Below are 53283 nucleotides of genomic sequence, written 5' to 3'. Positions count from 1 at the left end.
GGTTCAAAATCCGCCTCAAATCAACCGAATCATCATCTTGTGGTGCTTGGGGTTGTGGTTGTGCTTGAGGTGCAACGTCCGCTTCCTCCTTCTCTTCGCCTCCTTCGGTACCTACAAATTGTGAACTTGAAGCTCCTCCACCCATAGTACCACGAAGATGGGCAATACGGGACTCATAAGAAATAAAGACGGGAGGAACCGAAGTAAGTAACAAGTGAGCCCGCTCAAGAGCCGAAATATTCAAAATTGGCACATATCCATGGTAGGAAGACATACCGTAATCGGCTAGCTCTCCACGTGCACCCAAAACAATAGCGGTAATAAAATTACCGAGAGGTACTTGAATAGTAGTAGCCCTCGAAGCACGATATAAATTATCAAATAGCATACCTATGTTATCAACCCTCAATCCCTTAAACAAACAATCAAGAACGAACAAATCCTTAACTTGAATCTTGGAGCTCTCAACACGACCAAACAAGGAAAAACTCAAGAATTTGTGAAAGAAGAACACACAATTGTCCCTAATCATCTTACTTGAAGTGTTTTTCGAGTTAAAATAAGCTTGACCCGAAAGAGTGTTCCAAATTGTGTCATTGTTAAAATCCCTAGGCTTGTCATGGAAATCACTAATAGGAAAACCAAACATATTGCCCATGGCTTCATAATCTATGGTGTAAGTCACACCATTATTTCTAAAAGAGATGGAAGTTTTCTTCTTATTGATTGTCAAAGTGACCAAAAATTCCACTATATATTCCGTAATGCTAGGAAAACGCATAGAAACAAATGTTTGCCAACCCAAAGTCTTAATGAAAGCATTAATCCGAGTAGACAAATTTAACTCTCTTACCGAATCAAAGTCAAGGAAGTGCATATCCACGAACTCCCTTTTGGCATTGGAAAAATGAGTGAAACGATGCGCCTCTTCCTCGGAAGCTATGTCAAAATAAGCCCCGCAACGTATACGAAGGCGATTAGCTTCCGTAACTTGTGGCTTGTGACCAACACGCTTTGTTCTAGGCATGATTTTGGTGTTTAGGGTTTGAAAGTAAGAGAGAAAGAGATGAAAAGAGAAAAGCCAAAGGTTGAAGATGAGTTGGGAATTGTAAGGTTTAATTGAATGAAAGAGAAGGTAGATGAAGAGGTGATGGATTGTGAATAGTGATGAATAAATTGGGAAGAGTAAAAGTGATGTATTGGGAAGAGTTTAGAGTAATGGATTGGGTATAATGAGAGGTGATGTGATGTTTGTGTAAGGAATAAGTATTTATAGGGGTGAATAGAGTGAGTTTATAGATAGAGTAGGAATAGGAATAGGCTTAATGTAGTGATTAGGAATAGGAATAGGCTTTAATTTAGTGTAAAAATTCGGAATGCCCATGCCTGCAGTATGCGTGTCGCGACCGAGAATCCAGATTCTCGATCGCGACACGGCAATTTCAGAGAGTAATTCGCTTTGAAATTGGTCCGTCTTCACTGAACTTACCGAGAATCAATAATTCTCGGTCGAGAATTGGCCCCTGGTGGCTTTTATTTGCGTATTTTGACTCTGTTCGTGCAATTTTCTGAGTAATTATGCCCTGAACCAAATTAAAACTATACATGTACTTAAAAACATAAATGAAAAGCATTAAATACAAGGAAAACCAAAGGTTTGTCCTTATTAATTGGAAAAATAATGAGATATAAATGCCTTAATGAGATTTTAATGAAACATTAATGTACATTTAAGCATATAAGTTAAATGAATCATTTTTAATTAAATAAATACAAGTTTATGTAAACATTAATCCATTTTAATACCTTAAATCGTTTAAACAAAAATCAAATGAGTTAAGTACGATTTAGATACATAATTTGATTAAAGTATGGATATATGTGTTAATTATTAAAAATTATACAAGGTCATTAAATCATTATCATGTTCATTATTGTAAGAATGATTAGAATTGATTAGCATGAAATGGATTTAATACAGATTGTTTCATTATTGCATAGAATATGGAACAAATAGATAAACCAAAATCAAACTAAGAAATGAACTAGAATGAATCGAAATTTTTATTGACCAATACATATGTACAAATTTAACAGAACATAAAAATAATAAAAAACTTAATAAATACAAAACATATACATATTTACAAATGAATAAACAAATAAATGTAGACTACTCTAAATACTCATCCCTATCAATCGGGATCTGTCTAGCCCTAATACGTTCTAACTTCAATTGCACGAAAGCTTGACGTTCCGGAGCAGAAAGAAAACGCGGGCCTGTCCTAAAAATACGTTTTACGAGGCCTTCATATTCCAAGAATTCATAGTCCAATTTTGGAAAAGATTCGGCATCGCTCCAAGGAATAGAAATAGTTCCCTTGGCCCCAAGAATGATCCCACATATGATATTGTCGAAACCAATCTTCTTATCCTTGGATCGAGAAGCGGCAACAAGACCTTCCATTAAGATTTTGGAGGTATCAATTGTATTGCCTTGAAAGATATCTCCAAGGACGTACAAATCTGTGTCTTTGACAACACTACTGAATGTGCGTCCGAACAAACTATGACACAGAAATTTGTGTAGGTACAACATCGAATTGGAGTTAATGGATTGGTTGTAGGCGAGACTAGGATTGAAACGCCAAAATCCTGATACCATCCTCCAAATATCTCTGGACGTCATATCTCTGCCAGGATGATATTTGGTTGTATCCCTCGGGGGAAATCCAAACCAGGCATGTAATTCAGGGTATCCAAATGTAAAGGTATCGCCATCCCTACGAAAACTGAGACGCACCCGTCGCTTGTTCACAAAACGAACTGTACAGAAAAACTCGAGAATCCAGTCTCCAATAATAGTAAACCTCATTTGGGCGAACTTGGTCCATCCCAATCTCTCTAGATAACGATTCATGTCATCGTTTATCCGGAGTTCATTATTTAAGAACTCGTCCATATACAGCATACCAACGAAGAATTTATAGCGAGTCTGTAGTAGCGTCTACCTTCGTCATGATTGAATATAGGAAATGGCGCACCGTAGCGTTCTGATAAGTCAGTACGCTTATTGCGTGAAGCAGCAATCTGCTTGGGGGATTTGTGTTTGGTAGTCATGATGTTTGAGGAACAGAAATGTGTCTGGAACTTTGTTTGAAAATAGTGTTTGTAGAATATCAGATTTTGTCTGACTGAGATGAATAGAAAAGCTTGTAACAGAAATCTAAACCTCTGTGATTTATTTATAGGAATCATAGGATGAAAGAAGGTGTTGTTTTGATGCGAAAAGGCATAAAATCAAACATTTTGAAGTTGAAGAAACTCAATTTTTCGAGTTTGAATGGCTGTGTCTGTAGGAGGAATAAGAAACATGTCTAATGGTGCAGAAAACACTTGTGTCGCGACCGAGAATCCTGATTCTCGGTCGCGACACGCTGATTTCCTTGCGGAAATCAGGCGTCGAAACCCTATTTTTCTGATTCTCGGCCGAGAAAATAAATTCTCGGTAAGATTAGAGAAATCCCTTTCCTTCTTGCAAATTTGAAAATCTAAATTCTCAACTGAGAATCCTAAATTCTCGGCTGAGAATCACTGAATTTCTTCTAATACGAACTATTTACCTAAAATTGATAAAAAAAACATGACTTAAATATACTTTTATGTATCTAAAACTTAATATAAATTCATCTAATAACTATAAATCATGAAAATGAAATGTGCAAAAAAAAAAACTAAAAATTTAACCTAATAAATAATAAAAATCAAACAAGAACAAAATGAAAGAATTACACGAAAATTAACGAATTAACCTTCATGAAATATTGTTATGAACTTAATTCCCTTAATTTGTGAATGGTCATAGTAAATTTTGCATCTATTACCATTGACCTTAAAGCGAGCTCCGTTAGGTCCTTCGAGTTCTAATGATCCATAGTCAAATGTTTTAACGACGAAATATGGTCCTGTCCATCTAGACTTAAGTTTACCTGTAAATAATCGGAGCCGTGAATTAAATAACAGCACCTTATCTCCAACGCTAAAGCTCTTGACTTTAATCTTGGCGTCATGCCATTTTTTCACTTTTTCTTTATATATCTTTGCATTTTCGTAGGATAAATGGCGTAATTCATCCAACTCATTTAAGTTGAGCAAACGTTTCTTACCTGCTTCTTGCAAATCATAGTTAAGTGCTTTAATAGCCCAATAGGCTTTATGCTCTAATTCTACTGGTAAATGACATGCTTTCCCATACACTAATCGGTATGGTGTCATTCCTATTGGTGTTTAAATGCAGTATGGTATGCCCATAACGCATTGTTAAGTTTACAAGACCAGTCTCTTCTTGAAGACGAAACTGTCTTCTCTAGAATCCATTTGAGTTCTCTATTTGATATCTCCGCCTGACCATTCGATTGAGGATGGTATGGCGTAGATACGCGGTGGTGTACTCCATATTTTCTCTTAAGTGTTTCAAAACTTCGGTTTATGAAATGGGTACCGCCATCACTTATCATGACTCTAGGGCATCCAAATCTACAAAATATATCTTCAAGAAACTTAACAACTACCTTAGAATCATTTGTAGGGGTTGCAATTGCTTCAACCCACTTTGAAACATAATCTACAGCTACTAAAATATAAGTCTTACCAAAGGAAGGGGGAAAAGGACCCATGAAATCGATCCCCCACACGTCGAAGATTTCAACTTCTAATATGTTTGTGAGAGGCATCTCATCTTTCCTTCCTAAATTCCCGGTTCTTTGACATTTGTCACAACGAATAATAAATGAACGAACATCCTTAAACAGCGTAGGCCAAAAGAATCCACATTCTAATATTCTAGCTACTGTTTTACTAACGCTGTTATTCCATCCATAAGAGCTAGAATGACATTCTGACATTATAGACCCGTATTCATTTTCACTAACGCATCTCCTAATCATACCATTACCACAAGTTTTGAACAAGAAAAGATCTTCCCAAAAATATTGTTTAACGTCAGAAAAGAATTTTTTCTTTTGTTGGAAATTTAACCCTTCTGGAACAACGTTGGCTGCGAGATAATTTGCTACATCCGCATACCATGGTGACATGATACTTTTTATTTGATAGAGATATTCATCAGGGAAATCATCTCGTATCCCAGTAGTTTCACCTATAGGACCGTTCTCATCTTTGAGTCTTGATAGATACTCGGCGACAAGGTTTTCTACTCCCTTTTTGTCTTTAATTTCTATATCAAATTCCTATAATAACAAAACCCATCTAATCAGACGCGGTTTTGCATCTTTTTTAGCAAATAAATACCTTAAAGCTGCATGATCGGTATAGATAATAACTTTAGATCCTAACATGTATGACCTAAACTTATCACATGCAAAAACTACCACTAGCATTTCTTTCTCGGTTGTGGTGTAATTTAATTGTGCACCAAACAGTGTGTGACTTGCATAATAAATAACATGAAGTTTCTTATCCTTCCTTTGACCTAAAACACATCCGACGGCTAAGTCACTTGCATCACACATGATTTCAAAAGGTAAATCCCAATCGGGTTTAGCAATTATGGGTGCATTGACTAAAGCTGCTTTCAATGTTTCGAAAGCTTTAACACAATCTTCATTGAAATCAAAGGTTGAGTCTTTCATGAGTAAATTAGTAAGTGGTTTGGAAATTACAGAGAAGTTTTTAATAAATCGTCTGTAAAAACCTGCGTGTCCTAAAAATGACCTTACTCCCTTAACAGTAGTTGGAGGGGGTAATTTTTCTATTACTGAAGTTTTTGCTCTATCCACTTCTAATCCTTTTTCATATATTTTATGACCTAAAACAATTCCCTCGTCAACCATGAAATGACATTTTTCCCAGTTTAAAACTAAATTCGTTTCTTCACATCTAGACAAAACTTTATCCAAATTTCCTAAACATGCATCGAAAGAATCTCCGTATACTGAAAAATCATCCATAAAAACTTCCATGATATCTTCAATGAAATCGTTAAAAATTGCAGTCATACAACGTTGAAATGTTGCTGGTGCATTACATAGACCAAAAGGCATTCTCCTATATGCAAAGGTTCCATAAGGACATGTGAAGGTTATTTTATCTTGGTCATCCGGGTAAATATAAATTTGAAAGAATCCAGAGTAACCATCTAGAAAACAATAGAAAGCATGACCAGCTATCCTTTCGATCATTTGATTAATGAAAGGTAGAGGAAAATGATCTTTCCTGGTTGCTTTGTTAAGGTTCCTATAATCTATACAAACCCTCCAACCAGTGGTGGTTCGCGTAGGTATTAATTCACCTGCGTCATTCCTTACAACAGTTATGCCTCCCTTTTTAGGTACACAATGGATTGGACTAACCCATTCACTATCCGAAATAGGATAAATGATTCCATTGTCTAAAAGTTTAGTAATCTCATTTTTGACTACCTCTTTCATATTCGGATTTAAGCGTCTTTGCCTATCCGCTTTAGGTGGCTTATCTTCTTCTAAATGAATTCTGTGCATTATAATACTAGGATTAATTCCTTTTAAGTCTGAAATTTGTCATCCCATACTTCCTATCCTATTTCTAACAACTTCTTTCAATTTTTCTTCTTGAACATGTGTTAATTTGTTAGAGATAATTATAGGCAGAGAATCGCCTTCGCCTAAGAAAGCGTACCTCAAATGGTTTGGTAACTCTTTAAGTTCTAATTTAGGGGGAATTACAATTGAAGGCGGAACTGGTCCATCTGCTCGAATCAAAGGCTCTGGGTCTTTATCTTCTAAGTCTTCTCCCATTATAGGTTCTATTATTTCTTCTTTTTGAATAATGTCTTTGACACATTCTTCAACTAAGTCAAGTTTCATACAAGCGAATTCCTCCATAGGATATTTCATCGCTTTGTTCATATTAAACTCAATCTTATCGTCTCCAATCCTTAAAACTACTTTCCCTTCCGACACATCAACTAGAGCACGTCCCATGTTCATAAATGGTCTGCCAAAAATTAGTGGACAATTAACGTCATATGCAAAATCTAATATAACGAAATCGGTAGGAAAAATAAATTTGTCGACTTTAACTAAAACATCTTCAATTATACCATATGGTCTTTTAGTGGTTTGATCCGTTAATTGCAAAACCATATTGGTACGTTTGATATCTTCTTCTAAACCTAACTTATTAAAAATAGATAATGGCATTAAGTTTATACTTGCTCCTAAATCACAAAGACAACTTGGGAATTCAATATCTCCCAATTTACACGGAATAGTAAAACATCCGGGATCTTTGAGTTTAGTAGGCAAATTACCCGACACTATCGAACTACAGTCTTCAGTTAGTGAAATGGATGAAATCCCTTCCCAACTAATTTTCTTCGAAATTAAAACTTTTAAGAACTTACCATAATTGGGAATTTGCGTAATCGCATCCATAAATGTCAAATTAATGTGCAAATTTTTAAGTTTATCTAAAAATGTTGAAAGTTGTTTGTCATAGTCCTTATTTCGGACTTTGTGTGGGAAAGGTAGTTTGTGTAAAAAAGTTTTTGTACTGGAGTCAACTGATGAACTTTTTGTGTTTAATGTATCTTCTTTGGACTTTGGTAAATCAGTTCCTGGTAAAGTTGAATCTCCGGGCATTTCCGAACCTAAGTAATTTTTCCCTGAATGAAGAGTGATAGCCCTCACATGCTCTTTCGGATTTTCTTCCGTATGGCTAGGAAGATGATAGGGGTCAAAAACCCCTATCTTTGGGTACAGTTTTAGGACGGGTTTTAGCGTTATTTTGTTAATAAGCGAGCAATTCTCGCATTTAAATGCTTTTGTGTGAGTTAGTTAGAAATTGGAAACGTTTTATTTACTTTTCGTTGTTTAGGCTCGTTTTATGATCAATTTAGGCAAATACGGCCAAAATGGCATGCATATTATAATTCCGTTATCTTTTGAAGCTAATTGATCCGTCAAAAGTCGCACCAAACGAAGCGTTTGCTCAAATAAGCGATTGGCGGGTCAATTTAGCCCTTGGACTAATGTTGTTTGGAGTTTATGTGCGTGTGCAGGTTAAAACATGATCAATTTCAGGCAAAAATCGTGTCTCGGGGACCCACGGCAGTCGCTCGGCGAATTGAGCATCGGCGCGCAGCCCGGGCGCTGCTCGGCGAGCAGCCCAGGCACCGCCCAGGCACCGCCAGGCGCCTGCTCGGCGAGCAGGGGGCTGCTCGTCGCGAGTAGCCCTGCTCGCCGAGCAGCTCGCCCTGCTCGACGAGCAGACCTGCGGGAATTGGTTAAAAAGACCAATTTCGCCCCCACGATGCCACGATGGACCCCACGACTTCCTACATCAATAAGGACACGAATTAGGTCAAGAAAAGGGCCCGAGCCGCGTCTATAAATAGAGTTTTTCCAATGTAAATTAGATATCTTTTTCCTTTGTGATTTTCTTAGCTTTTCACCTTGAGAAATCCTCTCCACCTCCTCCATATCCTTCAAACCTCCATTGAAGACACCTCCGAAGCTCCATTCACCGAGGATTGCTCAAGCTTCATCCTTAAATCCTAGAAAGACGCCTGCATTGGTAGACAGGTTCCCTGAAAGGGATTTTTCTTCTTTTACATTCTGTCTAGCCTCTGATACATGCTATGAATTCTAGGTTTATTGTAACTTCGTGACAATGTTTCCATCTTTGATATATATTATAGTTCTTGTTTATTCAATTGTTTTGATGTTTTAATCTTTGTCTTACGCTTTGTCTGATTGGTTTAACTCATTCGATAATCCCAAAATTAGGTTGGCACATATTGCGAGCTGAATCTGACCTAGTCAGTGCCTATAGGATTGACGACCCTATAGAAGATTAAGCCCAAATTACTGAGCCTTAGAGCTAGTTTCGGCCTTACAAGGGAATCACGAACTAGGGACTTTAGGAGGATAGGTCGGGTTAATCGCCTTGGACACAAGTGACTTAGGTCTCAATTCAATTGTTTAAACATTCTATTTTCATTATCATCGTATCCCTTCATGTTCCTTCGGTTAATTGCATTGGTAAAAGATCACTTAGGAGTAGTTTAACTTAATTAGGGGTAGAGTAATTCAATTAGGCGTAGAATAATTTAGTTAGAATCGGAAAATTTAGCTAGGAATAGTGTAATTCAACCTAGGAGTAGATTAATTTAAACAAACCAACTCAAAACCCCCTAAGCCTAGATAACATCCGAGATCGAGTAGCTCGGTACTTGCAGAAATAAATCCTGTGGACGATAACCTGGACTTAAACCAGAAATTTATTACTTGATAACAACGGGGTACACTTATCCCTCAGATCGGGTTCTTCGCGGAATCCGCATCAAGTTTTTGGCGCCGTTGTCGGGGATTTATTTCTTCTGCAATATCGAACCAAAGGTCGATTTGTTAGTTTAGGCATTCCTTGTTATTATCCTTTGTTTATAATCGTTTATACTTGTTTATATATAATCCTTTATACTTTTCTTTTTGTGAATATTTGTTTTTAATTTTTATTGTTATTTCTAATGATTCTTCTTTTTTGAGAAAATTGCTAGAAACAATGGAAATAAGGAGTCTATTACGCATTTGCTTAACTTTCTATCTACTCACGAAGATCAAACTGACGATTTGTATGCCTCAATTAAAAATTTATTGCATACAAAAAGGGATCCTAGTTGATTCAACCGCGGACGAATCAATTAAAGAACCCAATTTGGTAGGTCAGGTTGATAAGGTAATATCTTTTTCCATTAACAATGAAGAACCGATCCCTAATTATGAGAAACCAAAAGTTTCAATATTAATTGAGGAATCAGTTGAAATTGAGCCTCTAGAGAAGAATCCAAAAATAGAAGAGTTCGGTTTTGCTCCATGTCCAGAAGATTTCATTCTCTTCGATCTACCTAGAGAATCAAAAAGGGAGCAAACTAAACTTTTTCATAATTTATTTAAATTTGATCCTTTGTTTTTATTAAAATTCCTTGAAACTGATAATCCGTTTTGCAGGTACGGATTATTTATTCAGGAATTTGAATTCCTAACGCGAATGTCATCATACACCTAGGCGGAAATTCTATGTCGAGCTCACCGACTATAACGTAGCGCTTCTTGGAAGGCAACCCAAGTTTTAATAAAACTTTTCAGGCTTATTTTATTTAGATTATACATTGATCTTTTAGTTTAGTCTTTTTAGTTTTCTTTTACGTTTTTTTAAAGTGTTCGTTTAAAAAAAATAAAAAAAAGAAAAAAATATAAATAAATATTTTTTTTAGTTGTTTAGTTTTATTTTATTTTATTTTATTTTTATTTTTTTTATTTTTAAGTTTTCAGGTTTAAAATAAAAATTAAAAAAAATATATATATTTTGGCCCCAGGAGGCCCAGCTCGCCGAGCTGGGCACTGCGCCCAGCCCGCCGCTGGCCGTGATAAGCAAACTGTTCGGGATTTTTTTTAAATCTCGAACGGAGCTGAAAAATAATAATAATAAATAAATAAATAAATAAATAAAAATTGGCACCGCAAATCATCAAATTTTTTGCGATTGCGATAAAATCCGTAAGTTTTCTTCTCCACCCTAACTTTTTGCACTTGTACTTTATGGTTTGTGATGCAATGTTGGAACTTATTGCATATTTTTAGTGTGAGGAGGAGGGGTAGACAAACTTACAAAAATTGTATAATTTTTAAATTTTTTGTTGCGTCGTGTCTAGTTTAGTTTTGCGTTTTCCGGGTTTTATTTAGGTTTTGCATGTTTAGGACCTAAAACCGTGAACCTCCTTCGAATCTAAACTTCGTTATTTGTCTTTGAGGGCTGAGAACCGAATCTAAAATTGCATGACAACTAGTTTAGGTGTGGGACACAACTCTTGTATCTGTAAAAACATGAGCTAAGGTTTGCATTTAGACCCTACTTTTGAAGAAATGCTAAAATCATTACTTAGGTAGATAACTTAAGAATCGAAGGCATGTGACATTAAACTTGAGTTTGGGGAAAACTAGTAAACACAAAATTGAAACCCAAAGAATTGTGAGTTGAATTTGAGCCTGAGAGCGAACATCAAAAAGCTCTTTTTCTTGACATTTTTGTGTGAAAGCTTTGACTTGTGGAAGATTACAGATTTTGCATCTAATACTGTGTTGAACCTACATGCGATGGTTTGAGATGATAAACGATGAATCAGCCTCATTAGAATTAACCATTTTCTTTACCGTATTTTTTCTTTTTCATCCACTCTAGGAAGCCCCTTTGAGCCTATATTTTTGTAGTTTATAGATTTTTCTTTCGTTCTAACCTGTTTTTGCAAACCACAACTTGGTTTGCTACTTAACCCAATTTCTTGTGCAAAGCTCAAATAGAGCCTTTGTTTTATTCTAGCGCTTTATCTTTGTTTATGGCATTACAGTAGCAAGCCAAAAGGCTAAGAAGTGAATGAGCATCACTATCCCAAAAAGAAAAAAAAAGAGAAAAACAGAAAAAAAAAAAAAAAGAAAAGAGACGAACAAAAGGGAAGAACTTCATTCCCCAGTTCTTAAAAATAAAAAACGTCTCAAGAAAACATCCCAAAAAGAAAATAATAAGGGATGAATAAAAAGCTCAGTCACTTCATATTTGCTAAAGCCATTTAAACTTAGTTTTTGTAGCGCTAGAACTATTAACCCTTGTTGTACCTTTAACCCTCTAACCACATTACAACCCCGATTAGAGGCTGTTTTTGATATCATCGGAATCATATAGCATAGTAGAGGAACGCGGATGAACGTGCAAAATCAACGTAATCCTAAGCAAGAACATAAGCCGAGAGTAAACACTTTAGCCACCAAAATTGTGTGAAATGAGTGAACTACCTATGGTGAGGTGTTTTACTTAGCGATCCCCTCAAGCTCGTTTAATTGAACATGTGTCCTTTTGCTTAAAACTATGACCTATGATAATTGAAATGCGGCTTTTTGATATCGTGTCTCTACTTTGTATTTCCGAATGCATGTAATTACAGATGCTCGAAATTGTGTCAAGCACCTAGTCAAACCGGGAGGTTTTCTAGCTTGCTTGTGATTGCGGGTTTAGTTTTTTTAGTTTACTTGGGGACAAGTAAAGTTTTAAGTGCGAGGAGGTTTGATAGGGGTCAAAAACCCCTATCTTTGGGTACGGTTTTAGGACGGGTTTTAGCGTTATTTTGTTAATAAGCGAGCAATTCTCGCATTTAAATGCTTTTGTGTGAGTTAGTTAGAAATTGGAAACGTTTTATTTACTTTTCGTTGTTTAGGCTCGTTTTATGATCAATTTAGGCAAATACGGCCAAAATGGCATGCATATTATAATTCCATTATCTTTTGAAGCTAATTGATCCGTCAAAAGTCGCACCAAACGAAGCGTTTGCTCAAATAAGCGATTGGCGGGTCAATTTAGCCCTTGGACTAATGTTGTTTGGAGTTTATGTGCGTGTGCAGATTAAAACATGATCAATTTCAGGCAAAAATCGTGTCTCGGGGACCCCCGGCAGTCGCTCGGTGAATTGAGCATCGGCGCGCAGCCCGGGCGCTGCTCGGCGAGCAGCCCAGGCACCGCCCCGGCACCGCCCAGGCACCGCCAGGTGCCTGCTCGGCGAGCAGGGGGCTGCTCGTCGCGAGTAGCCCTGCTCGCCGAGCAGACCTGCGGGAATTGGTCAAAAAGACCAATTTCGCCCCCAGGATGCCACGATGGACCCCACGACTTCCTACATCAATAAGGACACGAATTAGGTCAAGAAAAGGGCCCGAGCCGCGTCTATAAATAGAGTTTTTCCAATGTAAATTAGATATCTTTTTCCTTTGTGATTTTCTTAGCTTTTCACCTTGAGAAATCCTCTCCACCTCCTCCATATCCTTCAAACCTCCATTGAAGACACCTCCGAAGCTCCATTCACCGAGGATTGCTCAAGCTTCATCCTTAAATCCTAGAAAGACGCCTGCATTGGTAGACAGGTTCCCTAAAAGGGATTTTTCTTCTTTTACATTCTGTCTAGCCTCTGATACATGCTATGAATTCTAGGTTTATTGTAACTTCGTGACAATGTTTCCATCTTTGATATATATTATAGTTCTTGTTTATTCAATTGTTTTGATGTTTTAATCTTTGTCTTACGCTTTGTCTGATTGGTTTAACTCATTCGATAATCCCAAAATTAGGTTGCACATATTGCGAGCTGAATCTGACCTAGTCAGTGCCTATAGGATTGACGACCCTATAGAAGATTAAGCCCAAATTACTGAGCCTTAGAGCTAGTTTCGGCCTTACAAGGGAATCACGAACTAGGGACTTTAGGAGGATAGGTCGGGTTAATCGCCTTGGACACAAGTGACTTAGGTCTCAATTCAATTGTTTAAACATTCTATTTTCATTATCATCGTATCCCTTCATGTTCCTTCGGTTAATTGCATTGGTAAAAGATCACTTAGGAGTAGTTTAACTTAATTAGGGGTAGAGTAATTCAATTAGGCGTAGAATAACTTAGTTAGAATCGGAAAATTTAGCTAGGAATAGTGTAATTCAACCTAGGAGTAGATTAATTTAAACAAACCAACTCAAAACCCCCTAAGCCTAGATAACATCCGAGATCGAGTAGCTCGGTACTTGCAGAAATAAATCCTGTGGATGATAACTTGGACTTAAACCAGAAATTTATTACTTGATAACGACGGGGTACACTTATCCCTCAGATTGGGTTCTTCGCGGAATCCGCATCAGAAGACTTCCCTCTTTGCGGGATGGAATTGATTTAGTAATTTGGCCAATTTTAACCTCCAAATTATGGATGCTAGATGAATGGTTTTTAATAAGCTGATCGAATTTATTCTCGATCCGTTTAAAACCATCGTCGTGATTACTTATTTTTCCACTCATAGCATCTATGAATTTGTCGATTTTAGAAGATAAAGTGCTAATCGTATCTCTTGATTGATTTTGATAATTATTTGTATGATTTTGATTAGCATTTGCATTATTATTATTATTATCTCTCCAGTTAAAGTTAGGATGATTCCTCCATCCAGGATTATAGGTATTAGAATAAGGGTTATTAGTTTGGTTTTGTCCTTGGACAAAATTTACCTGTTCAATCTCGCTCATACCTTCATAATCCACATCCGCTTGGATTGGATTACCATTAGAATCGCACGGTGCCATAAACCTATCAATTTTGTGCGACAAGGCAGAAAATTGGGCTTGTAACATCGCAACTGGATCAAGATTCACTATACCTTTAACCGATGATGTGTTCGAGGATGATGGTTTCGCCACTGGTATATGTCTATGATCTGCAGGCCACATACTACTGTTGATTGTCATTTCCTCCAAAAGTTCTCTTGCTTGGGCAGATGTCTTTTTCATAAATAACCCTCCCGACATAACATCTAATGAACCTCTAGTTGTAGGATTTAATCCATTATAAAATGTTTGCATTAAAAGTGCGTCGGGCAATTGGTGGTGTGGGCATAAACGTTGAAGTTCTTTAAAACGTTCCCAAGCCTCATAAAGAGTTTCATTATCATGTTGAGAAAAAGATGTTAACTCTTTTATGACTCTTGCGGTTTTTGCTAAAGGAAAATATTTTGATAAAAACGAATGGGCAAGTTGGTCCCAAGTTTCGAATGTTGCGCCTGGCATTGAAGTTAACCATTCTTTGGCTCTGTCCTTCAAAGTGAAAAGAAAGAGGTGAAGTTTGATTGTTTCGGCAGTCACATCATTAATTTTAAAAGTGTCACAAATTTCAAGGAAATTTGTCAAATGGGTGTTAGGATTTTCGTTAGGTAACCCGTAAAATGTTACATTATTTTGCAACATATTAAGCAATGATGGCTTAATTTCAAATTGGTTTGCGATGATTCTGGGTCTAACGATACTATTGGTTACACCGGCCACTCCCGGCCTAGCGTAATCCATAAGCGTTGCCATAGTTTCTGGCTCGGTATCTCTAGTTTTTAATGGAGTTTTATTTTTGTTTTTCTTGTTTTTCTTGTTCTTTTAATGGTTTTTTCAATTTCTGGGTCTATAGGGTCTGGAGCAATGCCTGAACTTTGAGAACTGCGCATGAACCTGAAATTTTGCACGAACCGAAACTACCTTCAAAACAGAATTTGAAAAATAAATATGTTAGTAATTCGAAATAAATAAAATATAAAAGTTTGAATAAGTATGTGTAAACCTAGATTCGAAATAAAACACGGAAAATCTAAATTTTTGTTAAAAATTTTGGCGTTCCCCGGCAACGGCGCCAAAAACTTCTTAAGCGATTTCCGCAAGTGCACGGTTTCGCTTGTAGTAACAAAAAGATATCGATCCCACAGGGAATGTTTTTTTTTAACGAAAACTTATTTTAATTCAGTTTGATTTACTTTCAAGGTTTAAAATATGTAAAATCATTGGATTTGGTTTTGAAATTGATAGAATAAGAATTAGATTAGAGTATGAAGAATGTTAGAAATCAATTTTGTTTTGAGTATGAATTTACAAGACAGAAACGTTTAGTGCTTTAGAAAAGGGAATAAACGTGTTCATTTGCATTAAGCAAAGAAAACAACTTTAAACTTTGTAAACAATTATATAAATGTAATAACGTGAACTCTTTCAATTAAAAGGCTTTGAACCGCAGACAATCATCCTACGGTCGGGATATATTTAACCAAATTAATACTTTTTCAAGATATGAATTTACCTAAGTGTTCAAGAAAGTTTCCTTGTAAGGATTTTGAATTCAACTACGTTTTAATGAAAACACCAGAACTCACTTCGGATCAATTACAGAAGTGCTACATAAAAATCTATTGAATTGAATAAACTTTATTAGATGAAGTATGTATTTAATACAAGTTTACAGAGAACAAGAAGCATGGAAGCTTTCGACGACTTTCAAGCGAACGGGTTGTCAATCCTTTCTTTGAACTTCGTTAGAGTTTGTCAGGCTCCGGGGCGAATCCTCTACTAAATCTTCTCGCTGAATCTTCGGAATAGAGACGGGTACTTCTACTACCAAAATGTAAACTAATAATAACAAATCTTAATCTAAATCTAAATGCTACTGTGTTTGTAATTATTTGGTAAACAATGTGTGTACATCATATTGCTTTTTACAAAATCGATCTTCTAACTCTGAATTGCTTGACTCAGAATTTCTGCATTAATTCTGTACTAAATCTTCTCTTCAAAATTCATTTTTCACCTCTGAAATCAACTCTCTATTTATAGATGTTGAGGAGTCGTGTCCAAGGAATGTGTCTGCTACGAAGAGGCGTTCTTATCCAATCGAACGGACGTGTTTCGTTGAAAACGAACATGTGCAACTATTGCTTCCTGAAAATCCGAACTTACCGAGAATGTAAATTCTCGACCGAGAATGGGGGAACAGATTTTCAGCCTTCAAAATGACAAAGGGAAGAGCTGGGCGACGCGTGTCGCGACCGAGAATGGAGGATTCTTGGTCGCGACACGGAGTATTTTTCTCTGTCTCTGACTTCGTCCTCGTCCTCGTTTCGGTGCGTTTGATTTTCATCGTCTTTGACTCCTTTTGTAGGGGTGTTCCTTTGTTTTTAACCTCTTTTCGTTCCTATTTGGATTTTACCAAATATTTAGGTACCTTGCATGAAAGAAACACATTCGAACGTAAAAGTATTCTAAATAGATATAAACAGCATGATTTCGTAGTAAAACTGATGTAAATATTAATGATATTTTAGGTATATTTTGGGCTTAACACATCTCAAGAGCCATTTACAAGCATGCATTTTCTCTACACATTTCTTTTCCCTTATATAATTGCTCGTTTTCATTCTTTCTTCTTCTTGCAGAAGTTTCGTCTGGGTAAAACTCGCCCATCATTATCATAATCACAATCATTATCACAATCCACCACTGAGACTAAGCAACAAGGTCTGTTCGACCACATTTACTAACTACAATAACAACTACTTCCTCACCTCTCTTCTCCTTTATTTTCTTATTTGAAGATTACACAGAGATCTAGAGCATTAGTCGTTATTTAAGACAGCAAATCACTCAGGGAAACAATATTCCAATTGATGAGTAAAACAATATTCCAATCAATTTAGTCCAATCAGTAGAAACACTTGTAAGTAGAAACACTTATAAGTAGAAATAATTCAGATTGTAAAATAATAGCATGCTCAAAATTGAAAATCTACAGAAACACTTCAAATTGAAAATCTACAGAAACACTTCATAAATAAGAGAATGAACCTTACCTCAACGTTGGCGAGCATACCTCTAGGAAGCCACAACGAAGAATGCGGTCTGCGTGGGCGAGGAGGAGTAAACGATGCCAAATGGTGGATTCGACTAGAACTCAAGAAGCAGCGATCAGAGGACGGCGGCGCTGCTGAAGGAATGAGGATAGTGAAGGTGAACGACAGAAAGAACGATGCGGCTGTGAATGGCAGTTGGTCAGAAGAGGTGGCTGTTGTGTGCAAAAATAAGCCATGAACCCTAAATATCCAAATTTATATTTAAGTCTTTCTTATCACAAAATTACCCCTCTATCTATATTTTATTAAATTTGGCTCTAATAGTCTTAAATTGCCCAAATTAAGTCATTCTTATCAATTTCGGCCAAACTTCAATCATTTCTTCTTCTTTTTTAAACTAAACTTCAATCATTTCTTTTAGTTACTAAATTAGTTAAGGGTTAAGGTGTAAAAATACCCTTAATATTTTTGGTACGGAGTAATTTTACCCCTAACGTTTAAAATGGTGCAATTTTATCCATAACTTTAGAAGCTAAGAGCAATTTTATCCCCTAACGTTGATAAATTGGATCAGTTTCAAACACTATTACAAAACATGTATTTTTGTTCCTTATTCCACACCAATTGCATAACAATTCGTTCTAAAAAAGGATTTCATGTTTTTTATAATTTAATAATAGAATTGAAGATTAATATTTATAAATCCGATGAATTTTTTTTGTCTAATTTGTATAAAAAGACAATATTTTTTTCCCACATCCCAACATATGTTTATGATTTGTTACTAATAAAATGATGCACGCGTGAAGTGTGGATGAAAAGATTCATGACTGAGAAGACGGTTTAATGAATTATTTCTCAAATTGACCCAATTTATCAACGGTAGGGGTAAAATTGCTCTTGACTTCCAACATTATGGGCAAAATTGCACTATTTTAAACGTTATGGGTAAAATTGCTCCTGACCCAAAATATTAGGCATATTTTTACACGTTAACCCATTAGTTAAATCATTTTATTTTCATTAGTTTAGATTATTTTCTTACTTAATTGACTTAAGTTAATTAACTCAAATTTGTATTTATTTCATTCTAAATATCTTAAGTTTGTTCTCTTGAAAAATAAATGCCACTATAATTTATAAAGCGTCAAACTATATAAAAAGCTTTCAATAATATATCAACTATTAAATATAATTTTAATTATATATTTAAACTAAATTTTGAAAACTTTATATATATATAAATTATAGGTAGTGGTTATGTTTTACTTTGTATATATAATTTAAGTTACAAAATTCACAAATTATTAAATAAGCTAGTTAAATAAATAAATTAGATTAGATAAATGAATATTTAATTATTAATATTGAATTAATATTATTTGCCATGGTTTCATAATAACCTTGACAAATAGGGTACTTTTGCCATGGTTTTATGAAATCGTGGCAAATAACAGCTTATTTGCCATGGTCTCTGTAGGAACCATGGAAAATAAGATGTTATTTGCCACGGTTCCTTGTAAGACCGTGGCAATTAACATTATTTGTCACGGTTTCTTGTAGGACTGTGGTAAATAACATTATTTGCTACGGTTCCTAACAGAACCATGGCAAATAAACCGTGGCCATAGGCCATTTTTGTACTAGTACCTAATTTCATTATAGTAAACGGTATGGAATATGGTTCACTTTGATATACGCCTAATAGGTCTGTAACAAGATGCCAAATATGAGTATGTTGGATGAATCAGTGAACACGTTATTGCGGATAAGTGAAGTGAAAGAATTACCACTCACATAACGGTGAGCTGATATCACCGGTCATTTGATAAGTGGAACTAAAGAAGTGTATGGACATACCCTGATAAGTAGTTCTACTTATCTGATTCATCAGTTCACTTTCGATCAATAAATATAATAAACCGCTCGGAGAATGACAGCCACCATGTCTCTGGTTTATAATATCGATATGCAACTAGTAAGAGATTCTAAGAGATCATCTACTGAGTTTCATGTGTCTCCTTGAGACGGCTGAAATAATTCGTATCCATTGGGGACCGTAATGGTTTGCTAGAAGCCACTTATGGTGATTGGGTTTTAGGTCAATGACTGGCTGAGGACGGACCCTTAGGATCGTGTACACACAACTGCAGCAATGAAACTTTATCATCAAATACATGTAATGTATTTAATCAGAAAGAATGGGTTAATTAATTGTATATTAATTAACAGTAGGGGACTAATTTATTATTTGTTAAATAACAAGTTAATCAATTTAGTATTTAAATTGATTTAGTTAATTAATAAATTTCCTAATGTAATTAATTAATCAATAGATTAATTGAATTTCATCGATAATTTATTAATGGAACTGATAATGCAATTTAGTTTTTTTGGGCCTTAATTATAATTATAGGTTAATCTAATTAAACCAAATTAATGCCAATTGAATTAAATATAAACTCTAGGGTTTTATTTATGAAATTGAATTAGTTAGGGGTTAATTTGAAGTAAACCAAAATTAAACTAAACCTATACAGGAAAGGTATTTAAGGTGCAATTAAAAGAACAATCCCAACCCTAGCCCATACACTAAGTATTTCACCCATACACTAAGTATTTCAGCCAGCCCCCTCTTGCTCCCTAATCTCAGTGTTTGTCTTTTCATTCGTGATTCGGCTAGCACCGTTTTCATTCCAATTGAATTGGTGCATGAGCCTTTTTGGAGAATCATGCGACTTGTGCATTTCTTCAGCCACTACACCATAGATAGTCTATGGCAACACAAAATACATGTGTTGCCATTAATGTGTTGCAATTTATGTGATTACATTTGATCAATGGCAACATTGTGTGTGAAGTGTTGCAGAAATATGTCAAATTAACTTAAACTCTTATATTTTAGAATACTATTTGTAAATTGTTGCAATAGATATGAAAAAATTATAACACTATATGTAAAAAAATTAAAAATAAAATTAAAAATGATATATTTATTAATGACGTGGGTAGATAATAATTGGAAATGGAAAAGAAATTTGAAAATATATTTTTATTAAGAATTTAATCATAAAACGGAATTATAATATTATTATTTTTTCCAAATAAATATTGGAAATGCATTATTAAATTATTATTATTATTGGATGATATCATGTCAGTGGGATAGGAAAGTGAATGGAAAATGTAAGAATTAAAAAAAAACAAAAAGCACGAGACCTTCAATATTTCATTTTTGGGCATATTAAATTATTAATCTTATTCGGAAAAATTATCATTTATTTTTTATAACAATAACATTAAGTCATTATTTACAAAATAGTTAGTTGCGAATTCAATAAAAAAATACATCCATTTCATGTGTGTGTGAAATTTTAAACACAAATAATGTAAACAACAGTTTGTATTATATCTAAAGCTAACTATTAGGAACTTATGTAATCGAAATAAAAATTAATAATTTAAATATATTAAATTCTTGATATTTTATTTAAATATATTAAATTATTAATTTTTACTTAAGTAATCGAGCGAATAAAAATTTTTACCTTAAAAAATAAAAATTGGAAAGGAGAGGGAAAGTGAAAATTTTGTTTCACGCGATTACTTGACCCTTCCCTCTCCTTCTCTCATCTTACCTTTCTCATTTGCTCTCAGCCAAGCCTAAAAATTCTCTCTCCCTATTTCTCATTAGTTTCTCGCCTCGGCTCTTCCAATCTCACTGTTCCTCACCTAACATTCTATGGATTAGGGGGTGAACTTGGAGCATATGACGTCTCTCTGGTGCGGGAAGTAGACAAATTTCATCTCCGCTCTACAAAGTTTGGTTGAATGAGGTGAGTGTTTGTAATTCCAACTTTCAACTTGGTTTTTGAATTTAAGTCTTTCATTATTATTTTCTTGAAGAAATTCGATTAGGTTTCCACTTCTAATAGGTTCTCATTCTGTTTCTAATTAGATTGGATTTTTTAGGATGTTTTAAGGATCTTCTATGCTTTTGTCTGTTTTCTCTTTGGATGAATCGACTAAGCCAGCATAGGCATTCTTGAGAGATGAGGTCGATTCGAGAGATTGGCTGAACCTGGATTCCACTTTTTCAATCCTGTCGCTGGTTAATTTTTCGCGAGCGTTCTCTCAAGGTTTTTTCCCCCAATGTCCACATCGAAACCAATACAAGGTTTTTTTTTTTTCCTTTTTCCCTATTTTTTTTCTCAATTTTTGGTATGAATTTGATACAGCAGCATGTGAAATTTAGTTTTCATTAAAAATCAAGCAACTGGAAATCCCATAGTTATTAGTCATAAGTTCAAACTTCAATTCTTATAGTTGGCTTCAATTTCAAAACATTAGTGATCATATCATGTTTTCAAGTCCTTATTTGTGCAAATAAGAACGTGCTACTGCAATCATACTATACTGTGGATGTAACAATTTGCTAATTTATTTTCTTGCAACAGGAGAATTATGAAATCAGTTTCTTAAATATTTTAATTTTTTATGGTTCATAATTATTCTGGCACTGTTAACCTGGTAGAGAGCTTACCAAAATGTTCCTCAGCCACATGCCATATAGTATTATTCTCACAGAAAACCGAAAGGTGGTCTGAAGCTACATGTGTTTCTGACACTGCTCAATGATATTTTCTACTGTATTTATAATATGCAAAGCTACTAATGAAACTTGATAATCATTTTCATCAGCGAATCATAGTTGGTTCATGGGACATTGAATTGTTTCTGATTTGCTAAATAGAGTTAACAATTTATTAGGAGAATGAATTAGCACTGTGAGATAAAGCAAACTGATAACTGATAATCATTTTTTACTTTTTTCTATCATTTTGCAGATGATTGGAAGTAATGGGTTCAAGGATGCTCATAATGGTTTTCGTTTCTTTCATTAGCTTGTTTGGTTTTGAATCACAAAATAATTGCAAAAAAGGGAGTTACCAACCCATCCTTATGTTGTAGGAATGTTTCATTGATGCTTGTAATAGGTACAATTAAAAGGGAAAGAGTTTACTCGCCTGTTTGGATTTCTGAAGTCTATTGTCAAAACTCTTTTCTTTTATAATATTTTTACACTTCAAATATTTCTCAAGTGAAACAAATAGGAGTATTTATAAACTTTTCCAAGCAATATAGTGTTTTCCTCAGAGTACCTTTTTAGATATGTTAATCTGTTTGAATTTAGCTCATATATTATGTTTATATTATATTATAATTTATATTCAGTAATTGGCTTCATATGTTTATTGGATTACAGGTATGAGCAAGAATTAATTGCAACAGACATTTACAGTTAAGTTGTGAGCTAATTGATGCTTGTTCAACATTTAAATTACTTGAAGCATTTTGCTCACTAGGAACTGATTAAAATGGATCAAACTCCATTATTCATTCAAGAGCCATATGTCTGCTCAAATACTGTTGTGCTCTTTATTTTTTTAAGCTGGTGTTATTCGTTTTCGCATCCCTCAATTTGAGAACTCGTGCTTGACCAAATCTTCTTTTCGTGAAATTGTTTTTAGCTTAATCATTGTCATCTTGATCACGATGATAGAATAGTTGGTTGTGAATCACTTGAATATATGTGGAAAGAAATATTAGTTGAAGAATTTGAAGGAGTCTATGGGAGGGGCACACAATATATTACCACCTTTTGTAAATGGGAAAGCACCAAACACGTTTGCTGGGATGACTTTTTTTTATGTGATTTGATTTGATGCAAGCGAATCATTCATTATGTACTAGAGGTCAATTTGCTTGTGAAACATATGCTCTGCTTTGTGTCTGATGCACTTCATGTTAAGCAAACTTTATGGTTTGTACTTCCACTTCTGATGTATCCATATTTTATTTCTCTTTGCAAACCTTAATCTAGCAACCTTACTCTAGCCTTCATCAGATATGACCTTTAGACTTGTTCGGACTTTGCAATTGCTTGCTCTGTTGCTTACATGCTTTCTTTTGCATACTATCCTATTCATATGTTTGAGGGTTGTTATGCTGTTGACTCTGCTCATAAATATGAAAATAAGAGATCATATGCTTTAGAGCAAGAATAATAGGTCATTTTGAATCGAAAATCTTAGGTGGTCTTACATGTTTTTTTCTTATTTGTAGTTTTGATCTGTATATGCGCTTAAAATACTGTGATATTTTTATTCTATTCTTTAACTCTGTAGCTGTAGCTTTTGCTTGGTGGCTGTGAATCTGCAAATGTGCCTGTCTCTTGGAAGGAAGTGGAAGCCAAGTTATTTGTTATTATACTAAGGAAGTGGAAGACAATGTTGCAATATCTTTAGAAGTGGTGCTCCATACGAAGAGATTGAAGAATAAGCTATATTATATTTGTATAACATTATCATATTATATTTGTATGACATAATAATATATTTTAATTTTTTTTATCATATAACAATTTTGAATTCTATTGTTCACATATTGACTTATTATCGGTGTACTTACAATTAAGGATGTTGTTCACATTTAAATTGAAAATGGCTTTTTAAATTTTTATATGTTGTATAAGTTAAAGAATGTGTTGTATATATCAAGGTGTTATTTAAAAAGTGTTGCAATAGTAAATAAAAGAGTTGCTTCGAACAAAAAATGGTAAATTAAAAGTGTTGCAATAGTAAATCAAAGAGTTTCTTTAAAAAAAGTGTTTGTATAAAGTAGTGTTGCAATTATGTACGAAAGTGTTGCTTAAATATTTTTCGACAAAAGTATTACATCCTCTATGGTTATGGCAACACTTATATTAGAGTTGCTTTAGGATATGAAAAGTGTTGCTATAAATACAAATGGTGACACTTATGTTGGTGTTGCTACAGATACGGAAAAGTGTTGCTATTGATATCTATAGCAACACGCAAAATTGCAACACATTTTTTTGTCTAAAGTGTTGCCTATTAGTCAATGGCAACACTTATATAGTCAAAGCCAACACTGAATGGGTGTTGCAATTGACCATCTATGGTGTAGTGAGCCGTCTCTAGAAGAGACATAACCCGTAAGTTCCTGATTATTCTTGATAAAACATTTTAAGGTTTAATCTGTGGCAGTCTAACACGGTCTACGAGTTCTAGAAATTTTAAATGGTAGCTTTTTTCCGTTGTGCTTCGTTATTTTTTCTATGATGAATCCCCAACATGATGTTCATCTAACATTGTAAAAGGAAATAGAAAAACAGACATACATAAAGTAGGAATAGATTGAGCAACAAATTTTAGCAGAATCTCTTTCCCAGCTTTGGATAGTATCTTATTATGCCAAGTATTAATCCGTTTGAAAAGATGGTCCTTTAGAAATGCAAAACTTCCTTCTTTCTTCAACCAATAAACGAAGGTGAACCAAGATATCTCCCTGTATTTAGTGCTTGAAATGTTGGGGTTTAGTGTCCTATAGTCAATTGTTCTAAGATATAAACCAACTGTAAATGAACTGTTCTTTATATCATTTGTTTTAATAAGATATGGTTTTCAAACTGTATAAAGGCAATTATTTTTCAGAACTAAATAAGTCTAATAAAAGGAAATCATCAAGTTTATTTAAAGTGATTATAAAGTGTTCATACAAGCATGAAGTGAGACAAAACATTATAATAAACTAATAAACTTAAAACCACCCCCAAGTCAAGTAATATGTTTTGAATAGGGATTGACATAATACTGTAGAGACTTGCATGTACAATGTTTTCTATCGAGACAGAGAGCTGATCTCGCAAGCTTCAGATATGCAGATATCTGGACAGTTACATAGATCTAGTGAAGGAGTTCATTAAGATTGGGGACCCGACTTGAGATAACAGGATGGATGGATTTATCCTTGTCACATGTTCATGACATTAGTATTAATAGGTATAAGTAATCCTCAGACTCAAATGAATGTTAATTAGTGATTCTGGATCATGGAATGTGATGCTTTGACTCTATTCAAACACGATCCATAACAGAGATGACTCTGGGGTGTGTGCGGGCAGGTGTTGGGTATCACAAGAAGTAATTGCAGGATAGTTAACATTGGATTGAGCATTTGTCACTCCTGATAAATGGGAGATACGTCCAAGGATCGCTTGTGGAAGACTTGACTCTAAATCCTTGCAAGGTGATAGCTTAAGACTTGAAATAGAGATTTCACTTAACCTATCTATTCGGAGTTAACTAGGCCTGTACAAGTAAAACGAACGTTTCGCTATATGTGACTTGACATAATCCATAGTCATAAGATTCTGTTCAAGGATGTAGTTGATAAAGGATCGAATTATATTGTAACTAATACGGAAAGGTCAACGACGGAATCAACCTGTCTTCTTATAACTCTGGGGGAATGTTTACGGTTCTGCCTATCACAGTCCTCGCACTCATTCCGTTATACAAAGATTAAATGTAATTTGAGAAATTAATTTAATGGTTGTATACAGCTAGTAGTAATAAGAACCTAATGGTTGTATACGGCTAGTAGTAATAAGAACCTAATGGTTGTATACGACTAGTAGTAATAAGAACCTAATGGGTCACACATAAGACTAAGTCCACTAAGGCCCAAATAAAGGAGGGGGGCGAAATCCATGTGTATTAGACACATGTGGAATTAATTTAATTTTGACAATTTTAATTAGATTATAATTGTGGATTAAATTAATTATAGGATAATTTAATTAGAAGGTTTATTGTGATTAAATTACTTCTAATTATTATCATATTAAATAAGTTAATATTATCTCATAATTAATATTTGGATATAATTATAGATAATAAAAAATAAGAGTTTTATTCCGGATACAACTCTTAATTAGTAACCTAATTCTATCTAACTAGGGTTTAGATACAAGAGGTTATAAATACCCCTCCCTACTATGAATTTCGGCCAAGACAGTCCATCCCGAGGAGAGATAAATTTGACCGCTACCGTAGAGGGCGAAATTTCCACCGCTTGCTTCCATTCAATTGATTTTATCTCTTTCTCTTTATCCTTGATCTTGTGTTGATTTGTTAGAGACAGTCTATTTTTATTGTTATTCTTGGTTGAGATTCTAACTTGTTTGATCTCGTGTTTTTTTTGTGCTTGTGAACTCGGAACTAGAGTTGAGGGTACTTCGCTAGCAACAGTAGATAGTTCATCTAAAAGGTATTTACTTCTATCCTACCTTGTATGAAATAACGATTAACGGATCTTGGAAAAGGGAAATGGGTTAAAAAAAATTATATTTCCGCTGCCAAATGTTTGCCTATTTCTCTACATGAAAAACCCCAAAAATACCTGACATGGCAAATCTATCCTCGGTACTTACATTTTTGCTAAAGAAAAAAATACCTGATTTAGCATGCCCAAAAGCTTTTTCACACACCTTTAAAAACTCCTTCAAACTACCACATTCTAATGTAGTCGCTCTATAAAAAATAAAGCTATCATCAGCAAATAACAAATGTGAGACAACAGGAGCTCCACGACATTTTTTACTCTCATGAATGATCCCGTTACTCGTGGCATTTTCTAGAAGTAAAGAAAGACCTTGTGCACAAACAATGAAAAGATACGAAGATAGCATGCACCCTTGGCGCAGACCACGTGATGGGTTAATTGGACCGACCATATTATCATTCACAACCATATTATACAATACACTTTTTATACATAAGCTTACCCAAAAAGTGAACTAATTGTGAGAACTCAAGCAGGATAGCATTCCTTCCAAGAAATCCCAACTTACACGGTCATAAGCTTTGCTGAAATCCAGTAAGTGCTACTTCACCAAATTTTCCCTTTGTTTTCCTTTTCATATGGTATATAATTTCAAAAGTAACAAGAATGTTATTTGTTATGGATATGCGAGCAACAAATGCAGACTGTGCTGGTGATATGATCTTAGGGAAGAGAGCTTTAAGATGATTTGCCAAGACCTTCGAGACAATTTTATATACAACATTGTATAAAGATATAGGTCGTATATCCTTCAAAGAATTTGCACCTTCATGTTTAGGAATTAATATAGACCTGTTCATAAACCCGTTGGCCCGCCCAGCTCGTCCAAGCCCGCCCTCTATGGGTTGGGCTTGGATATGTATATTTATCATTTGGTCCAGCCCGGCCCGAATCCGTACAATCCCGCACGTAAAATGGGTTGGGCTTGAGATTTGCTTTGAAAACCCGAGCTAGCCCGGCCCGGCTTTATATATATATATATAACATTGATTTAGATTTTCAATTTGTTATAGCTTAAATGAAATTAAACTTTAGTTCATTTATTTAGATCATTCATTTGTTATAAAAAAATTGGTTTTGTTAACTAAAAGTAAATATAAGTTTCTGTTTTAAAAAAAAATTGAATATAAGCTGAGTTCTTCAATGTTTTTTTTTTTTGTTGAAAAAGGGAAAATGAGAGGTAATATATATCCTTAAATATTAATTCATATTGACCAGAAATCTCTATAAACAAGAATTGGAGTAGAATGGAAATATAGTTTTCTTCCCCACTAATGAATTAAATTTTAATTGCATTTTTGTTTTTTATAATTATAATTAATTTTTATTTTTAATTAATATATATATATATATATATATATGTTGAGCGGGCTGGGCTGGGCTTGGGAATTAGTTTCTTTAACTCAGCCCAGTCCGGCCCAAGCCCGATGTGAATCTAATGCTGGCTGGGTTGGGCTTGGACAAAGTAAATATATGTCAGACCCGATTAGGCCCGGCTCGAACCCGGCCCGGTCCAGCCCATGAACATGTCTAAATTAATATAATGCTTGTATCATTCACACTCCTTGGAAAAGAACTTTACTGACACCCGACTAGAAATCACTACAAGAAAAATGATTTTTAGCAACGAAACATGTTGTTGAAAAAATATTTTTAGCAACGAAATTGCATTTTCTGCAACAACATTTGCTTGTTATGGTATGTTCCGTTACTAAAGGATTCTGCAACGACTTTCTATTGTTGCAAAAAAGTATATATTTGGCAACAACACGCTTGTTGCAAAAAGATAGTTGTTGCCAAATATAGACTTTAGGTAGGAGAAGGAAATTTGTCTTTTGCAACATCTTATGTTGTTGTATATTATATTTTTCGCAACGATCTTCAATGTTGCTATATATTTCAATTTTTTGCAACAACATCTGACGTTGCAAATATTTTGACTTTTCCGCAACTACACTTGTCGTTGCTATAAATTATGACATTTGCAACAACTATTATCGTTGCTAATATTATATTAATGGTAACCACTTTTATGTTGCCATAGTAATTTTTTTAGCATAAATTTTACAAATTTTATTTTATTTCCCAAATTTTTAAAAAATTATGATTTTATTTATTAATTTATTTGGATTGAAGGGATCTCTTTTTATGTATGAAAATATAATAAAGAAAAATACAAGTAATACAAGAATATAATAAAAAAATTTACAATATTTGAAGTAAAGAAACGATAAGTTAATTTAGGAAATAAAAAAAGATTATACAGTGAAATAACAAATAAAATTTGATAAAGTAAACACAATAGAAATTAATTAATCTACCAAGCATCTCTTAAAGCAAAATGTGCACCTGCAAATCAAATTAAAAAACAAAACAAAAGTTGCTTAAAAAGCCTGAAAGTCATATTATTAATTTTAGAAATATATTGAATTTCCAAGTTATTGCATCATGGGACCATGTTGTAAACAAAATCTTCAAATAGGGACAACTAAGTATAACAGGGACACTAAGAATAATAATGATAGTTTATGGACAACAAAATTGAGATGCAATAAATTATGAGGATGGTAGTTATTATTATTGTTTTAATGGCTAAACCAAGTATAATTATAATATGTTGAAAAACTCAATCTTTACAGGTTATTGAGATCCGCTGGCGAACCTATGAGGCGAATCTCCTCTTTCACATGATTCATCACAGTAATGGCTCACCGCCGACTCGGCCATAAAGACCATTAATGAGCTATCAATTAGCTAACCGCCAGGTTAAAGGTAACCAGTAACCGCCAGGTTAAAGGTAACCAGTAACCGCCATTAATGGAGCATTAATGGAGACCTTCTAGTTGCTGAAGGTTACGACTTCCTAGCTATATATAGCCTACATCCCTAGGCTATCAAGGTACACATTCACTTACTCTTTGTCAATTCAGTTTGCTCTCTTGATCTTCCTTACTGACTTTGGCATCGGAGTGTCCCCGGCCGATCCCAACGGCGCCTCACAGGGACGTGCTCCGATCAAGGATTTTTCCCCGAGTTATCAATTGGTGCGGTGAAGGTGGATCTCTAACAAACAGAAGATCACAAAATCTTGATTGTATAGAGTTTCACAAAGAACAAAACAATGGAGTCAACAGAATAGAAATCACAATCTCAAACTTTGGCTCAATCAGTACAACAAATCTATCCAAAGATACAGTTCTCCATATATTGGTGGGAAAGAGTTTTCTACATTAAATCTGGAATTTTATGATGAAAAAGATAAGTTTCCTCCCCTTTCTTATTCCATTTTTAATTAAAGAAAATTGAGATCCCTCACTCTTATAAAGTGCTATGAATATCATTACATGTTATTATGATAAATCTAATAAACTGTGAAAGATGAAGTCATAAACACAAATCTTTCATTAAATCTTGCATGCTTACTATGCCCTCATATTTTTATGCATGACAAGTGTAATATGATATTATCATTGAATTAGTACAAACGCATGTATAAGACCCGTAATCTTGGGATTTACAAAAAAAAATCATCAATTCAATGTGATTTTGTCATTTGATATTAAAATATCATAAAAGGGCTCATGTAATTACAAATTATTTAAATCTGGTCGGTCTTTTGGATGAACATGCATATAACTATTAGAAGAAATTACAAAAAAAATCATATTTGGTTTTTCCTTGTACTATTCACCATCTATATATGGCTTTTCTCCTATATAGTACTTTTAATATCAAAAATTCATATTTTTGAATATTGTTTTGTCAAACAGTTATTTCATTCCCTTTTTTACAAGGATGTGTCTATTCATATAAAAACTGTTTATTTGACATTGTTAGAATTTCTGTTACCAACACAAGAGACTTGAAAATATTGAGTCTATTTGTAATTATCCTGTAATTGTCCCTAACTATTAAGGCCATTATGGGCTGATGAATTACCAAATTGGATAAACAAAACTTTCATGTCCTGAGCTAACTACAAAATAGTGCAAGTGTCGGTTTCGGATCAGAACATTAATTTATGCAAAATTCTTAGGATATACATGAGAATTCCTTAAAGATTGGAGGAGAATCATGGTACATGTATTTTTCTTCTAAAATTACCCTTTCTCTTCTATTTTATTCGTACAAATGAAATGATATAAGAATAATTTTATATATAACTATATTATCAAATCATCACTTACCTTTCTTTAATTACACCTCATTCAAATGAGGCTTTAATGATCTCTGAATGCCATTAATGTATGGATGCACAATATTAATTGCAAGTAAATAGCAACTATGTAAGATATCTTACCCAATATAGAATGTCATAACTTTTATGACGTTTAAAATAAATATGCTATCTTGGATATTAATGCGCATTTAAATACAAAATGACATTATTCTTAAACCATTCTCATTATGGTTATTTATTAAGAATTCATTATGATATTCATGTGCAGTAGCAATCTTTATGGTTATGACCGTTATACGTGATATTATTATTAAAACAAGCACGATTAAAATTCTATTATGAATTTGTTTGACATATAATATTTACTCGGTTTTATCCTTTGACTAAGTTCATTCTAGAGTCAGGGACCAACGCGAAGGAATTATTAAGTTGATTCCAAGATGAATTAAAAATTCCATAAAGAGACATTGCATCATACATGATATTTGCCAACAAGGCAAATGCAAACATTCTTTTGCTATGAAGTATGTTCCATGGATCAAGCCATTGATCCCCAAGGTAAGTGAATATAGCTTTTATGACTTACCACAATCTTTTAATAATGGACATAGCATGCCCCACTTCTGGAGTTCTTTCAGTGCTAACCCACAGGTACAAGGGAGTTGCTAATACTACAACCAGTGCAAACACTGATATGAAAAATAAAGCTCAATCCAAAGAAGTGTATATGCAGAGTCACTTCAGAAAAATTCCTTGACTATGTCATTGGCCAAAAAGGAGTTAGAGCAAATCCAGATAAAATAAAAAACCTTGCGAGGAAAAAGGTGAAAAGAGCGCCTAAATAAAAGCCATGCGAGGAAAAAGGTGAAAAGAGCGCCTAAATGAAAACCCCACAATGGGTGAGAAAGATCCAGAGGTTGAACGGGCGGATCATCATACTAGAAAGATTGTCAAGAAGCATATCAAGGTATAAAACAATTCCTAGCAGAACCGCCCTTGATGAGCAGACCAATCTGAAGGACCTGCATTTCTATCAATCTGTCATGGATAAAGATATGTGCACCGTGGTTATTTAAGAAGAAGAAGGTCAGAAGTTCTCCATCTATTATGTTAGCAAAATGTTGAAGGATGCGGAGACAAGATATCAGAAGTTAGATAAAATGGCTCCCACGGTTGTGACAACATCCATCCGCGTTAAACCATATCTCCAAGCATAACCTCAACATGATCGAGATCAAGATCAAGAACTGGCTTCACCATCATGATTCAACATTGAACACACGAATGATGAGATTGAAAGGCGAGTGCATACCGCTCTATATAGATAAGAGAACAATGCAGAAAGGTACGCCATCAAGTTAACATGAAATCGCCATTCACAGCACGGATCCTGGGGTACGAAGCGGACAGAATGTTTAAAGCTTCCAACTTGCCACAATATAAAAGAAAAGATTCAATATAAGCGGGACATTACATATCCCGAACCCAAAGGAGGGGAGCATATAACCGTTGGAAGAAACGCCAAAGCGTACTACAGGTTGGCCACCACACTGAAGCTTGCTGGGAGCTGGCAAACTAGATAGCTTTATCCAGAATAACAAATAACAAGATGACAAGCAGAAGACAGATCCCAAAAATAAATTCAAAAGTGTCATTAATGTCATAGCAGATGGACCAGTGTATCAGCCACCCGTGGAAAAAGCAAAAATATCCGCTCTGGATAAAACATCCCTCCATTGCTCCTTTTGCAGAAACAGGTCCGGTAATCTCTCCACATGCAGATGCATTGGTAGTAACAATGGCGATTCAAGGATGGGAGATAAAATAAAGCAAGTAAAGACACGGGCAGTTCTCGCAATGTCATCACCAAAGGTGCATTCGCCAAACTAAAGGTTGATCCGATCCAAATAGAAACAACCATTGTTGACATCATTGGAGTGACGGGTCACACTATCCAGACCAAGGGCCAAAGGTTGCAGCCCTAATTTTCATCCGTCGTCTGACAATGTACATTCCCACCAGCAAAGGAGGAGTAATGATTAGCGGGAACCAAAAGGTGGCTAAAGAGACTTATACTCGGCATCACTATCAATCCGCCCACAATCCAAAGAGGACGAAGGTGAGAAATATTAACTTGTCACTACAGCTTTGGGCGACACAAAAACGCTCCTTATTGCTGATGGAAAGCGGGTGCGGATCGCCAAAGGATTAAAACTTGAGATCAAAGAGGATGTTAAAAAAAGTTCTCATTGAGTTTGAAAGCGTATTTACATAGGAGAATGAGATCCCCACAGGAGTAAGCCCAGATGTGATTACTCATAAGTTAAACATCATTGAGGATGCGGTTCTAGTTGCTCAGAAAAGACGGAACCATGGGCCTAAAAATCAGTATTTTTACATATTCTTATATGTGCATTAAACTGTTATAGTATCCTATATTTTATAATTTATTCTTTCTCGCCATACTTCTTATATTCATTTGCCTAACTTTTAGTGCTGATATACGCCTAGTGGCTGGCGAATGAAAAGTTCCACAGGTGGATCAATTACCTCAAAGATAGGACAATTGATCCCATCACGGGCGGATCCCCTTTCCACAAAGATAAGAAGCACAGACCCTCAGGAGCTTTCAAATGAGCTCAACTCTCTCCTCAAAGACAGGAAAAGGATTGACCACCATCAAAAGCGGGTTAAAATCATCTCAAATATGAGATCATTACACCCTCAACTTTCTCCTCAAAGATAGGAGAACATTCTCATGGGCGGGTCCATCTTTAGATGATCACCATTCGAGAAAGAGTTAAAACATTCCTTGGACGCAAGGACTTTACACTCTCTCACTCCCTTCCCAAAGAAGGGTTCACAAGTCCTACGGGCGGATCGCTTCACCTCAAAGATAGGTAGCAAGTTGATCCCCTAGGCAGCTTTACTTCCTCTAGAAGGAATAGAACAGCTTCTAAACCTTCACAAAGGTTCATACATTGGGGTACGGCTGGCCACCTACCCTAAACAATCGGAGAAACCCTAAACCAGATCCTAGAAAATTACTTGCTAAAAGATATAATGCATTAGTAAAAATAGTTCTGGAAAGCAAAGGGTTCATCCAACTAATGAAGCCTCGTCTTCATCTCCAAGTAATGAAGCCTCGTCTCCATCTCCAAGTAATGAAGCCTCGTCTTCATCTCCAAACAATGAAGCCTCGTCTTCATCCAATCAATGAAGCCTCGTCTTCATCTCCAAATAATGAAGCCTCGTCTTCATCTCCAAGTAATGAAGCCTCGTCTTCATCTCCAAACAATGAAGCCTCGTCTTCATCCAATCAATGAAGCCTCGTCTTCATCTCCAAGTAATGAAGCCTCGTCTTCATCTCCAAACAATGAAGCCTCGTCTTCATCCAATCAATGAAGCCTCGTCTTCATCTCCAAATAATGAAGCCTCGTCTTCATCTCCAAGTAATGAAGCCTCGTCTTCATCTCCAAGTAATGAAGCCTCGTCTTCATCTCCAAACAATGAAGCCTCGTCTTCATCCAATCAATGAAGCCTCGTCTTCATCCAATCAATAAAGCCTCGTCTTCATCTTCAAGTAATGAAGCCTCATCTTCATCTCCAAGTAATGAAGCCTCGTCTTCATCTCCAAACAATGAAGCCTCTTCTTCTTTCAATTCATGAAGCCTCGTCTTCATCCAATCAATGAAGCTTCGTCTTCATCCAATCAATGAAGCCTCGTCTTCATCCAATTAATGAAGCCTCGTCTTCATCCAATTAATGAAGCCTCGTCTTCATCAAAGTAATGAAGCCTCATCTTCATCATAGAAATAACAAAGTCTCGCCTCCATAAAATGCACAAAAGTCCCTAAATGGATGATCATTCTTACTGATCCCTAAGGGCGGGTCATTCTCCTCAATATGGCAGAACTGAACAAAAGAAGTCCCTAAGGCGAATCATAATCATATGTCGTAGGAACAAATGGTCCCATAAAGGGCGGGTTATTCCCTTTCTAAAAGAAATATAACTCTCAAGAATCCCCTAGAGGCTAACAATGGATACGGTTGGCCACCTATCCACGAAGAAGCAAAATCCCCTAAAAGCGTTTCATATCCATATATGATCCCACATAGGGCGGATCTTGTTCATAAGATCCCGCATAAGGAAGCCCCAAAAGGCGCATCATTTCCATATATGATCCCCCATCTAGGGCGGGTCCACTTTCCTCCAAGATAGAAAAATAAAACACCATTTAGACAGCCCTAAAGAGCTTTTTATACCTTTAGGGGGGGCTTCTGATAACAACCCAAATTATTCTTGAATAAGGAATAAGGGAAAATTAATAGAAATAATGGCAAACCATTATTCCTTCTAAAAGAGATATTTATACATGATTAATGTGGAATTAATGATAATTAATGCAGGGGAGAATATGCAAATAATGAGGAAAAGGAAGGAGTCTCTAGCATTATGCCACGCCACGTGGACCATGGCGAGATACGCCATAACGAGATACGCCCGATGAGAGCGAGTAGCGGAGACCCGCCATAGCTCTCAAGGAGAGCGTACATACGCCTTGACGGATCAAAGAATATGAAAAGGGATATTCATCTTACTGACAGAATATTATCCCAAGGACCAAAAGGGATATTCACCTTGAGAACGCCGCAAGAAGAACCGGATGGCGGATCTCCACGGTTCAGCTTGGTGAGATCCGCTGGCGAACCTATGAGGCGAATCTCCTCTTTCACCTGATTCATCACAGTAATGGCTAACCGCCGACTCGGCCATAAAGACCATTAATGAGCTATCAATTAGCTAACCGCCAGGTTAAAGGTAACCAGTAACCGCCATTAATGGAGCATTAATGGAGACCTTCTAGTTGCTGAAGGTTACGACTTCCTAGCTATATATAGCCTACATCCCTAGGCTATCAAGGTACACATTCACTTACTCTTTGTCAATTCAGTTTGCTCTCTTGATCTTCCTTACTGACTTTGGCATCGGAGTGTCCCCGGCCGATCCCAACGGCGCCTCACAGGGACGTGCTCCGATCAAGGATTTTTCCCCGAGTTATCAATATCAATATACAATCAAGTCACCTAACATAAGGAAGAACATCTTATGTTAATTAATAGGGTAATTAATTTATTAGTCCCTATATTTTGACAAAACACATTGTTTAGTCCCTGTATTTTCAAAAACACATAATAAAATCCCTAACATTGTTCTCGATGAACTGTTTAGTCCCTAACGTTTTTCTCGGTGAACTGTTTAGTCCCTGCCGTTAGACTCTCATGAAGATTTTGTTAGTCAATTTGGATTTGCGTTCTTCTTTTCCTTTCCTTTAAACTCTAATACATCTGAAATCAACTTTTAGTGTTCTTCTTCTTGATTTTCTTCTTAATCGTTCAAATTCGTAAGTATTGAGTCTTTTCTTTTTCTTGTTCTCCATACAAATAACTTCTTATTCTAAATTGGATTTCCTCTTCTAAAGTTTGAAGGTAAATAGTAATGGATAATTTAGTCATTTCCGAAGTCATAAACGGTAAAAAATCTAACAAACAGACGGAAGGACTAATCAGTTTACTGAGAAAAAAGTTAGGGACTTTACCATGTGTTTTTAAAAATATAAGGACTAAACAGTGTGTTTTGTCAAAATATAGGGACTAATAAATTAATTACCCTAATTAATAAAGGCCAAGAAGCACAAGTCTAAGAACAACATGCCATGGTGCAGCAATAATAAGTCCTACACAATCAGTACTACAAGTATTTTGAGTTTTTATAATAGTAAGTAAATGAGCACAAATCCACACAATCACTATGACAAATATTACTGAGAAACGATCAAAAGATATGTTTTCCATACTTAATTAAATGGGGTATATATTGAAACAGAAGAAAAGAAAAAATCAGTCTCGAAACTCATATACAAGTGTTGTTTTATAAGGTTAAGAGAGAGATAATATAAAATATATTTTAAATATTTGTAACATATAAATAAAACAAAATAGTATGTTATATATTTTGTAATTCAATTTAAATTATATTATTTAAATATTTAATTTATTGTAATATTATAAAATTATATATATTTATTTTATTATTTAAATTTGTTAATGAAATAATTTTCTTTCACAACAATGTTTTTTTGTTGCCAATATACTTTATTTTTACGCAGCAACATGTAGTCGTTGCTATAAATGCTTTCATTTAGAACAACCACATATACTCGTTGCTCTAAATACTTTCATTTATAGCAACAACTCCTTGTCATTGCTATAAATGCTTTTATTTATAGAAACAACACACAATCATTGCTGTAAATGCTTTCATTAATAGTCACGACATATAATCGTTGCTGTAAATATTTTTATTTATAGCAACAACATTCCGTCATTACTATAAATACTTGCATTTATAGCAACGAAACTATTGTTGCTAAATTTGCTGCCTCTTTTCCTCAAATCTCACCCGCGCAATTTTTTGAAGGGTAGAGGTAAAAAATTAATAGCAACAATCTTTGACAACGACACAAAAACATTTGTTGCTAAAATTGTTTTTTAGCAACAACATTTTCTGTTGTTGCCAAAACATGTTGCAAAAAATCAATTTTCTTGTAGTATGTTGAAAGAAAGATAGATTAAACCCATCCGAACCCAGTGCTTTATCTAGGTGCATCTGAAACACAACTTTTCGAAATTCAGACACTGTGAAAAGTGCAATTATAACCTCATTATTAGCTGCAGAAACCAAAGGATGAACCAAAGATATAACAAGTTGAATATCCATCGAATTTTGTGTAAATAATGTATCAAAATAGAGCAAGACCACACCCTCAATGTCGGCATGATCTTTGAAAATTGAAAACATTCCCAGACTCATCTAGGATACTCCTAACTTTGTTCATCTCCTTTCTTGATGTTGCTTTTGCAATAAAAATCTTCATGTTGAAATGCCCATCTTTGAACCAAAAGATGTTTTCCCTTTGTTTTCAGAAAGCTTCATCTTTCTCAAGCAAAAAACTCAATTTAGATTTCAATTCATTAAAGAGAGACATATTCTCTTCATCCATGTTCGGTTGCAGATGTGATATTTCATACTGAATATATGTGAACTCCCTGTTAAAATGCATTGCCTTGTTTCTACCCTAGTTTGCTAATCATTTAAAGTAGAAAGATGCCATCCATGCCTAGCAGCTTGAAACCATTATTAACAAATCCTTCTCCATTAACCATAAATTTTCGAACTTAAACTTCCTCCTTGAAACACGTCGTGTTGTGTCTAATAAAATTGGTGAATGATCAGAAATTGGGGCAACTAGATTTTGTGAATTAGCATATGGGAACATTGAAGGCCAATTAGGGTTCACTAAAGCTCAATCAAGTCATTCTTCGACTGCATTAGGACGTCCTTTATTTCTTTCCAGGGTAAAAGGATAACCACATAGAGGAAGATCAACAAGATTATGTACTGTCAGAAATAGCTTCCCGAAAACCTTGAAATAACCAAGGTGGATGTGCAATTCTCCCTTTCTTATCGTCAACAGACATAATAATATCATAAATCCCCTATATAGCACCGTGGTAGAGACAAAACTGTGGAAAGATGATGAAGTAACTCCCATGATTGCCTTCTATTTTGACGCTTTGGGTAACCATAGAAGCCTGTTGCACGCCAAGTTTATGAATTTGCAGTTGTAATCATCAAGTCAATATGATTATTTGAATAATTTAGAATAGAGAAATCTGCTACTCTTTTCCAAAGAACTACTAAGCCACCACTCTCCTTCTGACCATGTCAACACTGAATGCACCTTCAAAGCCTAGTTGAATTTTAATGACTTCAATCCTACGAGCAACTGATAAAATTTCAAACAAGAAAACAATAGACACTTTGTGAGTATTACATACATAACTCACGCAAAACAAGAATTGCATTTGAGTGTCCTAATCCTCTGCAATTACAACTTAGAACATTCATAATTCTAGGCAGGTCTTCCTAGCAGAGTCTACCTTTTATACATCCTCCACTGAGCTTGGAAAATTCTCAATATTCATGAGGTTTACATCAACTTTCTCAATGCGCAAACTAGGCACCTTACATTCACAAAAAACAGATCTACTATTTTTCCATGTCTTCTTCTCTTCAATTCCGTTACTATCCATTTTAGATATGGAGAAATCATCAACAACCATTTTCCCTCTCAAAATAGTAGTTACTCCTCCTATAACCAAATATGTATCCTTTTCCAACTATCTACGATCAAACCCCATAATAGTATCCGTTTCTACCCGTTCCTCCGAAGCATGTGAAACAAGCATCAGCAAGAATGTGGAGTTTCACACCCCCATCTTCATTGCAAAGAAATTTGAAATCGTAACCATTGGTCCCCCTATTGATACTGCTTTAAGCCATTGACCATATGGAAATTTTGCTTTCTCTCTTGGATGATCATACAATTTTTCACAAAATTAATCACCAAGCCGTAGAAAAAGCAAAATGTTAGTAATCATTCATACTAAATAAAAAGAAATCTAGAACCAATCTCCTCCAGCCCTTTTCAACTTGATCTTTTCCTGATTTAATAAAAAGGAAAGATTTCCAAACTCCATCACAATTCTTTGGATCAGATTTAATAAAAAGACCCACATACTCACTAATAACTTCCATAATTCTTGATGAATTAAAACCAAGTGGAAGATCACGTATCTACACCCAGATTGAAAGGCCAAAGAAAGGAGTAGTTACATGATGAACCGCATCAGTTATGCGTTGAGTAAGTAGCAATTGATTGTTGAACATCCATGCCCCCCACACTCCACTCTTTGCAAGTCTAGTTCATGAAAAAACTGAATAGTAACATGTTTGTACCCAAATCCTTGAACAAAACTCCTTTTATAGGCCTTCAGATCGTTGCCAAAGTGGATTGTATAGATCCAAAGTGTATGTTTTTCTCTGTCAGAAAACGACCTAAAAGACACAACTTATTTGCACCATGATTGATAACCATAACATTATCTTCTAACACCACACGTCCTTCATAAAGCACAAATATGGTTTTAATAAAAAAAAAACTAAATAAAGGTTATCCATTTTTTTTAATATACCCTAAAGTAGTAAAGTGATTCTAAGAATCTATATCTATATATAATATAAAACAGTAACGATGGAGCTGATGTGTCACTTCTTCCTTTTTTAGTGATAAAAAAATATAATATAAAATATAATATATTATTATTAATTATATTATTATATTTATGTAGAAAAAAATTATTTTATCCGTACTATATCTAAGAGTTCTACATAATTTAAATTAATCTATAAAATCTCTTTAATTCTCTGCATATCTATATCTATCTATATATATAATATAAAACAGTAACGATGGAGCTGAGGTGTCACTTCCTCCTTTTTTACTGATAAAAAATAGAATATAATATATAATATTTTAATTTTAATTTTAATTATATTATTATATTTATCTATAAAAAGATTATTTAAAGTAAATGTGAAAATAAAATAATAATATTTAATTTATATAGCACTTTTATATCATTAATTGTAATTATTAGATTATATTTTTGTTAATATTTATATGTTAAGATGAATCCGTGCATCGCACGGGCCAAAAACTAGTAAAACATTTTTTTTTGAGTAAACTAGTAAAGCATTTAAGTTAGGATAAAAAAATTAGTTTAATTAAAAAAAAGTATGTGTTATTGATATTGCGGAATAGTGAGAGAAAAAAGAGAGAGAGAGTTCGGCTAGAGAGAGAGAGAGAGAGTTTGGATGAATGAAATAATTCTCTTGATTAGGGTTTCTATTAATCACAAGTATATATATCAGAGGAAGTATAATCTTAATACATTACTTAGACTAGTAATACAAATGTAACTCTATTTAGAATAGGTTCGAATTATCATGAAGATAATTACTGATATTATCTCTATGATTTATTGATAATTGTCCTAGAGATAAGGTGTATAGATAATAAGGAATATTATCTCTAACACCCCCACCCCCCGCAAGCCGATGCCTATCTTGAACAAGTAACCGTGAATGAAGCATAGTAAACCGTGAGCTGGGTAGCGGCTTGGTTAGAATATCAGCAACATGATAATCAGTTGGAATGAAGCGAACACTGAGGAAACCATTGGTGACTTGTTCGCGAACAAAATGGTAATCAAGCTCAATGTGTTTCGTGCGTGCATGAAATACATGATTAGATGTGAGGTAAATGACACCTACATTGTCACACCATATCTCTATATAATATAAAACAGTAACGATGGAGTTGAGGTGTCACTTCCTCCTTTTTTACTGATAAAAAATATAATATAATATATAATATATTAATTTTAATTTTAATTATATTATTATATTTATCTATAAAAAGATTATTTAAAGTAAATGTGAAAATAAAATAATAATATTTAATTTATATAGCACCTTTATATCATTAATTGTAATTATTAGATTATATTTTTGTTAATATTTATATGTTAAGATGAATCCGTGCATCGTACGGGCCAAAAACTAGTAAAACATTTTTTTTTGAGTAAACTAGTAAAGCATTTAAGTTAGGATAAAAAATTAGTTTAATTAAAAAAAGTATGTGTTATTGATATTGCGAAATAGTGAGAGAAAAGAGAGAGAGAGTTCGGCTAGAGAGAGAGAGAGAGAGTTTGGATGAATGAAATAATTCCCTTGATTAGGGTTTCTATTAATCACAAGTATATATATCACAGGAAGTATAATCTTAATACATTACTTAGACTAGTAATACAAATGTAACTCTATTTAGAATAGGTTCGAATTATCATGAAGATAATTACTGATATTATCTCTATGATTTATTGATAATTGTCCTAGAGATAAGGTGTATAGATAATAAGGAATATTATCTCTAACACCCCCACCCCCCGTAAGCCGATGCCTAACCGTGAGCTGGGTAGCGGATTGGTTAGAATATCAGCAATATGATAATCAGTTGGAATGAAGCGAACACTGAGGAAACCATTGGTGACTTGTTCGCGAACAAAATGGTAATCAAGCTCAATGTGTTTCGTGCGTGCATGAAATACATGATTAGATGTGAGGTAAATGACACCTACATTGTCACACCATAATTGCATCGGCATAGGAATCTGGAAACCCAAGTCTGACAAAAGAGAGCGAATCCAAAGCAGCTCGGCCGTGGAATTTGCAACTGCTTTAATTCACTTTTGGTGGATGAACGAGCAATCGTTGGTTGCTGTTAAGCCCAAAATATACCTAAAATATCATATATAAATACGTTAAATTTACATTGAAATCATGCTAATTATATTCATTTGGAATACTTTTACGTCTTTATTTACTTCTTTGATGCAAGGTACTTAATTATTTGGTTAAATCCAAATAGGAGCGAAAACGGAGCTAAAACAGAGCTAAAATGGAGGAAAACCTAAAAAACGTACCAAGAATGCATATCAGTCAGAAGAACGCTCGAGGAGGACGAAAAGCAGTCGAGAGACAGGGAAACATCTCTCTGTCGCGACTGAGATTTTGAGAATCTCAGTCGCGACTTGCGGAGGCCAGCTCGGGAGAAAAATGAAGTTTTTCACTCGTCTCTATACCCCCTGTCGCGACTGAGATTTTCAGAATCTCAGTCGCGACAGCGAACCTTTCTGCACACAAAACACATGTTTAAATCGGAAAAACGCGTCTGTTCGTTCGGATAAAAGCAACCCTTCACCAGCAGACACGACCCGTCATTTACAACCCTTCAACAACTATAAATAAGTGATCCATTTCAGAAATCAAGGTGGGAAAAAGTTAGAGGAAATTAGAGAAGAAAGTTATTATGTTGAGTTTCTGATTCAGAAAAGAATCAGAAAGTTAGATTTCATTTCTGTGTAAACAATCGTGCTGTACACGAATATTTATTAGATTAGTTATAAACAGTATTAGTTTAGTTTTCATTCTGGTAGTAGACGAGATCAGTCTCTATTCCAAAGATCCAGCGAGAAGAATTGACGGCTGAAGCGCATGAGGTTTGACGAACCTACGGAGTTTGAGAGAAAGATTGACGACCCGGATCTCAAAGTTTTCGTTACAATGCTATCCAAGTTTCTACTTCTCTGTTAACTTGTGAAAATTCACATTTCATTAATGATATACTTATTTATTCAATACATTCTTACTGTTGTTATTTTGATATTGTTCTGACAAAATGATTTTCAAAATGATAAATTGGTGTTTTTATTAAAACGTTCTATTCCATCTTATTCATACAAGAACTTTGTTGAACACTTGACAGATTTAGTTTTTATGGATGACATGATCGCTGATCGCGGCTTATCAGACATAAAATACTAGTTTGATTAAGGTAGGAATCACCTCAACATCAGGGGGTTTCTATGGTTCGAAGCCATTTAATTGAATAAATCGCTATATTGTTACATGTCCGTAATCTTACAAAGTTAAAGTTGTTTTCTTTGCTTTATGAAAATAAATTCTATTTTATTCCAATTGCGGAAATATCTATCTTGTAATCAAAACCACAAAGACGGAACTGTTCTCTAAACTCGATATAATCCTTCTATCTAATCCTAATTTACCAAAACCAATTCAATCAATTAAACGTATTTCTTTTGTTAAACCTAAACACGTGACTAAACCGAATTAAATAAAGTTTTAGTTAAAAAGCGTTCCCTGTGGGTTCGATATCTTTTATTACTACAAGCGTATACCGTGCACTTGCGGAAATCGCTCAACAAGTTTTTGGCGCCGTTGCCAAGGAACGCCAAAATTTTTGACAAAATTTTAAATTTTTCGTGTTTTATTTCGAATCTAGGTTTAAACATACTTATTTTAACTTTTATAATTTAATAATTTTCATTTATTAATTTATTTATTTTTCAAATTCTGTTTTGTAGGTAGTTTCGGTTCGTGCAAGATTTCAGGTTCATGCGCAGTTCTCGAAGTTCAGGCATTGTACCAGACCCTATAGACCCAGAAATTGAGAAAACCATTAGGAAGAACAAGAAAAATAAGAAAAACAAAAATAAGACCCCAGTAAAAACATATACCGAGCCAGAAAAAATGGCAGACCCACCAACACTTATGGAATACGCTAGGCCAGGTGTGGCCGGTGTAACCAATAGTATCGTTAGACCCAGAATCACCGCAAACCAATTTGAAATTAAGCCAGCTTTGCTTAATATGTTGCAAAATAATGTAACATTTTACGGGTTACCTAACGAAAATCCTAACACCCACTTAACAAATTTCCTTGAAATTTGTGACACTTTTAAAATTCCAGATGTGACTGCAGAAGCAATCAAACTTCGCCTCTTTCCTTTCACCTTGAAGGATAGAGCCAAAGAATGGTTAACTTCTATGCCAACCGCAACTTTTGCCACTTGGGAACAATTAGCCCAAGCGTTTTTATCTAAATATTTTCCTTTAGCAAAAACCGCAAGAGTCATAAAAGAGTTAACATCTTTTTCTCAAAATGACAATGAGACTCTTTATGAAACTTGGGAACGTTTTAAAGAACTTCAACGTTTATGCCCACACCACCAATTACCCGCTGAACTTTTAATGCAAACATTTTACAATGGACTAAATCCTACAACTAGGGGTTCATTAGATGCTATGTCGGGAGGGCTATTTATGAAGAAAACATCAGCCCAAGCGAGAGAACTTTTGGAGGAAATGGCAATCAACATCAGTATGTGGCCCGCGGAACGTGGACATATGCCGGGGGCAAAACCATCATCCTCAACCACACCATCAGTTAAAGGTATAGTTGAACTTAATCCAGTCGCAATGCTACAAGCCCAATTTTCTGCTTTATCGCACAAAATTGACAAGTTTATGGCACCACGCGATATCAATGGTAATCCAATCCAAACGGATATGGACTACGAAAATATGAGTGAGATCGAACAGGTAAATTTTGTCCAAGTGCAAAACCAAACTAATAATCCTTATTCTAATACCTATAATGCTGGATGGAGGAATCATCCTAACTTTAACTGGAAAGATAACAGTAACAATAATGCCAGTGCTAATCAAAATCGTACCACTAATTATCAAAATCAGTCAAGAGATACGATTAGCACTTTATCTTCTAAAATCGACAAGTTTATAGATGCTATCAGTGAAAAAATAAGTAATCACGACGATGGTTTTAAACGGATCGAAAATAAATTCGATCAGCTTATTAAAAACCACGCATCTAGCATCCATAATTTGGAGGTTCAAATTGGTCAACTTGCTAAATCAATTCTATCCCGAAAAGAGGGAAGTCTTCCCAGCCATACGGAAGAAAATCCGAAAGAGCAGGTGAAAGCTATTACTCTTCGTTCAGGAAATTTTTTATCAAGGGCCTGAAATGCCCAAAGATGCAACATTACCAGGAACTGATTTACCAAAGTCCAAAGAAGATATCTTAAACACAAATAGTTCACCATCTGACGTAAGTACCAAAACTTTTGTACCCAAACCACCTTTTCCACACAAAGTTCGAAATAAGGACTATGATAAACAACTTCTAACGTTTTTGGATAAACTTAAAAATTTGCACATCAATTTGATGTTTATGGATGCAATCACACAAATTCCTAACTACGGTAAGTTTTTAAAGGATTTGATTTCAAAGAAAATCAGTTGGGAAGGAATTTCATCCATTTCGTTAACTGAAGACTGTAGTTCAATAGTATCAAGTAATTTGCCCACTAAACTCAAGGATCCCGGATGTTTTACTATTCCGTGTAAGTTGGGAGATATTGAATTCCCAAGTTGTCTTTGTGATTTAGGAGCAAGTATAAACTTAATGCCATTGTCTATTTTTAACAAGTTAGGTTTAGAAGAAGATATCAAACGTACCAATATGGTTTTGCAATTAGCGGATCAAACCACTAAAAGGCCATATGGTATAATCGAAGATGTTTTAGTCAAAGTCGATAAATTTATTTTTCCTACCGATTTTGTTATATTAGACTTTGCATATGATGTAAATTGCCCTTTAATTTTCGGTAGACCGTTTATAAACACGGGACGCGCTCTAGTAGATGTGTCGGAAGGGAAGGTAGTTTTAAGGATAGGAGAAGATAAGGTCGAGTTTAACATGAACAAAGCGATGAAATACCCTATGGAGGAATTCGCTTGTATGAAACTTGATTTAGTCGAGGAATGTGTCAATGATGTAATTCAAAGTGAAGAAATAATTGAACCTATAATAGATGAGGAATTAGATGATAAGGACCCAGAGCCTTTGATTAGAGAAGATGGACCAGTTCCGCCTTCAATTGTAACACCCCCTAAATTAGAACTTAAAGAGTTACCCAGTCATTTGAGGTACGCTTTCTTAGGCGAAGGCGATTCTCTACCTATAATTATTTCTAACAAATTAACAAGCGATCAAGAAGAAAAATTGAAAGAAGTTGTTAGAAATAGGATAGGAAGTATGGGTTGGCAAATTTCAGACTTAAAAGGAATTAATCCTAGTATAGTAATGCATAGAATTCACTTAGAAGAGGATAAGCCACCTAAAGCGGATAGGCAAAGACGCTTAAATCCGAACATGAAAGAAGTAGTAAAAAATGAGATTACTAAACTTTTAGACAATGGAATCATTTATCCGATCTCGGATAGTGAATGGGTTAGTCCAATCCATTGTGTACCTAAAAAGGGAGGCATAACTGTTGTAAGAAATGATGAAGGTGAACTGATACCTACACGAACCACCACTGGTTGGAGGGTTTGTATAGATAGGAACCTAAATAAAGCTACTAGGAAAGATCATTTTCCTCTACCTTTCATTGATCAAATGATCGAAAGGATAGCCGGTCATGGATTTTACTGTTTCCTAGATGGTTATTCCGGATTCTTTCAAATTTACATTTACCCGGATGACCAAGATAAAACAACCTTCACATGTCCTTACGGAACATTTGCATATAGGAGAATGCCTTTTGGTCTATGTAATGCACCAGCAACTTTTCAACGTTGTATGACAGCAATCTTTAACGACTTCATTAAAGACATAATGGAAGTTTTCATGGATGATTTTTCAATTTATGGAGATTCTTTCGATGCGTGTTTACAAAACTTAGATAAAGTATTGTCTAGATGTGAGGAAACGAATTTAGTATTAAATTGGGAAAAATGTCATTTCATGGTAGACGAAGGAATTGTTTTAGGTCATAAGATTTCTGAAAAAGGTTTAGAAGTGGACAGAGCAAAGACTTCAGTTATAGAAAAATTACCCCCACCAACCACTGTTAAGGGAGTAAGATCATTTTTAGGTCATGCAGGTTTTTACAGAAGGTTTATAAAGAACTTTTCTGTAATCTCCAAACCACTTACTAATTTGCTTATGAAGGATTCAACTTTTGATTTTAATAAGGATTGTTTACAAGCTTTCAATACTCTGAAAACAGCTTTGGTCAGTACACCTATAATATCGAAACCCGATTGGAATCTACCTTTCGAAATTATGTGTGATGCGAGTGACTTAGCTGTAGGATGTGTATTAGGTCAAAGGAAGGATAAGAAACTTCATGTTATATATTATGCGAGTCACACTTTGTCCGGTGCACAGCTAAATTACACCACAACTGAAAAAGAAATGTTAGCAGTAGTTTTTGCATGTGATAAATTCCGATCTTATTTGTTAGGATCTAAAGTCATCATTTATACTGATCATGCAGCTTTAAGATATTTATTTGCTAAGAAAGATGCGAAACCACGTCTTATTAGATGGGTTTTACTATTGCAAGAATTTGACATTGAGATTAAAGACAAAAAGGGAGTTGAAAACCTGGTCGCCGATCATCTATCAAGACTTGAGGATGAAAACGGTCCCATCGGTGAAACATCAGGTATTCGAGATGATTTCCCCGATGAACATCTCATGCAAGTACAAAGTGTCATAGCTCCATGGTATGCAGATATAGCCAATTACTTAGCTGCACATGTTGTGCCAGATGGATTGACTTCTCAACAAAAGAAGAAATTCTTTTCAGAAGCTAAGAAATATTTTTGGGAAGATCCATTCTTGTTCAAAACATGCGGCGATGGAATATTTAGGAGATGTGTTAGTGAGTTTGAATATGACTCTATAATGTTAGAATGTCATGCTATCGCTTACGGAGGTCATAATAGCGTAAGCAAAACAGCGGCTAGAATACTTGAATGCAGATTCTTTTGGCCTACTCTGTTTAAAGATGTCCGTTCATTTATTATCCGCTGTGATAAGTGTCAAAGAACAGGGAATATAGGAAGGAAAGATGAGATGCCTCTTACGAACATATTGGAAGTTGAAATCTTCGACGTATGGGGAATTGATTTCACGGGTCCTTTTCCTCCTTCTTTTGGCAAAAATTACATATTAGTAGCCGTAGATTATGTTTCAAAGTGGGGTGAAGCAATTGCAACCCCGACAAATGATTCTAAAGTAGTTGTTAAGTTTTTAAATTCAATATTCTGTCGATTTGGAGTTCCTAGGGTTATGGTAAGCGACAGTGGTACCCATTTCGTAAATAGAGCTTTTGAGTCACTTATGAAAAAATACGGAGTACACCATCGTATCTCTACACCGTACCATCCTCAAACGAATGGTCAAGCAGAAATTTCAAATAGAGAACTCAAATGGATACTTGAAAAAACAGTTTCGTCTTCTAGAAGAGATTGGGCACATAAACTTAACGATGCATTATGGGCATACCGTACTGCATTTAAAACGCCTATCGGGATGACACCTTATAGATTAGTCTATGGTAAAGCTTGTCATTTGCCGATTGAATTAGAACATAAAGCATATTGGGCTATAAAAACCCTTAATTATGATTTGCAAAGCGCAGGGAAAAAGCGTTTGTTTGACTTAAACGAGTTGGATGAATTACGCTATTTGTCCTACGAAAATGCAAGAATTTATAAGGAGAAAATTAAAAAGTGGCATGATGCCAAAATCAAAATTAAAAACTTTAATGTTGGGGATAAAGTCTTACTTTTTAATTCGAGATTAAAATTATTTCCAGGTAAGCTAAAATCTAGATGGGCTGGACCATTTTTGGTTGTTAATACATTTGATTACGGAACATTGGAGCTAGAAAAGTCTAATGGCGAACGATTTAAGGTCAATGGTAATCGTTGCAAGATTTATTTTGACGGAGCTCCAATTCAAGCAATTGAATCCGTGGATAAATTTTATGAAAATTAATTTCTTTAGTTTTCATGTTTTAATTTATAGTTTTTTTTTATTATTTTATGTTCGTAATTTTAATTTATTTATTTTTATTTTTAATTTATTTACTTTAATTTTTATTTATTTTTATATATTTATTTTTTGTGTACAAATGAGTTTTGTTAACATTAAAGTTTTAATTTAGTCATGTTTTGAAAATGATTTCATTAAGTATTAAGTGTTATTGAGAAATTAAATATGCAGAAATCTCAGTTGAGATTTTTCATATTTCAGGATTTAGAAATCTCAGTTGAGATTCCGAAAATCTCAGTTGAGATTTTCTGTCTTGTTGCATTTGAAATAACTGTAAGGGATTACAGTCTTCCTTCTTTAAAATTTCTGTCAGTTGAATCAAAGAGGTATCACTTTGACACCTTTTTCTTTCTAACAGACACAACCTTTCACTTATAGGATTTATATATTCCTGTAGGATCAGACTTCTTCCATTTTATTTCATCTTTCTGAATTTCTTTCTCAAATTCTCAAATCCTACAGACTTCATTTTCTTTTCTCTCATAGACATGACTAAGTCTTTGAAAAATGTTCAAAAACGCACTTCTTCTCAAAAAGGGAAAGTTGATATCTCCGATCGATATGGTGCATGGTTTCCCATTTATAACCATGACGAGGGGAAACACTTTATGCAATTCAGATATGCTCAGTTCTTTGGCATGATGTATCTGGACGAGTTTCTGAACGAGGAACTCGGGATAAGCAAAGACATTGATCGCTATCTGACTAATTTGGGTTGGACCAGATTTGTTTTTATGAAATTTCCTATAATTGGAAATTGGGTTCTGGAATTTTTCTCCACCGTTAGGTTCGTCAACAAGAGACGTGTTCATCTCAGTTTTCTTTGTGAGGGGGAGGTCTTCACTTTTGGATATCCAGAACTACATAATTGGTTTGGATTTCCACCCCGAGACACAACTCAACACCATCCTGGAAGGGATATGACTTCTAGAGATATATGGAGGATGCTAACAGGATTTTGGCGATTCAATCCACGTCTTGCCTTCAACAAATCCATTAATTCTAATTCCATGCTGTATCTGCACAAATTCCTCTGTCATAGCCTTTTTGGTCAAGTCAGTAGCAATATTGTGAAAGATACTGATCTTTATGTGTTGGGCGACATTTTCCAAGGCAACTCAGTGAACTCCTCGAAGATTCTAATGGAGGGGTTAGTTGCTGCTTCACGTTCGAAGAAACGGAAGATTGGGTTCGCCAACATCATTTATGGAATCATATTGGGAGCCAATGGAACCATTTCTGTTCCTTGGACTGATACAGAACCATTCCCTATTTTAGACTACGAGTTCTTGGAGAACGAGGGACTTGTCAAACGAGTTTTCTGTTCTGGTCCAACATTCCTTTCTGCACCAGAGAGGCAAGTCTTCGTTCAAACGAAGATTAACAGGGCCAATGCACGTCGTCTGTCATCTACTTAGGGATATATATTTTATGCGTTTCTGTCTTTTGTTTTTAATATATATATATGAGTGTTTGATTGTAATTTATGTTTTTATAATGTTTCTATGTAAATATATATCATGGTATTGATTATAATGAATAAAAGTGCATTAATTCATTAGTTTATTTCTTTTATTTAAGGAACAACCTTTGGTTTTCCTTCAATTTAATATTTCAGTTTTGTTTATCTCAGTTTCAGGGATTAATATTCACATTAATGTCACTTACTTCTAAGAGGAATTGGTTTTGAAGTGTTAAAATCATCAAAAACAGTTCCAATTTTACCCAGATTTTTTCAAAATCTCAGTTGAGATTTCAAATTCTCAGTTGAGACAGCAGAGAAAAAAATTTTCAGCAAAATTTCGCCCCTCTCCCTACTTGCTGTCGCGATTGAGATTTTGAAAATCTCAGTCGCGACTTGCGGCTTACAGGGACGGGATTGGGCGAAATTTCACTCTCTTTTCCTATTCCTACTCTATTTACTACTCTATTTACCTATCCTAATCAATACCTATACTTACACCTATTTAAATCACCTATTTTTACACCAATCAATCATCTTTTCTCTTCCCAATACCAAGATTCACTCATCTTCCCCATAAATATTTACCCTATTCATCTTCTTCTTCCTCACTTCACCACCATTATCTTTTATTCTAACTTTCATCCTTTCCTATTTTCTTCTTTCCATACCCAAATTTCACTAAAAAAAATGCCTAGACAAAAGACCGTTGCTAACAAAGCTAAGGCAACCGAGATCACTAGATTACGGGTTCAATATGGAGCACCGTTTGATATTGCGTCGGAAGCCGAGGGACGCAAATTTCGCCGATTTTCTAATGTCCAAATAGATTTCGTCGACATGCTTTTTCTTGACACCGACACGGTAAACACACTTTCTTTTACCGAGCGTATTGATGAATTTCTTACCGTTCTTGGTTGGAAACGATTTGCTAGTATGCGTTTTCCTAGTCTTAAATCACATATTATTGAGTTTTTGGTTACTCTAACCTATGACAAGAAGAAATGAGTTATCTCTTTTCGTAGTGATGGAGTTCGTTATAATGTTGGGTATGCGGCCATGAACCGTTGGTTTGGTTTTCCTACTCGGAATTTTTATTCCAAGCCAAAGCCTTTTGATTCCCACTCGGTTTGGAATACTTTAACCGGTTTAGATGTTTTTAGTCCAAAGAATACATCTAGTAAGCTAATTAAGGATGATTGTATATTCTTCTTTCACAAGTTTTTATCATTCTCCTTATTTGGTCGGGTTGAAAGTTCAAAAGTGCAAGTTCGTGATTTGGTTGTGTTTGATGCTATTTTTAAGGGTTTGACAATTGATAGTATTGAGATGATATTTACTAATTTAGTTCGAGCTTCCAAGTCCCGCAATAAGCAAATGCCTATGGGTAATTTAATTACCGGCATTGTTTTGGGCGCTCGAGGTGAATTAGCGGATTATCAAAATATGCCTCATGTTGGTTTACCTTCTTTGGATCTCATGGCACTTCAAAGGGCCAATTTATTGAAGAAATTGGGACCCCCCGCCTTTATCTCTTATGCGGATCGCACAAGACGTGTTTTTGCTACCATGAGTAGTGAAGCCTCGGGTTCTCAAGGTTTAGGTGCCCAAGATGATGATGATGATGATGAAGAGGAATTTGATGAAGAGGAAGAGGAGGAAGAGAATGTTGATGTTAATGCCACCGAACAAGCGAATGTGGAACCAAATGAAGAAGAACAAGTTGGATGGCAACGTGTTTTGACACAAATGAACGAGCATAACCGTCACATGAATTTGCGGTTAGATGAAGTCATTGCCAACAATGCCGAAATGAGTTCAAGGATCACTACGTTGAGTCGTGAGCACAAATCTACTCGTCGCCGGTTGCTCTCTTTCTTCCGACGCCAAGGAGTTGAGACTACGCCTTCTCCACCACCTTCACCTTGATAGGTTTTATCCTTTCTATCTTTAACTCATTTCCATTATTATTATTATTATTATTATTATTATTATTATGTCTTGTTAAATTTGGTACAATATTTTTAATTATGTTTGGTACAATTTTTTTTATTATTATTTTTGAATGTTATCGTACTATTATTTTCAATTCTAATTCGTATGGTTTATTTCGTACTATTTTTCGTGTTTTATCGCTTTTTGCACCAATGAGGACATGGTCCAAATTAAGTGTGGGAGGAGATATCTCATATATCATTTTATTTTTAAGTACGAATGAATGCAACGAATGCGAATGAATGCAGCATTTATTTAAGTATAAATGCATGTTGTTTAAGTAAAGTATATAATATGCAACATTTTCAAACAAGAAATGCAACATTTTCATATAATGTGCAAAACTTTTCAAAAATAATAGCTATTTTTCATAAACATATATTTTTGTTAAAGTATATATTTCATATGTTTCAAACAATTTAACTTTCAAAATAATGTTAAGCATATTTTAAGGTTATCATTATTGATAGAAATAATATTTCTATACGGACTATATTTTTACAAATATTTTTACAAATCTCCGATACGATTTTATAAAAAACGTCTCGAGTAAATGTATTTAAGTAAAATTTCTTTAGTTTCAAATCTCTACTTTATATCATGAATTCATGATAAATATAAATCTTATTTTCAATTTTCAATTAGGTTTATAGGCATAAATCAAACTAACAACTTTAGCTTTTTTAGCTCGATATGATTTTTCGTCTTACATTAAAAACCAATTGAAGTTTTTAAGGAAACTTTAGCCATAATACATGTTGAATTTCAAGTCAATATAGGATGAATGTGCTATTTTTCTTTTCCCAATTTATAATTTTATTTTCATATTAATTAAATCAAGTAGTCGTATTCTTAACTTTTGGCCACGATTGAGACCAACCTTATCACAATCGAGGTATGAAAGGGAAGAACATTAAGTACCGTTTACTTTTGGCCACG

At 34.7% G+C, this 53283-nt stretch overlaps 1 long non-coding RNA gene and 2 other non-coding genes across 6 annotated transcripts; 2 read left to right on the top strand and 1 right to left on the bottom strand.

Moving 5' to 3' along the window:
• Positions 1–14455: 14455 nt before the first annotated feature.
• LOC136216103 (small nucleolar RNA R71) lies at positions 14456–14562 on the top strand. The gene has a single exon (XR_010683095.1). It is a non-coding gene; the product is annotated as a small nucleolar RNA R71 (small nucleolar RNA).
• A 6323-nt stretch (positions 14563–20885) lies between these two features.
• On the top strand, positions 20886–23731 carry LOC136208665 (uncharacterized). 4 transcript variants are annotated; one of them, XR_010677249.1, is made up of 4 exons: positions 20886–21070; positions 21193–21411; positions 22082–22231; positions 22501–23731. It is a non-coding gene; the product is annotated as an uncharacterized lncRNA (long non-coding RNA). The 4 variants fall into 4 exon arrangements; XR_010677255.1 differs by having other exon boundaries at positions 22082–22535; positions 23423–23731; XR_010677240.1 differs by having other exon boundaries at positions 21207–21411; positions 22082–23731.
• A 20349-nt stretch (positions 23732–44080) lies between these two features.
• Positions 44081–44187, bottom strand: LOC136216159 (small nucleolar RNA R71). The gene has a single exon (XR_010683150.1). It is a non-coding gene; the product is annotated as a small nucleolar RNA R71 (small nucleolar RNA).
• Between the last annotated feature and the right edge of the window lie 9096 nt (positions 44188–53283).

The sequence above is a fragment of the Euphorbia lathyris genome, chromosome 1, assembly GCF_963576675.1.
Source record: "Euphorbia lathyris chromosome 1, ddEupLath1.1, whole genome shotgun sequence".
Classification (NCBI taxonomy): Eukaryota; Viridiplantae; Streptophyta; class Magnoliopsida; order Malpighiales; family Euphorbiaceae; genus Euphorbia; species Euphorbia lathyris.
The sequence above is the reverse complement of the archived record's forward strand: the minus strand, read 5'-3'. Positions and strand labels throughout refer to the sequence as shown.